The sequence below is a fragment of the Hakea prostrata genome, chromosome 6 (assembly GCF_041222555.1).
Source record: "Hakea prostrata isolate BN-2017 chromosome 6, UWA_Hpros_2, whole genome shotgun sequence".
Taxonomy (NCBI): domain Eukaryota; kingdom Viridiplantae; phylum Streptophyta; class Magnoliopsida; order Proteales; family Proteaceae; genus Hakea; species Hakea prostrata.
In genome coordinates, this window is record NC_142605.1 from 27,569,823 (window position 1) to 27,640,724 (window position 70,902).

General features: G+C 36.7%; 7 protein-coding genes across 11 annotated transcripts in view; 5 read left to right on the forward strand and 2 right to left on the reverse strand.

Moving 5' to 3' along the window:
• The first annotated feature begins 1,134 nt into the window (after positions 1-1,134).
• Positions 1,135-2,885, forward strand: LOC149013002 (large ribosomal subunit protein uL14). Its single transcript, XM_089157787.1, has 4 exons — positions 1,135-1,238; positions 1,473-1,757; positions 2,486-2,527; positions 2,672-2,885. Exons 1-4 carry the CDS (start codon positions 1,226-1,228, stop codon positions 2,752-2,754), a joined length of 423 nt encoding a protein of 140 aa, XP_089013913.1. The 5' UTR covers positions 1,135-1,225; the 3' UTR covers positions 2,755-2,885.
• A 985-nt stretch (positions 2,886-3,870) lies between these two features.
• Positions 3,871-30,617, forward strand: HUB1 (histone mono-ubiquitination 1). The gene is given in 19 exon segments (XM_089157788.1): positions 3,871-3,889; positions 3,892-3,971; positions 5,490-5,651; positions 5,738-5,798; positions 7,332-7,547; positions 7,637-7,798; positions 12,951-13,249; positions 13,574-13,693; positions 13,801-13,987; positions 14,131-14,288; positions 14,372-14,443; positions 15,764-15,840; positions 17,469-17,663; positions 17,812-17,884; positions 17,964-18,050; positions 20,789-20,914; positions 20,994-21,196; positions 28,922-29,087; positions 29,785-30,617. Coding segments are annotated over 19 exon segments (2,595 nt in total). The 3' UTR covers positions 29,917-30,617.
• LOC149013004 (E3 ubiquitin-protein ligase BRE1-like 1) lies at positions 22,927-28,927 on the forward strand. Its single transcript, XM_089157786.1, has 7 exons — positions 22,927-23,092; positions 24,444-24,520; positions 25,253-25,366; positions 25,512-25,584; positions 25,664-25,750; positions 28,427-28,564; positions 28,643-28,927. The coding sequence occupies exons 1-7, from the start codon at positions 22,937-22,939 to the stop codon at positions 28,649-28,651; spliced, it is 654 nt and encodes a 217-aa protein (XP_089013912.1). The 5' UTR covers positions 22,927-22,936; the 3' UTR covers positions 28,652-28,927.
• A 713-nt stretch (positions 30,618-31,330) lies between the features above and the next one.
• LOC149013005 (sphingomyelin phosphodiesterase) lies at positions 31,331-36,024 on the forward strand. Its single transcript, XM_089160190.1, has 4 exons — positions 31,331-33,084; positions 34,607-34,753; positions 35,079-35,195; positions 35,299-36,024. Exons 1-4 carry the CDS (start codon positions 31,552-31,554, stop codon positions 35,926-35,928), a joined length of 2,427 nt encoding a protein of 808 aa, XP_089016316.1. The 5' UTR covers positions 31,331-31,551; the 3' UTR covers positions 35,929-36,024.
• Positions 36,025-40,037: 4,013 nt separating this feature from the next.
• ATG3 (autophagy 3 (APG3)) lies at positions 40,038-50,163 on the forward strand. The gene is made up of 10 exons (XM_089158711.1): positions 40,038-40,417; positions 40,929-40,999; positions 41,733-41,849; positions 41,943-42,106; positions 43,781-43,866; positions 45,137-45,188; positions 47,211-47,276; positions 48,527-48,654; positions 49,126-49,228; positions 49,428-50,163. Exons 1-9 carry the CDS (start codon positions 40,257-40,259, stop codon positions 49,220-49,222), a joined length of 942 nt encoding a protein of 313 aa, XP_089014837.1. The 5' UTR covers positions 40,038-40,256; the 3' UTR covers positions 49,223-49,228; positions 49,428-50,163.
• Positions 50,164-57,543: 7,380 nt separating this feature from the next.
• On the reverse strand, positions 57,544-59,261 carry LOC149013007 (Integrase-type DNA-binding superfamily protein). The gene has a single exon (XM_089158893.1). The coding sequence runs from the start codon at positions 59,259-59,261 to the stop codon at positions 58,353-58,355; it is 909 nt and encodes a 302-aa protein (XP_089015019.1). The 3' UTR covers positions 57,544-58,352.
• A 10,363-nt stretch (positions 59,262-69,624) lies between these two features.
• Positions 69,625-70,902, reverse strand: part of LOC149013008 (chaperone protein dnaJ A6-like) — a 5,569-nt gene continuing 4,291 nt past the window's right edge. For all 5 annotated transcript variants that reach the window (XM_089159248.1, XM_089159245.1, XM_089159244.1 and 2 more), the window contains 4 exons: positions 70,599-70,732; positions 70,380-70,522; positions 70,075-70,273; positions 69,625-69,974 (listed from right to left, as the gene is read on the reverse strand). In XM_089159248.1, coding sequence (XP_089015374.1) covers positions 69,649-69,974; positions 70,075-70,273; positions 70,380-70,522; positions 70,599-70,732 — 802 coding nt within the window. In that variant the 3' untranslated portion in view covers positions 69,625-69,648. The remainder of the gene's footprint in view (positions 69,975-70,074; positions 70,274-70,379; positions 70,523-70,598; positions 70,733-70,902) is intronic.

Here is a 70,902-nt window from a genome sequence, read left to right on the forward strand (position 1 = left end):
ACATCTGGAATTATGGATGCCACTTCAAAATTCAAATGGAAGGAGGTCATCAGAGGAACGGATCCAGTTTACCACTCGTTTGCAATCAGATTCCACCAGAATTTGGAATTCCAAATTACTAATGACCAGTGAGTGTACACTGTATGCATTTTGATCCTCTATTACAATTAGGTTCTGGGTATGCATCCATCGCTTTGCTTAACACCATTGAATGCATCGTTGTATTAGTATGTCATGATCTCAATGATGAGCGGTAGTAGCACAGCACAGACTTATATTTAAGTCCATTTCTGATTGTAGATGTGTGAGAGGTGTCTTAAAATCACATCCAAAGATTGAAATCTATTTATAGGTCATATCAATTTCTTTTTTAAATTTAATCTCAATCTTTTGATATAACTTTCAAATAAACATCAACCATTTGATGTGATATTAGGACACGTGTCATCATCCATAAAGAAATGATCAGAAATGGAGCGAATAAATTTCCAACACAGCACATCCTTAAGGGCGTGTTTGGTTACATGAATCCAGAGATTTGAAATCTCTCTCTGGATTCATGAATCTGAGAATTATACCCGTTCGGTTGTAAAATTCTCTAGATTCATGAAATCTAGAGATTCACATTTTTACATTAAAATGTGAATCTGTAGATTTATGGGTAAGGGGTGAAATTCAGAGATTTCAAAAAAGCTATACATTTACACATTCACAAAAATCACGTCGATCAAATAGTTTTTTTAGATGAATCTATAGATTTCATTCCACAACCAAACATCTAATTTTATAAATTATAATTCTATAGAATTGAAATCTCTAGATGTTTAACATTTCTACACTCGTGTAACCAAACAAACCCTAAGATAATGGAAGATCAAGGATTCAAGTTCCATGTTATACTCAAGTCTACTTCTGCAATTATTTAATGCAGAGGCTAATGCGTGTGTGACATTATCAGCTATTCTTTACAATGAGTTATATTTTATGGTAACATAAATGTTGTACTAGTAAAGAGAAAATAAATAAATGAGGGGTATGACGGTAAACTTAGAATACTTAATATTTTTTAGGTATTACACAATAGAGGAGGGCATTTTCGGTAATTATTCTCTGGAATGACGCGCCAGTGAAACCCTAGAAGGTGATGAGTTCTATATAAATTTTGAAACTCAATCTTCGAAAACCTTTCGTAAGTGCAAAGGAGTGGTAGGCGAAGAGTTCCAAAATGTCGAAGCGAGGTATGTGTTCTTCTTCGATATCTTCTTAGAATCGGTTTACTGTTTTAGAGATCAGAGAATATCTATACAACCATGAATCTACTGATGAGTAGAATCGGTTTACTGTTTTAGAGATCAGAGAATATCTATACAACCATGAATCTACTGATGAGTAGAATCGGTTTACTGTTTTAGAGATCAGAGAATATCTATACAACCATGAATCTACTGATGAGTTGCTACTTAACGTTACAGGTCGGGGAGGATCGGCCGGAAACAAGTTCCGGATGTCTCTGGGTCTTCCGGTGGCGGCTACCGTTAACTGCGCCGACAACACCGGAGCCAAGAATCTCTACATCATTTCGGTGAAGGGCATCAAGGGTCGTCTCAATCGTTTGCCTTCTGCTTGTGTGGGTGACATGGTTATGGCCACTGTGAAAAAAGGTAAGCCCGATCTCAGGAAGAAGGTCATGCCTGCTGTTATTGTCAGGCAGCGCAAGCCCTGGCGCCGAAAGGATGGTGTCTTCATGTACTTTGAAGGTAAGCCTTCCATTTTTCTTTGGTTGGGTTATGCTGTAAAATGAGTTTAATTTATATGGATTTGTGGTATCGGGACGGCAACGTCCAATCATAGGTATGATGTTGTTGTTGCTTGTTTTTTTTTTTTTTTTTTTTAAATTTTTTCTAACCAATTTATGTTGGAAGGCCACCTAAAGTAGAGCGAATATGTTTATAGATCAAATTATAGAAGAAACTTGCAGAAGACGTTGCTTTACTAATTTGTGGTTGTTGTCTGCATTCTGCTGGCAATTCATTTGATCGTATGTTTTTGATTACTCATAGGAACTTGATAGGGGAGCCCTGGGTGGTTGAACTGATCTGTGGTGATTTCATAGATGATTTGTAGCCATCAGATTTATCAATCCTGCTGTTTGTTGTTTGAAATATTCCTTTCAATGCATAGGCTATTTGCCTTATCAATTGAATTTCTAGTGTTTTGGTTATTATCAATTACATTATTACTTGGAAGTGGAACAACGTACGACACTTCAATTCAACTTCAATTCAATGTTGCACTTTAATGTTTGAAGTTCACAACAGGGTTTTTTGTTTGAGACTTTTTTTTAATAATGAATGATCCTGATGCAAACATGTAAATGATCTTTGGTTGCCTAGTGGGTAGTTTACATTTTATCATTTATTGAAGCCAACTTCCGATCTGGATGATATAATCCAAGACTGATTTTTGTTACTCCATTTTTTTGCAGACAATGCTGGGGTCATAGTGAACCCAAAGGGAGAAATGAAAGGTAAATTAGCATTCTCTAAAGGAGATAAATAGATATAGGCTTGCATGTATTGACATCTTCTCGAAAAGAATTGCTAGTTGACCTTGATTTTGATTGTTGAGAACTTCAATCTTGATAATTTGATTATTTTTCTACCTTGTGCAGGATCCGCTATCACTGGTCCAATCGGGAAAGAGTGTGCAGATCTGTGGCCTAGGATTGCTAGTGCTGCCAATGCCATCGTTTAAGAGTCTAGATACCCAACTTGAATTTCAAGTAGATTTAATGACAGTATCAAATTTTGTTTGTTTCAATGTCATAACCATAACTGCGAGATTGAGATTGTTCTGTTTTAATTGCATATTTTTATTTGGTCACAGTTTTCTTCATATCCTCTTATTCTCGAGGTTCTTTGATTTTATTTATTTATTGGGTTATATGATGAAGAAAGCTTTATTATCCAAAAATGAACTTGAAAAATCCTTAAAAGCATAAAAAACCAACTGATTTGTTTTTAGCCCAGTAGAAATCCTCACATCAAGCAGCTCGTTCCAACTGTAAGATCGATAGACTATGGTATTGATAGCCGTTTAGCTTTGTAATTTGTAATGTATTTTGAAAGTCGTTTCATCAATGTTGATTTCATATGAATTTTGAAGGCAATTAGTAGCTGAGATGACTCTCATCGTGAAACGCGTCGAAGTTATCGTATCGACTTGTAATACAAGCGATCCCAATGCGAGCCTTAAAAAGCATGATTATTATCTCAGGGCTTTAAAATTATGAACTTGATTTACTAGTATCCATTAATCATTTTTTTTTGGGGTAATGACCATCGATCAATTCGTAAATGGGTTAATTCCTCTTGAATTTAACAACAAAATAATTCATAATTTTAAAGCCTGAGATGCTTACACAGCCACTAATATGTTCGACTCGACTCGTCTTTAAGAGCAGAATTTTGAATTCGTCCTAAGATGGGATGAAATCATGAAATGATGGATTAAAAGTGATCGCCCAGAGTATTCTGTATACAGAATATGCGTTTTTTCTCTGCCTGCAGGAGTGGAGGTGGTGTAGAAAAAGACTGCATGCAACAGAGAGAAACTTGAATATCTGCAACTTCAATTTACGTGATCAGCGTTTTCCGCTTCACTGATCTGCTTCGAAAATATTCAAATTCATTTGCCTTGGCTTTTCCCGTCTCTTGAGTTATACTTTCGAAGCTTTGCATGTCAATTAGGGTTCAATAGCTGGAACGGGCTGTGTGCCTACTGTATTTATGAGATAGCGAGCTTTTCTATGTGCTAATGCGAACGAGGTACAAAAGGGTTGTGGACTTGTGCTAAGGTCTTTTGGCTGCCATGTGGAGCACTGGTGAGCCAACCGTAAGCGCAGGCATTTGAGTTCTATGTCACCCACGGCCACTGCTGCCTAAAAGCAGCCATTTTCGGAAGATAAAAAGGTGATTTCCCCCCTCTCTATCTTCGTGCTTCATTCTGTACACTCGATGATCAATTAAGTTGAATGGATTTCCAGTTTTTATGGGTCCGTTGTTGTGGTCTACGATTTCTAAAATTACAGGGTGGTCTGGATTGTCTGTTCTCAGTCTAATTATTATGCTTTTGCTCCCTGAGTTCAATATATTATTCGTTAATCCTTTATAATGATCCGGAGTTTTAGAAGTTATAGCAGTTTACTGCCTTTTTTGCTTCCTTCTACTGTCCCTATTATCAGGGGGCAGAACGTTGCCTATATCTTATAATATTGTTAATTTTATTGATATTAGAACTGCTAATAGATGGATGAGTTATGCAGGAACATGTATATTATATACTTTCTGTTGTACACTTTGGATGCTTCTATTGCCTGTTCAATACAAGAATGGAAATCGGTAGAGCGAGGAGAAGAGGAGATGGCTACCAGTGCCTTTTTCAAATGTGGATCATTCCTGCTTGTGTATGCATGTTCGGTTGAGTGTTCTTTCTATTAGAGATATTTTTCTCTTATTGTAAAAGGAAGGTACATTGCCATTTCTTTTTTTTGCATGATGTGATCAGCTGGCCTTTCATTTGCCCTCTCCTCTCCTTTCTAATTACATCCCAATCATGTGTCACTAACTGTTAGTGCAGGTTACATGGTACATGATTCATTAAACATGTTCATTGAATTTGTAGTTATTGCATACTAAAAATTCATATCAAGCACCTGTATGGGTTTTGCTTAAATAATTCATAGCTATGTCAGTTATATGTAAATAAGGAAACACACAATGAATAAAGAGGTAAGGAACATGTTACTTTTTTTTTTCAATGTAAAAGGTTTACCTTTATGGAAAATGATATGCCCTTGTGTTATAGTTGTTCCTTTTTCAGATTTGACTAGTAGCTCACCAACAGCTTAAAAGATAAAATCTAAATTTGTGGAAGGGAATCCTGCTGAACACACAAAACTTGGTAATTCCTTGTTTTTCCTTCTCTACAAAATATCCGTTCTCTTCCATTCTACATTTGCAACATCAACTAAACAGATGACCTATAGAGGGGGTATGGTTTATTTTATGTAGGAACATTTTTCTCTAGTTGAATGTTTAATTTTGTAAATTGCTATGTAGACTAGTATCAGCTGCGTGGCTGAAGACAATTGAAGATTTCACCTGTTTGCTTCTTTGGTAGATCTTTTAAAATCCAGCTGTATGTATCTTGCTTGGGTTGAGGCTCTTCTAGAGGTCCAGTGGATCAGTTTGATGGTTTTTATTAGTTCAAGTTCTTATAGGGCTCTTGTAGTGCTTGAAATGGAAGGGGTAGTTGTACTGTTGCTCTGTTGTGCTGCTATATGTGTCTTATTTATTCTCTTTAGCTTTGTGAGTGTTGATTCATCTGCAGCTAATAAGATTAGGATCTCGTAATTCAACTGTTGACAATCAGCTTGTTTTGTTTTGAATTTCAGCTTATCTGTTTCTTTTGATTTCGTCCCTTCGTAGCTCGACACTGCTGTTCTGCAATATCAGAACCAAAAGCTTGTTCAGCAGCTTGAAGCTCAGAAAGCAGACTATTCTTCCGTTGAGAACAAATTCTTTCAGCTGAGGGAGAAACAAAGTGATTATGATGGCACACTAATAATGGTTAATAGGTTGTGGGAACAGGTACCTAGCATTTCCACTAATCCTTCAGACCTCGTGCTGGAAGAGTGTGTTTTAATGGACTGAAATTTGTGATGAATTTCTAGCAGCTGGTTGAAGACTTGGAGTCTCGTTCTCTTCATATAGGAAGCTCTGGGGGCCATTCCTCAGGTGTGAAATGAACAGTCCTCGAAATATTTGCTTATTTTTATTTTCTTGTTGTCATTCTCATAATGTCTACAGCGGTTACCATTTTGCATGACTCTGCTTTATCAAAAAACTATAACCTTCATCAGCCTGTTCTTTCCAATGGCAGTTGGAACCTCTGTTTATTTTCCCCCTTTGTTTTTTCATCAGTTTGGTTCCTCAAAGGGCTTGTATTTTATTCTAGATCCTTTGTGAGTTTACTATTATACATTTTAAAAGCACCCTTTCTGGCTTTCTTTGTATTCCCTAGCTTATTGTGGCTTCGTACATTTAAAACTCGCGACCTCATGAGTTTGGACAGAATGAATGCTGAGGTTGTTTCAGTCTGAATTTTGCTGAGGTTTCTCATATGTAGCTACAGAATTTACTGCTGGATGTGTTAAACTGATACTTGAGTTGGACTTCCTCTGGTGGAGGGCCAGTAGGTAATGGGAAGAGATTACAGATGAAACTCAGAGTTGCTTGGGAGGAAGGGGAATCACATTAGAAAAGAAACTCTCACAAAGTAAAGATCAATAAACCTATTCAATTGACTCTGGTCATTGTTGAGTTACATGCAAGTATCTAAAGCACAAACTTTACTAGATAACTAATACTGAAATAACTTACAACTCAAAGTCCATCTGATTGCTCTTTTTGCAACTCAAAGTAGACAAAATTTTTAACTAAATAACCTACTAAATAAACTAACTCAAGCCTTTGTTGGATAAAAAACGAGGGGGTGGATTCTGTTTGGGTTTGGGTTTGGGTCAAAGCCTATCAGGAGTATTGTGCTGATCCAATCAGTTAAAGTTATACTGCATAAGTTCTTCTTGGTAAGAACTTAATGTTGAGTTTGAGAAGGATCAAGGAGTTGTCTAGAGCAACACATTAATATTAGGAATGATCCCACAACTTTCTTGAGCCTAATTCTGGGGATATACTTAGCAAAGGTTGCTACTTTGTTAATAGTCTGCTAATCATCATGGTAAAAGGTCACTCTAGTTTCATCAATTTCTTTTATGCATTTTATGTAACAGAAGTTTCTAGTTGGCAAGGTTTTTACTAGGGGACAATGCCTATTTGAATGTTGAACATTTTAAGTCAATGTGGCTGGGTGCCTAGACCAGATTTTGTCAATAAAGGAGATGCAAAAAAAAAAAAGGGAAAAGGAAAAGGGGGAAGAGGAGCAGAGACACATCAAATGTCCTGGCAACTGGGTATTTTATTTGTCTGGTACTTTGGATTTCCATCAGGGGATATTTCATTTTTGGAAGTAGCCTTTTTGCAAGGTAAGGCTGCATATGTTATGTCCCCCCTAGACCACGTAATGGTGGGACCCTTCTGTATTGGGTATGCCTTCTTTGCTTTGCGGATTTCCATCAGAGGGTGTACTCGCCCTGCATTCCCATCTTTGTCTATTTGCAAGTATGATAGTTTTGTATATCGTATCTCGTGATTTTTATTGAAGTTATTTGTACAATTGGAGTTACAAAGCTGTTTAAACTTATTTGGCAGGTGGGGCATCATCCCCTGCCGATAATGCTTTTCTAGAGGAACTCTTAGAGACAGTTGCAACTGACAGTTGTTCTACAAATTACTCCGTTAATCATTTTGAAGATAAGCAAATAAAAACTGCTGACATCTCAAGAAATATGGTAGCTGCCGTGAATGACCTGTGGCTTTCTAAGGATGGGATTTCTGGTGCACTTCTGGAGGCATTTCCTAAAGATGGTAAGGTGTCTGGGAGAAAGTAGTTTCAAGTAATTGTCAGTTCTTGTATCCATTTTAATTGGGGCCGTACTCTGATATTTTGTCTCCAGAACTCAGTAGACACAAGACATCTAATGACTTGCAGTCAGAGGTTAAGAACCTAAGAATGGGCCTGGGTGATCTTCACTTGAAGCACAAGAAATTGGCAAGTGAATTGCGGAGCCATCAGGACACCAATGCAAAGAATAAAGCTGAATTTAAACGTTTCACAGGTGCTGTCCTTTTTCAACCATGCCAATGTTGACAATTTTTTGTAACAACAATGTGAAACTCCTTTTATGTTTAGTATTTCATCTTTATGGCAAATGAGAAGATATCTGTGTTCTTTTGATTACGAAGATTAAGTGCTTGATTTTAGTTTTACTTTTCTAGAAACTGAGTAAAAATGCCGGAGAACTTACCTGAGTTTCTCTAGGGTACATTGTGGTTGAAACTTTCTGGAAAATTATGCTTGTCAGATAAATCCCCATTGTATCATTCCTTTCCTGATGTTTATTTTGGGTTTCAGTCAAAGCCTATCCCTGTACTCTACCCCAACAGTGTACACCCCTTATGGTTGGTCTCCTGACACGCTGCCTTGGACTGACCAAATCTAGCTGGGTATCCAGATATCGATGAACTGGGTTCAAGCTGGAGCTGTGGGTGATGTAGGTCCCAATGCCTACTCCAAGTGGAAGCCCAAGGCCACAAACTAGTCTTAAGCCTTCTGCTCAAGCAGTATTATAGGGCTTAAGTAGCCATATTTGGTTTTTTCCCACTGTTTCTCGGTCTAGCTTGTAGTCTCTATTCATACATAGTTTTTGTTTTCTTGAAGAGACACCATTCGTTAAACACCATCAGCAGATCACGACGATTAACCATGAAATGCACTTGCTCATTATCACCATCAAAGTTTATATTTATGGATCCCAGTTGAATGTGTTTGCTACTTCAGGCAAGCTCTTCTCAACACCAGGAATTGATGCAGATACACTGCCTAGGACTGACCCAATGCTGGTTGGTTATTTAGATATCTATGAACTGGGTCCAGCTTGATTCATGGGTGATGTAGATCCAAGGACCCACACCAAGTGGAGCCCAAGGTCAGGGACTAGTCCTAGGGCCTGCTGTCCAAGGCTGTGCATGTTATATAGTTAGTCTATCAAATCTGATGCATGTTATTTAATTAGTCCTTATAGGGGTTGGTAATGTAGTATTGTATTTGAATGATCAAAACAGTAGCCAAATAGGACCTTTCACAAGGAATCAACTTCAGATTTGATATACTTAAGATAGATAAAATTCAGATATAATGGAAGGCTGAAAACTGAAGTGGTAGAACAAGGATATTGGTTTAAGAACAAGGACTAACTAGGTCTTCAAAACAGCAGTATACTATAAAGAAGAATCGATGGAACAATATAAGAGAATTAAGAGAACAATAAGGACAACAAAGTAACATGTAACGCCCGGGCTTCACACCGCAAGGTGGATCGATTGGATCGAACACCAACCTACCTTGATCAAACACAAGGGTTCTCCAAAGAGGAAGAATGCTAGCAAGCAATTTGATTTAAATTCATAAGTTGTCTATTCACCACTTACATAAGTCTCTTTATATAGCATTCTAAAGAGACATAAACATTAATGGCAACATCCAACCACTAGCTAACACCACCTACCTATTAATAACTCAACTACTACCTAACTCTTGACAAAGGAGAACTCCTTTGACAATGAGTTCTCTTATTTTCAAACTAAAGTCCCTTTTATTGACTTTCTAAAAACTAGACTTAGGCTTAGGTCTAGACTATGAAGTTCAACATATGTGGGCTAACTTTAACCCACTAAAACAGCCCTAGCCCATGAAAGCCATGGGCTGATTCAGGTGACAACTTTAGGCCTTTGATGGGCCTAACCCAATGGGCTTCTTTTTTCGTAAATATGTCTTCAATTCTACATCAGTTGGTGCATGCGGTTGTTGATGGAAACTCCTTGTATGGGTTGAACTATAAATATCAAGTTAAGAACTTTAGCTGTAAGGCAATATATAACTCCCAAACACCCCCCTCTTCTTTTTCTCTCTTTCCTCAAACCCAAAACCACCATCCCTAGACACACAGACTCATGCATTGATTGAATAGAGCACCTTTCCTTATTTATGAAATATTTTAGCTTTGCTAGTTAGTCTCTTGTTCTTTACTGTTCTTAGTTAGAATAGTGTTCTCAGCCCTTGGCAAATCAAATCCAAGTGTTGTTTTCAGGTTCTTTGAGAAGGCAAGCAAGATCCTTTGATGTAAGAACAGACCTTCCCGAAACCCTGGTTTGGGCCCCAAGGCCCAACCAAGATGGTGCAATTAGGGCTGGCCAAATCCCTGTAGGGGCAGTTTGGTCATTTTTCCTTTGCTATTAGTTGATTATTTTATTTCCAGAATTGTTATTTTAAATTTTAGAGTCCATGTTTGTTTTCCCGTTTTGAGTTCTAGTGTTGTAGGGAATCTATTTTACAGTAGGATTCCTTATGGATAATTAGGTCTTTTATTTCAAGTAACGTTCTTATATTTAGTGGCTGTTATTAAATTATGTGTAAGGGGTATCTTAACTTATAAAGAAAACCCTAGTTGAGGCAGTTTCTAATTCCATGCTAAGTTTTTCTTTCATGATGTAAGGTTATAAATAAGCCATTCCTTTCATTGTAAAGGAGACTTCATTGAATTTAAGATTGAAGACTCCTGTGGGAAACAAGTTGTGGCTTTCTCAGATTGGCCACAGAATTTCTAAGCTTATTGCATTCAATTGCTGCAAACATCTTCAAGATCCAGCACCATCTACAGCAGCTCCTTCAAGTAAGTTCAGCACCTCCCAGCCCTTTCTTCAACCTCCTGACTCCATGGCAGTCTCCCCCTTCACTCCCTTCTATTGCAGCCCTAGGAAACCCCCTCCTCTCCCATTGCTGCCCCGAGAAGCCCCTCCCCACCTGCTGCAGCCTCCAAGAAACCCCTCCCACTCTCTCTTTATGTATCGCGGCAATCTGAAAACAGAAAAAGGAAGGGGAAAAAAGAAAGGAAGAAAAGGAAGAAAAGAAAAAAAGAAGAAAAGAAAGGAAAGATTGAAGGAAGATTGCCCAAGATCCATCATTCCATCCCAAGAAGCCCTAGAAATCTCCTATCTTTTGATTCATCCCAATAATCATTCCCACAGTCTTCCCTAAACCCTCCCATACCCAACCACAGGCTTCCCTCGGAATATTAGGTTATCACCAACAGCAACCCATGCTTCTTGTTACAACCCATATTGATTCTGGGTATACCATATTATCCCTTGGGAATTTGTTAATAACCTAACATCTCTCAAATCTTCCCATAACACCTCTCTTTGATTTCCAAGTTATCTTAATATCACCTATTAAATCTTGTTAATCGTTTGCTGGTTCAATAAGAGGATTCTGCACTAACCCTAAATTGTAGAGAAATATTTCAAGAAACTCTAACCCTAGGATTGGGTTACATCATCCTTATTTGGTTCTGATATTCTAGTTTCACTAATCCAGTACAGCTCTTACTCAGTTCAAGACAAATCTCCTTGCTCCATGTAAGTGGCAGCCAGAATTCCCACCAACTTCTCTCTTCCTGTTTATTTTCTTTTTATTCCCACTTTCCCAGTCCCCATTCGTTCCCTTCTTTCCCCCAAATCCAAGAAGTCGAGAACTCCCAAGCCAGCCATCTCTTTCATCTCAGGTTTGAACCATATCTGCCCCACACCCCTATTAGCCTTCGATCCAAGTCCCATCTCTTTCTAACCTGCCAAATCTTTGATATCCTAATTCTTGATTTGAAACCCCAAATTCAAACCCCAAAATAAAATTTCAACATCTTGAATTTTGACCATTAGGATCGTACGAAGCCTGTTTAAGATCTCCTAGGGATCATACCTACATTCAATCCAAGTGTCAGCTCAGATGGAAAACCCTGAGGCCCCCAAAACAATGTCAGGTATTTCATCCCATATCCTTCCAAAGTGGAGTATGCTTGAAACTCTAGGAAACCTTTGAAACCTTGCCATTTTCCTTGAAACAAACACAACCAGCCATATGTGATTAATGGGATATCACATGAACCAAACACTAGACTTGCCATTCATTTCATTCCATCACAGTCCATATCAGAAGATAAGCCACAGTACTAATTAAACCCTAAGCTCACTGGATGTGAAGCTGGTCTTGCTTAGAACTTGGTTGCTGGCCTTCATTCAATTGAGGCTTACATCAATGGGGGTCTAGTAAGATTTTTTTTGTTTTTGTTTGGGGACATAGTATCCTTTGTTTTATTTTATTCTTTTTCGTTAGAAGTTAGTTGCATAAAGTTTGCAATTCATTTAATTTCCTTGTTTGGATTAGTGGCGCAGTTAGAGATTTAGTATATTTTAGGAATGTTATTTTTCTTTATAAATGATGTAATGATATTCCCATTGTTAGAGAGATTGAAATTATAATTGAATTTGTGTGTGTGAAGAGCCTGCACGGGTGGGGTGTGTGTATGTGTGTGTGCACTCTTTTCCCTTACCCCCATCCTTCTCTCTTTCATATGGTCTTCTCTTTACCTTCTTCCCATTTTTCTAGCATCTCATCTCTGATCCGACACCAATTTGCCTTCCACATATTACAACTGTTTGGGCAACTGGTTGCACTATATGGACAATTCAATCGTTTCTTAAGTTTTTATTTTTATTTTGAATAATTCTAAGTCCATTTCCACCGGAGGTCATTTTGGCAAAAAGTCTGAGGAAAGGTTTATCAATTGTTTCAGCCTTGGGTCTTTTTTGGTTGAGGTACATCACTAATGCCCCAACTACTGAGGACTACCTTACATTCAGTTAGGATTGAAACAATAAGCATAATACAACCCGAAGTTCTAGAGACATTTCCATTTGGTGAAGTCATCTTCTGATGTGTGTACCCTTGAAGCCTCGATCCACTTTGATATGGAGAATCTCCCACTGGGATGAACTAATGCAAGGTTTTTGATTTCCAGTGAAATTGTCACTTGCTGCTTTCATGGAAATCCAAGCACGTCGGTGTCTTGACCATTCAAGGATGCCAAGATGCCTTATCGTGTACTGTGAGACTTAAGAGAGATTAAATGTATTATCAGTAAGGATTATCTTTTTCACCTTTGACACCAGTGAGTAACCAATGCCCCCCTCCCACCCGGAGGGGGAAAAAACAAAAGAGTAAGACATGTAATGTCTTGACACTATGAGCAGTACTTCCTACTGAAGAATCACAAGTGATTCAAAAGGTTTTCAATCAATGGAAGAATGTTTAGTAAAATGGTGGTAATGATAGTGCAATAGTCTAATGCTTGCATCTCTGTTGGTCCTCTTCAGGATTGTTGAAGTGTACTTTTGCAGAGTTGGGTGAAAGCAACTCTGATTTGGCTACTCTCAAAGCACAAAGTGCATTCTTCCCTGTCTTATACGTGGGTGGTAAACTTGTTGCTGGAGATAAGGCCAAAGATAGGCAGAGAGATCTGCTAGATATGGAGTCCACCCTCAAGGAGTTGTCGGTATATTTTCAATGCGTTGTTTTCCAGTGTAAACTGTGTCTGGCTTCATTTCGATTGGTCAAACTCAAGGATCTTCTCGAAGAAAGGATAGAAGGTTTAAGAGAGTTGTTTCATTTGCAGGTCAGTGCTGTTAGAAAATGCTTTATGTGGTGTGGGTTTTTTCCCTTGTTTTTTTTTTTTTTTTTTTTTTTTGTGGGGGGTGGGGGGGGGGGGGCAGTGTGGCACTGTGGGGAGAATCAGGAGGGGGCAAAACAGCACCCTACCAATACTTCAATTGATGTTCCCTTAAGCCTCCACAGGTATGCAGGGGCCATGTTCCACCACAGGAAGCACTTCCCCTATGTATCTTTTTCTCCTATTTCTGGTTGTCCATGAATCTCTGATGTATGTTTCAGCACTGTAGGTTTTTCATGGTTGTGTTTCAATTGGAATATTGATTAACAGAACAGTTTGAAAGACATGAAGCAAATCTGCTCGTCCAATGCTTATCTGTCTGCAAGAGAGCAGCTTGAAAAGTCAAAAGCAAAAGTGATGCAGTATCAGTCCTTATTGAAGAAACTACAGGTGGTAACTGGTCGGTTATTTTTCTGATATTCTCTTTTCTTAGTTTTCATTTTGATGGTACATTAGTGTGGTAGTACTGACCATCTTTTCTAAAACTCAATTTGTAGGTTGAAAAAGATAATTCCATGTGGTTGGAAAAAGAAGTGAATATGAAAGTTGATTTAGCTGATGTTCTTCAAAGAGCGTCTGCAATTGCTGATTCTAGGATGGGTGAATTGGAGAAGAAGATACAGACTATAGTTGATGAAACAAATCTTTTTGAGGCTAAGCTGATTAGCAGTTCCAGAGAACCTGGTATAAAATTTTGAGGTTTTAATACTTCCACAAATTCTTGAGAAGCGCCCCCCCACCCCCCACCCCCACTCTTCTTTTTTTGGACAACCACACACAGCTACATTTGTTTTGTTTCACAACCTGAAATATCTGGTCCATTTTAGGTAGGAAAGAAATCATTGCAGAATTTAAAGACTTGGTTTCTTCACTTCCCAAGGACATGGGTATCATGCAAAGACTGAATAAGTATAAAGAAGCTGCTGTCGAGGTTCATTCTGTACGAGCTGAAGTTCTGTCTTTGTCTATTTTTCTTGATAGGAAGGTTTGTCATGCTTCAAGTGTTTTTTGTATAAACACATTCTTTTTGGTGGTTTAATCACTAAATGTATATCCTTCTGCGAGCAGGTAAATGAGCTGGAAAGTTTGTCTAGTCGATCTGCTGACCAAGACACTGAGATTCAGAAATTGCAGGCTTTGGTATGATTTCTTTGATGTAAATATGTGTTTTTTTGTTTTCACTAGGTATTATACCCAGACTGCATATGTCTGACCTCCCCTAGACTCTACTAAACATGGGAACCTTGTGCACTGGGTACGACTTGGTACCACTCCCAAGTAACAGTTGAAAATTTCTTGCTTGTTAAAATTTGAATAATCTTTTCCTTTGGAAATGATGTAACCATATTTGTTGCATTCTGCTTGTGATTACAAAGTAAAGATGAATACACATAACTGCAATAACCAGAGGCACAGAATTATTGAATTGTACTACAGCAGAACTGGAGAAACAAGCCATGGAACTTTTGAACAATTAAAGCAGACAGTTACAATGTTGTTTGGAATTGGTTGTCGTTATTATATACCTTGTCTCAATTTTGCTTGTACTGTTCTTGGAAATTATGATCTTAATGATAAGTAATTAAAGTGCTCTCAATTTAAAGATGTCTTCTTGTTCTAAAGAAGTTTGACTGGGGTAATAACTTTATTTAGACTTGAGACTTGCTGCATTAGATAGAGCACAAAATAAGTTGTCCAATAAAGCTAGATTGCTTAAATTTGATTTGGGGTGCGCGAAGGCTGTGAAAATTGCTCTAGATGAAAATTTTCTTTCAGATATTAGAAAAAAAAAAAAAAAAGAAGAAGAAGGATATCTTACATGCTTGTGGTTTTTTACAATGTTTAATTTTTAGATTTGGGACAAGTCTTAGCAATTTCACCAATTGCCAAAAATGTGATTTTGTTTTCAAACTGCAGGTTGATATTTCTAATCCTTTTGGAATTTATTTTTAACTGTATCTCTTAGATTAATTACTTAGGTATTTAGTCTTACAATGAACCAAGGCATTCAATACCATGAAGGTGGCAACCACCCAGACCCCCAGAATACACCTAGATTCTTGATGACACCTAGACAACTATTCGGTGTCTGTGTTTTCAATCCTGGATTCAAAGTTATATTTGTGGAGGTCTTCCTTTTTTAGTGTTTATCGAGGTAAATGATACAAGCTGAGTTTGATTACCCAGTGAAAGGAAGATAAGAGCAGGTTGTAGTTGCTTTAAGGTGACATCATTTTATGTGCAATTTCTATGGAGTCCCTGGTCTTTTCTTTTATTACTTTGTATCATTTTATCGAACTTTTTATTGGATATTTTAAAGTAGTTTGCAATCCAAAGACTGTTTGATAATGCCTTGGAATCTTTTGGGTGCAATTTTCCTCATATTTTTTATATCTTGGATGCAAGTGTTTGTGCCCATTTATTTTACATATTTTTGAACAACTTTTGTGGATTTTTCAGGTCCGTGACTTGCAGGAGAATGATCGGGTGCTAAGATTATTTTTAGAAATGTATAGGCGTGAATCCATCGATTCCAAGTAAGAATATATGTTTAGTCTGCTGACAGGAATCAGTTGCTTCTTTTGTCTGGTGATTTAGTAGTTCTAATTGTTTCCTGGCTGACCAGTTTTCTTTGATCTGGAATCTTGGTACCCTTTTTCTTTTCTTTCTTCTTCTTCTTCTTCTTTTAATATTTTTAATATAGGGAATACCTTGTGTACTGGGCTTTTGCCACTGCAGGGTATGCAGCCTCACCCCAGCTTTTTGGAGAGGCTGTTTACTAAATCCTTTGCCATGTTATGAGAAGAGGAGGGGGGGGGTTTAAACAAGAGTCTGGCTTACCCCCAGTAACTCCTGCACATTGGTTTAAGACAGAATCGGTACTTGGAGATTTGGTTTGATTTGGTTATTGTAGATTTAGTTTTTATTTATGGGTTTGCCTGGATCTTTAGGATCTTCTGTGTTTTTTTGTAAGTTTCCCACACAGGAAGATTTGATTTGTTCTGTATCTGGTAAGTTATGACCATGGCGCAATCGCCGGCAAAACACCAAATTCGGTGGTCGGAAGGCGACCGAAACGCAAGCGAACTACGAACACAACAACGGCGACCCGGCGACTTCCGACAAATGGCGAAACATAAGCGAAAAAGCGAAATTTCGCTGAAAGCCATCGCCGGGATTGCTTCTCCCTGCTACCCACTTCTCGGCAGGCAAAGAACTTGAAGTTTTTGCTATTAAGGTGAGAGAGGTTAGGATTTGTACTCTGCTTCTGAGAAATCAGAGGTAAAAATTCAAAAAGAAAGAGACATCTTCAGAACCCAGTCTTTATTTTGGCTCTTGTCGGAACCACCATAAAAAACTAGAAACCATAAACTCACTCTCGTCGCTGGAGCACAAACACTGAACTCATCCCAACTCATCCCGCAACAAAATGAAGAACAGGCCAAAATCTCAAACAGCGTCTAACCGTTAAGTGAACCACACGCAATGTGCTTCAGCATTATCTCTCACCTATTAAATGCAACCATCACTGTTTTGTTTTCTAGTTTACGTGTTACTTTCAAATTTAATATTTAAAGAAAAAACCCTTGGGGAGCCGAACATCATATTTCAAATGTTTAATGGATAGAAATACCTGGAAGCCGAATCTGCTGCAGTTACAAATTACACTGAACCTTGTCTATTGTGTTCTTAACCCAAGAGTAAGATTCTCTATTGGTTGCCAGCCATTCCAGCCATTCAGCAACAAACTATAGTGGCCAAATATCGTTGACTAGAGACGACGGAAGGAAGGCTTTAACCAGATATCAAGCCTTGTTACCACGCAAAATGAAAATTTAAAACCGAGAGCAAATGAGCAATTAATGCATGTCTTTTCAATTACTTATATTTATTACGAAATTTGGACGATATTTATCATATGAGTCGGCGACCGCAGATTGTCGCTGGTTTCGGCAACCAGCGAAATGGGATATTTCGGCGAAACTTCGTTCCATGGTTATGACTATAAGTAAAGTTCCTGCTGTGTCCTTCAGACACAAGTCAGGATTCATTCAGTTCTTCCAACACAAATATACTTGGGTTATTCTTCTAGGAGATTGTGTAGTATTTGGTTGATTTCTGTCTCAGCTTGAGGCCTTAATCCTGGATTTTTTTTCAAATGCAGGGATGTATTAGACGCTAGAAATCTAGAACACAAAGCTTTGGCACATGTTCAATGTCTAAAATTTTCTCTTGATGAGAACAGCTTGGAACTCCGTGTTAAGGCAGCAAATGAAGCTGAAGCCATATCTCAACAGAAGTTGGCTGCAGCAGAAGCTGACATTGCTGACCTGAGACAGAAGTTGGTAGCCTCTGGAAGGTTAGTTTCAACATCTGTGCACTGAATAAAGTAAATTACTTAGGCTTACAACATCAAGCATACATTTTTCGGTTTTCTTTTCCTTGGAAATGTTAGCTATAAAATTGTTTACAATTGGATAACTTTTTTCTTGTGTTTGCTCCTTCAGTGGTATATATAATCTTAAGGAAGCACTGAAATCTAAGCACGAGGACGTCGAATCATATCTGTCAGAGATACAGGTAGTTTCTTCTCTATTAATGTGATATGCCTATTTTGAACTCCAGCAAGAAATAAAGTGTAAATGTGGCTTCCTTGTAGTCTATTAGTCAGGCATCTGAAGATATGCAAACTCGAAACCAATGCTTGCTGCAACAAATCACAGAGAGAGATGATTACAACACCGAGGTGATGACATGTCTGTATTTTCACAAAGGAATTTTCTGTTGCTTCTGTTCTGTCTACAACTTTATTCTTTCATTGTGGCACTGCCTATTTGCTATTTGCTGTTTGCCTGGGGTGCATGCGCTGCTCTGTTTTTCTTGTAAAAGTTAGCAGGTTGCATGTGTTAAGAACATAGTGTGCTTTATCATCTGGAGATATAAATGCACTATGTAGGCTGTCATTGACACAAGACGATTACTCTGCACGTTGAATTCATTGCTTGTGGTGTTTGAGATTTTTAAGTTCAAATTTTTGGACATGCATGTAAATTTTTTTAATATGAATGAGTTGCTAACCGCCTATGGGATTCTGAAAGTTCATTGGGAGGGACCTCTGGTCCTTCACTGGTTACTCAATATTGAACCATTAGACTTTCGGGGCAACAATCCAAATAACTAGAACATGGTTTACTTGGTGTGTCTAATAATTTGTGGAAGCTTCATCATAGATAACGCATTTGGAATCTTTCGTTGCCTTTGTTTTCCTTTTCACATTGGCCATTTAGGATTGTTGAAATATTTATTTTCCTCTCATGGATCTTTCCTCCATGTTTTGAGGTCATATTATTCATAATGTATCATAGAAATAATATAATTTGGGACAACTGATAACCTATATCATTGCCGGCCAAACTTTTTGAAAGTTGTTGCGTCCTTGCAATCCATTTCTCTGTGCACAGAATTAGGTTAATATTGACCTTGTTTTGTCGTACTACTGTTGAAAGTTTTATGTTGAACTGTTCAGTTTCAGTTAATAGAGATGTGGGTGGGCCATATGGCACCTCCAAATGGTGCTGAATTCTTCTAAGCCTTATCTTGATTTTGTCATGACAGCTACAAACACTGAAGATCATAACTTTAATTCATGAAATTGAAAATGAACAGACCTATAAGCTGTGTCTGTTTTGATAACAAAGATACATAAGGATTTGATATGTTTTAGGATTCTAGAAGGAATTATCGAAGCAATTGGTGCTGGAACTACTACTAAGAACAATACCTTTAGCGATATCTAGGGAAACATTAGCAATATATATGGGATTTAAAATTGGGAGCATTTTGAAAGAATTGCGAACACTAAACAATGCTTAATGGTGTGTCTAGATTTTCGGTCCTTGGGTAAATTGTCTGGGTATGTTGAACTGTTATGTAATTCTATACTACTGCCTAAATCATGAGATAGGATGTGTGGATTCTATGTGCTAAGCTAAATTCTCAATCAAAGGTCTCTTCGTTTGGAGAATGGCCAATTATGCTAGTATAAAAGATGTCCCTTTCAGATTGTCGGGCTTTTCCATGTATCAAATCCTTTCACAAATAAACAGGTTCCGTAGGTTGTGGGTTAGTACACAGTCATGGGTTCAAATTTGCAAGTATTTGGTTTTTCCTATTCACAACTTAATGATTTGTAAGAGATTTGTAGAGCTTTATGCATTTAGCTGTGGTTGCTTCTTTGAGGCATGATTGCCACAAACTCTATTGGTGGTTACCTAGGCTCTGCATCTTCTATTATCTACGGCTCTTTTTAATCCCTTCCTCTCTACTCTGTTATCCACATGCCCACCATTAAGTTACAACTGTACCACCATCCCATCAATTCATGGTAAATCTTAGCCTCCCTTCCCATCACGAAGCCATAGCCACATCTTGTAGGTGGAATTTTTCTCCTTTTAGGGGATTCAGTTTTGTATTGTCGCACATGTTCCCCCAACAAACTGACTCACCACTTCATTATCCTTCTAAATTTCTAAAATTTGATTTTGTGTAAAAACCCTAGGAACCTTCTAGATCATTTAGGTTTAATTTTGGACTAATCAAGTTGAAGTTTACCAAAAAAAAAAAAAAAGTTGAAGTCTCAGTGCGTCGATTGTTTTTTCTTCAGCCCCCTAGTTTCAACTTTCAAGTCATCCCATATTTATTATCTTTCAAAGTTTTAGTGTTCCGTCTTGGTTACCTGAATGCTCATGTAACCAGATTACATATTTTCAGTGGACATGACTTGGGTTTAGGTGTGGGATCTTTATCTAACATGTACCTAACGGTCAAATTTGATCAGGGTTACCAAGAATTAATCAATTTCCACCACTACATTTTTGTGACACATTCTGGATGAATCTCCTTGGCCCATATTTGGGTATATCTGCATGCTAAGTTTTGGTTGTCAGATTGATCAGACTCGACATTCCCATAACAAGTTCCTAAACCTATGCAACTTGGATTACTCATTTGTGATAACCTTTTTTCTGGTTTTGGTGCAAATTTCTTAATGGGAACTTCTTTTGTTGCTCTTGTGGCCCATCACTTTCTTGGCATGAGCAAACATTTGAATGGACTTTGGTCAATTCAAATAGGCCCATGTTCATGCCATATTTTACATCGTCATTCTTAAGCTTGCATTGAAGTGTAGGTTGCTGCATAATAAAATTCTTTTCCATACATTTGTAAGCCATGTATTATAACAAAAATACGTTTTAGAATACTATGTTAACATATATTTATGTGTGTATTTTTTACTAATAGATAATTAGTCAATGTCAGTGTGACATATACATGAGATGTATTTGGATTCAGGCTTTTCATGTGTGACATCTGTGTGCGTGTGTGTGTATCTTTGAGGGGTTGAGGGTGTCCCTGAGTTGTTCAATGCAGTCGTCCATTATGTCTCATAGATGTTGTTCATTCCTGATCCCGCTTGTGTTAAAGGGTGTAAGAGTTAAACAACTACAAGATGCTATGCTCATGGAAAAAGAAAATATTGAGAGCAGGTTGCTGCAAGCAAAAGCTTCACTGGGTCTGTATGACACGAACACTGCAAGAATTGACTCTGAGGTGCCACTAAGTTCCGTTTTTGCTTTTTCCCGCACATGCAACAAAGTGAATCAAGTTGTCTAATATAATTTCTTTCCAGCTGAAAATGTACTCAGAGCAGGTTCAAAAATCTGCAGAAGAGCAGCGGCATAAGTTTGCTACTTTAGAGAATGCTCGAAAGGAATTGACAGATGTAATGAAAGAATCTCAGCAGTTAAGAAGTTCACTTGAGGAATCACAATCCAAGGTTGAGAGGAGTCGAGAGTCTGTTGCAGAGCTGCAGGTAGAACTGGAGAAAGAAAGGTACGAATTTGATGATGTGGCTCCATTGTTCCTTGATATATACATATGCTGTGAAGCTTATTTTATCATTACATAACAGGTTTGACAACAAAAGGATGGAAGAAGAATTGGAAGTTTTGAGAAGGAAAGCTGCACGCCTTAGTGCACACAATTAGGGGTCCTCTGTTCTGGAAAAACTTCAGGAGGAAATCAGTGAAAGAAACATAATCCTCCTGAAGTAGCAGCATTGCTAGTACTGCCAATGCCATCGTTTAAGAGTCTAGATACCCAACTTGAATTTCAAGTAGATTTAATGACAGTATCAAATTTTGTTTGTTTCAAGGTCATAACCATAACTGCGAGATTGAGATTGAGGTTGTTCTGTTTTAGTTGCATATTTTTATTTGGTCACAGTTTCTTCATATCCTCTTATGCTCAAGGTTCTTTGATTTATTTATTTATTTATTGGGTTATGTGATGATTGATGAAGAAAGCTTTATTATCCAGAAATGAACTTGGAAAATCCTTAAAAGCATAAAAAATCAACTGATTTGTTTTTAGCCCCGTAGAAAACCTCACATATCAAGCAGCTCGTTCCAACTGTAAGATCGATAGAATATGGTATTGATAGCCGTTTAGCTTTGTAATTTGGAATGTATTTTGAAAGTCGTTTCATCAATGTTGATTTCATATGAATTTTGAAGGCAATTAGTAGCTGAGATGACTCTCATCATGAAACGTGTCGAGGTTATCGTATCGACTTGTAATACAAGCGATCCCAATGCAAGTTTTAGCTTGATCGTCCGTTTGGAAGCTACTCAACTCGATAATGATATTATCCATCGAGCCTTGAAAAGCATGATTATTATCTCAGGGCCATAAAATTATGAACTTGATTGACTAGTTCATTATTTTATCTGGGGTAATGACCATCGATCAATTCGTAAATGGGTTAATTCCTCTTGAATTTAACAACAAAATAATTCATAATTTTAAAGCCTGAGATGCTAACATAGCCGCTAATATGTTTTACTCGACTCGTTTTTAAGAACAGAATTTTGAATTCGTCCTTGGATGGGATGAAATCATGATGTGGGACGATAAATCGGAAGAGATGGATTAAAACTGATCGGCCCAGAGTTTTCTGTATACAGAATATGCGTTTTTTCTCTGCTTGTAGATGGTGTAGAAAAAAGACTGCATGCAACAGAGAGAAACTTGAATATCTGCAACTTCAATTTACGTGATCAGCGTTTTCCGCTTCACTGATCTGCTTCGAAAATATTCAAATTCATTTGCCTTGGCTTTTCCCGTCTCTTGAGTTGTACTTTCGAAGCTTTGCATGTCAATTAGGGTTCAATAGCTGGAACGGGCTCTGTGCCTACTGTATTTATGTTTTTTTGTTTTCACTAGATATGGAGTCCACCCTCAAGGAGTTGTTGGTAAATATTCACTGCCTTGTTTACCAGTGTGAACTGTGTCTGAGCTAATCTAGAAGCAGACAGATTTGTCTCTTGATTTTAAACCTCTGGTCAGGTCTTTGCTTCATTTCAATTGGTCAACCTCAAGGATCTTCTCAACGAAAGGATAGAAGGTTTAAGAGAGTTGTCTCATTTGCAGGTCAGTGCTGTTAGTAAATGCTTTATGTGGTGTGGGTTTTTTTTTCCTCTTGGGGGGGGGGGGGGTTGGGGGAGAATCAGGAGGGGGCAAAACAGCACCCTACCAATACTTCCATTGATGTTCCCTTAAGCCTCCGCAGGTATGCAGGGGCCTTGTTCCACCACTTTGTATAAACATATTCTTTTTGGTGGTTTAAGCACTAAATGTATATCCTTCTGCGAGCAGGTAAATGAGCTGGAAAGTTTGTCTTGTCGATCTGCTGACCAAGATGCTGAGATTCAGAAATTGCAGACTTTGGTATGATTTCTTTGATGTATATCTGTGTTTTTTTGTTTTCACTAGGTATTATACCAGACTGCATATGTCTGACCTCCCCTAGACTCTACTAAACATGGGAACCTTGTGCACTGGGTACGACTTGGTACCACTCCCAAGTAACAGTTGAAAATTTCTTGCTTGTTAAAATTTGAATAATCTTTTCCTTTGGAAATGATGTAACCATATTTGTTGTATTCTGCTTGTGATTTACAAAGTAAAGATGAATACACATAACTGCAATAACCAGAGGCACAGAATTATTGAATTGTACTACAGCAGAACTGGAGAAACGAGCCATGGAACTTTTGAACAATTAAAGCAGACAGTTACAATGTTGTTTGGAATCGGTTGTCGTTATTATATACCTAGTCTCAATTTTGCTCATACTGTTCTTGGAAATTATGATCTTAATGATAAGTAATTAAAGTGCTCTCAATTTAAAGATGTCTTCTTGTTCTAAAGAAGTTTGACTGAGGTAATAACTTTATTTAGACTTGAGACTTGCTGCATTAGATAAATCACAAAATAAGTTGTCCAATAAAGCTAGATTGCTTAAATTTGATTTATATCCATATTGATTTGGGGTGTGCGAAGGCTGTTAAAATTGCTCTAGATGAAAATTTTCTTTCAGATATTAGAAGAAAAAAAAAGAAAAAGAAGAAGAAGGATATTTTACATGCTTTTGGTTTTTTACAATGTTTTAATTTTTAGATTTGGGACAAGTCTCAGCATTAGAGTGTTGAAAATTTCACCAATTGCCAAAAATGTGATTTTGTTTTCAAACTGCGGGTTGATATTTCTAATCCTTTTGGAATTTATTTTTAACTATATCTCTTAGGTTAGTTACTTAGGTATTTAGTCTTACAATGAACCAAGGCATTCAATACCATGAAGGTGGCAACCACCCAGACCCCCAGAATACACCTAGATTCTTGATGACGCCTAGACAACTATTCGGTGTCTGTGTTTTCAATCCTGGATTCAAAGTTATATTTGTGTAGGTCTTCCTTTTAGTGTTTATCGAGGTAAATGATACAAGCTGAGTTTGATTACCCAGTGAAAGGGAGATAAGAGCAGGTTGTAGTTGCTTTAAGGTGACATCATTTTATATGCAATTTCTATGGAGTCCCTGGTCTTTTCTTTTATTACTTTGTATCATTTTATCGAACTTTTTATTGGATATTTTAAAGTAGTTTGCAATCCAATGACTGTTTGTTAATGCCTTGGAATCTTTTGGGTGCAATTTTCCTCATATTTTTTATATCTTGAATGCAAGTGTTTGTGCCCATTTATTTTACATATTTTTGAACAACTTTTGTGGATTTTTCAGGTCCGTGACTTGCAGAAGAATGATCAGGAGCTAATATTCTTTTTAGAAATGTATAGGCGTGAATCCACCGATTCCAAGTAAGAATATATGTTTAGTCTGCTGACAGGAATCAGTTGCTTCTTTTGTCTGGTGATTTAGTAGTTCTAATTGTTTCCTGGCTGACCAGTTTTCTTTGATCTGGAATCTTGGTACCCTCTTCTTCTTCTTTTTTAATTATATTTTTAATATTTTTAATATAGGGAATACCTTGTGTACTGGGCTTTTGCCACTGCAGGGTATGCAGCCTCACCCCAGCTTTTTGGAGAGGCTGTTTACTAAATCCTTTGCCATGTTATGAGAAGAGGAGGGGGGGGGGGTTTAAACAAGAGTCTGGCTTACCCCCAGTAACTCCTGCGCATTGTTGTAAGACAAAATTGGTACTTGGAGATTTGGTGATTTGGTTTGATTTGGTTATTGTAGATTTAGTTTTTATTTATGGGTTTGCCTGGATCTTAGGATCTTCTGTGTTTTTTTGTAAGTTTCCCACACAGGAAGATTTGATTTGTTCTGTATTTGGTAAGTTATGACTATAAGTAAAGTTCCTGCTGTGTCCTTCAGACACAAGTCAGGATTCATTCAGTTCTTCCAACACAAATATACTTGGGTTATTCTTCTAGGAGATTGTGTAGTATTTGGTTGATTTCTGTCTCAGCTTGAGGCCTTAATCCTGGATTTATTTTTCAAATGCGGGATGTATTAGAAGCTAGAGATCTAGAATACAAAGCTTGGGCACATGTTCAACGTCTAAAATCTTCTCTTGATGAGCACAGCTTGGAACTCCGTGTTAAGGCAGCAAATGAAGCTGAAGCCATATCTCAACAGAAGTTGGCTGCAGCAGAAGCTGACATTGCTGACCTGAGACAGAAGTTGGTAGCCTCTGGAAGGTTAGTTTCAACATCTTGCACTGAATAAAGTAAATTACTTAGGCTTACACATCAAGCATACATTTTTCGGTTTTCTTTTCCTTGGAAATGTTAGGATTAAATTGTTTACAATTGGATAACTTTTTTCTTGTGTTTGCTCCTTCAGTGGTATATATAATCTTAGGGAAGCACTGAAAACTAAGCACGAGGACGTCGAATCATATCTGTCAGAGATACAGGTAGTTTCTTCTCTATTAATGTGATATGCCTATTTTGAACTCCAGCAAGAAATAAACTGTAAATGTGGCTTCCTTGTAGTCTATTCGTCAGGCATGTGAAGATATGCAAACTCAAAACCAATACTTGCTGCAACAAATCACACAGAGAGATGATGACAACATCAAGGTGATGACATGTCTGTATTTTCACAAAGGAATTTTCTGTTGCTTCTGTTCTGTCTACAACTTTATTCTTTCATTGTGGCACTGCCTATTTGCTATTTGCTGTTTGCTTGGGGTGCATGCGCTGCTCTGTTTTTCTTGTAAAAGTTAGCAGGTTGCATGTGTTAAGAACATAGTGTGCTTTATCATCTAGAGATATAAATGCACTATGTAGGCTGTCATTGACACAAGACGCATTACTCTGCACGTTGAATTCATTGCTTGTGGTGTTTGAGATTTTTAAGTTAAAATTTTTGGACATGCATGTAAATTTTTTTAATATGAATGAGTTGCTAACCGCCTATGGGATTCTGAAAGTTCATTGGGAGGGACCTCTGGTCCTTCATTGGTTACTCAATATTGAACCATTAGACTTTCGGGGCAACAATCCAAATAACTAGAACATGGTTTACTTGGTGTGTCTAATAATTTGTGGAAGCTTCATCATAGATAACGCATTTGGAATCTTTCGTTGCCTTTGTTTTCCTTTTCACATTGGCCATTTAGGATTGTTGAAATATTTATTTTCCTCTCATGGATCTTTCCTCCATGTTTTGAGGTCATATTATTCATAGTGTATCGTAGAAATAATATAATTAGGGACAACTGATAACCTATATCATTGCCGGCCAAACTTTTTGAAAGTTGTTGCATCCTTGCAATCCATTTCTCTGTGCACAGAATTAGGTTAATATTGACCTTGTTTTATCGTACTACTGTTGAAAGTTTTATGTTGAACTGTTCAGTTTCAGTTAATAGAGATGTGGGTGGGCCATATGGCAGCTCCAAATGGTGCTGAATTCTTCCAAGCCTTGTCATGACAGCTACAAACACTGAAGATCGTAACTTTAATTCATGAAATTGAAAATGAACAGACCTATAAGCTGTGTCTGTTTTGATAACAAAGATACATAAGGATTTGATATGTTTTAGGATTCTAGAAGCAATTATCGAAGCAATTGGTGCTGGGACTACTACTAAGAACAATACCTTGAGCGATGTCTAGGGAAACATTAGCAATTTAAAATAGGGAGCATCTTGAAAGAATTGCGAACACTAAACAATGCTTAATGGTGTGTCTAGATTTTCGGTCCTTGGGTAAATTTGTCTGGGTATGTTGAACTGTTATGTAATTCTATACTACTGCCTAAATCATGAGATAGGATGTGTGGATTCTATGTGCTAAGCTGAACTCTCAATCAAAGGTCTCGTCGTTTGGAGAATGGCCAATTATGCTAGTATGAAAGATGTCCCTTTCAGATTGTCGGGCTTTTCCATGTATCAAATCCTTTCACAAATAAACAGGTTCCGTAGGTTGTGGGTTAGTACACAGTCATGGGGTTCAAATTTGCAAGTATTTGGTTTTTCCTATTCACAACTTAATGATTTGTAGAGCTTTATGCATTTAGCTGTGGTTGCTTCTTTGAGGCATGATTGCTACAAACTCTATTGGTGGTTACCTAGGCTCTGCATCTTCTATTATCTACGGCTCTTTTTAATCCTTTCCTCTCTACTCTGTTATCCACATGCCCACCATTAAGTTACAATTGTACCACCATCCCATCAATTCATGGTAAATCTTAGCCTCCCTTCCCATCACGAAGCCATTGCCACATCTTGTAGGTGGAATTTTTCTCCTTTTAGGGGATTCAGTTTTGTATTGTCACACATGTTCCCCCAACAAACTGACTCACCACTTCATTATCCTTCTAAATTTCTAAAATTTGATTTTGTGTAAAAACCCTAGGAACCTTCTAGATCATTTAGGTTTAATTTTGGACTAATCAATTTGAATTCTCAGTGCTTCGATTGTTTTTTCTTCAGCCCCCTAGTTTCAACTTTCAAGTCATCCCATATTTATTATCTTTCAAAGTTTTAGTGTTCTGTCTTGGTTACCTGAATGCTCATGTAACCAGATTACATATGTCAGTGGACATAACTTGGGTTTAGGTGTGGGATCTTTATCCAACATGTACCTAATGGTCAAATTTGATCAGGGTTACCAAGAATTAATCAATTTCCACCATTACATTTTTGTGACACATTCTAGATGAATCCCCTTGGCCCATATTTGGGTATTATCTGCATCCTAAGTTTTGGCAGATTGATCAGACTTGACATTCCCATAACAAGTTCCTAAACCTATGCAACTTGGATTACTCATTTGTGATAACCTTTTTTCTGGTTTTGGTGCAAATTTCTTAATGGGAAGACCCTTCTTTTGTTGCTCTTGTGGCCCATCACTTTCTTGGCATGAGCAAACATTTGAATGGAGTTTGGTCAATTCAAATAGGCCCATGTTCCTGCCATATTTTACATCGTTATTCTTAAGCTTGCATTGAAGTATAGGTTACTGCATAATAAAATTCTTTTCCATACATTTGTAAGCCATGTATTATTACAAAAATACGTTTTAGAATACTATGTTAACATATATTTATGTGTGTATTTTTTACTAATACATAATTAGTCAATGTCAGTGTGACATATACATGAGATGTATTTGGATTCAGGCCTTTTCATGTGTGACATCTGTGTGCGTGTGTGTGTATCTTTGAGGGGTTGAGGGTGTCCCTGAGGTTTTTAATGCAGTCCATTATGTCTCATAGAACTGACTTGATGTTGTTCATTCCTGATCCAGCTTGTGTTAGACAGTGAAAGAGCTAGACAACTACAAGATGCTATGCTCATGGAAAACGAAAATATTAAGAGCGGGTTGCTGCAAGTAAATGCTTCACTGGATCTGTATGACACAAACGCTGCAAGAATTGACTATGAGGTGCCACTAAGTTCCGTTTTGCTTTTTCCCCCACCTGCAACAAAGTGAATCAAGTTGTCTAATATAATTTCTTTCCAGCTGAAATGAACTCAGAGCAGGTTCAGAAATTTGCAGAAGAGCAGCAGCATAGCTTTGCTACTTTAGAGAAAGCTCGAAAGGAATTGACAGAAGTAATGAACGAATCTCAGCAGTTAAGAAGTTCACTTGAGGAATCACAATCCAAGGTTGAGAGGAGTCAAGAAATGGTTGCAGAGCTGCAGGTAGAACTGGAGAAAGAAAGATACGAATTTGATGATGTGACTCCATTGTTCCTTGATATACATATGCTGTGAAGCTTATTTTATCATTACATAACAGGTTTGACAACAAAAGGATGGAAGAAGAATTGGAAGTTTTGACAAGGAAAGCTGCACACCTTAGTGCACACAATGAGGGGTCATCTGTTGTGGAAAAACTTCAGGAGGAAATCAGTTTATATAAGGAAATACTCAAGTGTGGTATCTGTCATGTTGGCCCAAAGGAGGTAATTTTAGATTGTACTGGACTGAATTTTTCTCTAGCAATGAATGATCTTTGATGATTGGAACACGTCAATGCGAGATTTTAAAATCCCAACTGATGCATTACCTCCCTGCTTCCTAGAAGATAGACCCAGCTGATGCATTACTACCTTCCTGCTTCGTAGAAGCTATCTTCTAAAAATCCATAAGCGATAGCCTGATAAGGTCTAGGAAAGTCCAACTGGGGATGTGGGCTTCTTAATGTATGTTTCTTGTGGACCAACCTACTTCTTTTCTTTTTCTCCTGTTGTTTTTGGTTTTCTTCTCTTTCTTCTTCTTTTTCCCCCCTCCCCCCTTTTTTTTGGCTTTTTTTGGGTGAGGGAGGGGGTTTCGTTTTGAGAGGATCCTAGATTAGATGAGGAACAGGAGGTCTAGAACTTGAGACCTCCTTGGGTGTAGATTCTACTACACTGGCATCTGGCCAGGTGCTGCTGCACCTGTCCTTAATTGCCATGTGTTGTTAAAATGGTTTGCTGCCTGAATATATCTTGTAATTCATCATTTGCTAAGGGTCTATGTGTTTATGGGATTTCATGTCATGTCATGTGCTGTCTGCTGCTCTTCGTTCTCTTTTCATCAATCAAATTTTACAGATAACTTACTCATTTTATTTTTCTAACCTTTCTTTGGATCTTACTGTGGTTGATTTTCGGCCCTCAGGCTATGATAACCAAATGCCTCCATCTGTTCTGCAACCCCTGCATCCAGAGAGTCTTGGGATCTCAAGAGCGGGAGTGTCCTTTATGTGCTACAAGTTTTGGGCCTAATGATGTCAAAGCTGTTTTTACATGAGTAAAAACATGTGCACTGTACTGTACAGGAGATAATTGCCATAATTCCAGGTTCATGTAGCAAGAGACTGATTTCTCCATTTCATCTGGTAGCTTTTCCTACATTGTGGTCTGGAAATTTGGAGGGAGTATATAAGGACAGGTAACCGTCAGAAGATTGTTCGCTTTGCATACCACGCATTTGGCAAGGTGGCTGATATTTGGTTGCTTTTGGTTCTTAGGTTGTGCATTATTCACAGCTTCTTGAGTTTTTCCATATCTGTATATAGTTAGATTCCCCAATTTACATCCTGGACCTCTGGATGCCTTGACTGGTTATTTGCAGACCAGTAAAATGCTGCTGTTTCCCAGAGATCCATCAAGGTGTGGGGGTGATCAGGGTGGTGAATAAGAATTACCATTGGTGATCTCTACAACTTGAGTCCAGAATCCAGATACACTATTCTTTATTGCATATTGCTTCTTCTTGTTGATCATATGGTAGCAGGGTTTGTAGCTCAGGTGACAAATACAGTCGGATTCCTTGACTTTGTAGTGTTGGGGTTATAGGTTGGTATGTCTCTCCTTGATCATGTAAATCATTTTCATTGTCTGAAGTACAATCGTCCTAAAAAAAAAAAAAAAAAAGAGGAAAAAAGCAATCATTTGATCAATGAAAAACAAATTCTTATAGTGGTAGTAGCAGCATTATGTTTCTTTCTCTTCTGGCCTCGCTTGTATCACAATGTTGGAATTTGGGTCGATAATTGTTTCCAAATACATTCATTTGTGTAATGTGTTACAGAGACCATCTTTTCCCTACTAGACTGTATGATTCATTTGGGTTTCTCTTTGGTTTCTCAACCGTAGCACGGTAAATCAATCTACATTTCTCTAGGCGGGTCGGTTTCGGCCTAGAACCGTTAACTGAACCGGACCGGACCTGTCCCATTAGGAACTAGGAACTGAAACTGGCCCATCGAATAGTTATATCGAACCGGGTGGGGGTTGGAATGAGAATTAAAACTCAAAAATGCCTTCTATGGTAATTTGCAAAAATTGGTATGTTTAAAACAGTTATTTATTTGAAGAACTTCTGGAAATATAAATTCTCGTATAAACTGAAACCTTCACCCACCAGGAACCGAACCCGGTTCCTAGATCCTCTAATCTTGACGTCACGGAATAAAAAGCGAACCACACGGTTCAGAGCCGGATGAATTGATACCCTCGATCGAGTGGATCCTTCACGAAAGATCGTTACATGAATATGAATCCGCGTTTAGTACTAATAGTCAGTAGTCTTCAGTTTTCGACATGTGGGACCCATCTATATCTATATGTGTGTGAAAGTAAATGTGACCACGATAACGGCCACGTTGACGGTACTCCAGCTATCCCCAGTAACTAATAATAACCAAACGCCCATCGAAACTTCTCGTTGCGCATAAAGGGCGCCATTTGCCTCCCGCACATTTAAATCTTCAAATATTTTCTGTCAAAACGCTCTATTTTTGTGCCCTAAAACCGATAAAGAACTAACTGCAACATTTCGTTTGTTTGCTCCTCTCTGTTTTTTTCTGTTCCCTCCAACATTATTTCTTTTGCTGCCATTTCCCTTCACTGTGTCAAGCTCGGCTGCTTCGTTCGAGCTGCCATGATCACACACTCTTACGCCATGGACTCTCAGAACAAATCGGAAGAGCTTGCAGCCACTATCCTCGCCTCTTCATCACCGTCTACGATATCTGCTGCTTGCTCCGCAGTTGAAGCTTTCCTCCAGAAGCATAACGCAGACCAGAGCCGATCCTTCTTCTCGATTGTCTTCCCTGCCCTAATCTGCAAGATTTTTGGATTCGATGAAACCGCGTCTCCTAAATCGCCTTCCTCCGGTGGTTGGATTGATCAGATTCAGGCTTCAGGTGATTCTGAGCTTGCAGGTAGGGTTTTTGATCTGCTTTCCCCCTCTGGTGTTTTGCTCTCTTCGGTTTTTGCTGTAGATCGGCATTCTCTGGTGAAATACGTGTTTCCGTTCGAGAGATTGCCTAAATGGGCCAGGTTTGTGCTCCAGAATGACAGGGATTGTCGTGTCTTGTCGGATTTATGTCCGTTGTTTAAAGGGAGGATTAAGGGTGACCCGGTTAAAGGCTCTTTCCATGTTCAGTTAAATGTGTTTGAGTACTATATGTTCTGGTTCGCGTATTATCCTGTGTGCAGGGGCAACTGCGAAACTTCTGACGCTGCAGTAGTTAAGAAAAGCCGCAAGTCTAGGTTAGAGAATTGGACCTCATCTCTTCCGGTTCTAGGGGTTGCTACGCGTGGGTTAGGGCAGAAGGATGAGTGTAGTTTGTATATTCGACTTCTCTATGCTTACCTACGGGCGTTTGTTCCAGAACAGAGCTCAAGCGATTATCAGTCTTATCGTAGTTCTCTTCTTCATTATTCTTCCGGTTACGATGGCTCAGTCGTCATGCAAACGGAATTCTTGGTTAACACGTTAATACACTTCTGGTTAGTTGATGATGATTTTTCACCGTTATCTGTGAACGTAATCCGATCATATGGTGTCTCATTTCCTTTCCGAGCAGTTCTGGGTGAGACTCCGCCAACTTGTGGGCTGGGAGAAGTAGTGAAATTGTTTGTGAAATATCTAATGAGAAGCTTGGTTTCTCTTACCGACAGTTTTGATCCGGTCGAATCTACTGGTAGCCCTCTTTGGAGGGTTTCAGGTTCTGTCGATGTGTTAAAATCTAGGGCCGCACTATCAGTGTTTTCTTATGGGAGTTCTGTTGGTTCGTGGACCTCTTTGGTTCAAAGGCCATTGTACAGGTTCATAGTGAGAACATTTTTGTTTTGTCCAATGGAGGCCTCCATCAAGAATGCATCTCAGGTATTCTCTCTCTGGATTACCTACATAGAACCATGGAAGATCAGATTGGAAGATTTTTCAAAGCTTGATGCAATTGTAGACCAATCTACTGGAAACCTAAGAAGTGAGAATTTCCAGTCCAGTGATAAAAAAGACGACTCCAAGGAAGAATGTCAAGGTACAACTAGCTATACATCTCCCTGGCAAGGATTTGTGCTATCCAATTATTTGTTCTATAGTTCTTTGGTTATGCATTTTCTTGGATTTTCCCACAAGTTTCTCCACACAGATGCTGAGGCAATTATTCAGATGGTGTCAAAGGTTCGTCTCCAGCTGGTTTATTTGTTTGTTTGTTTCAATTACTCTAGTTATTACGTTGCCTTGAATTCACCCATGTTATATTCGTTTTGATCTCTTGTTTTTCCCTACTTTCTAGCTGAAGTATCTTTCCTCTGTAGATGTGGCCTTGTCTTGTTGGGTTGTACCTTACAGAATACTCCTTAAATATTAGATTATGCCAAAGGCCTTAATTGGGAAATATTCTCATATATGCTTGGTTTCATTATGAGTTCACTTTATTACCTGTTTTAATATTACGCTTAATACTCATCTGCTGTGAGAACTTGTTGCTTCTGTGAACTCCTTCAACAGTATTCTTTCCACTGCAGCAGAATGCTTCAATTTTCTCTGAAACCTGGACCATAAATGAATAGTGGGAAAATTATGGCCTTATCGGTTATATATCTTTCACCGTCTGGCTTCTTTTAGCTCTTTGGCAGATATTGATCATATTCATTGAATCCCTAATAATTAAAATGTAATATGTAAATTCAAGATTCTTTCAGAATTTATGAAGAATTTAATATCGGGAATCTTGTGAATAGCATTCATGTTTTGAGATTTGACCAGGTGGCCTGCGCACGGTACTTGTTTGGATGGTGCATCCATTTCTATTGCTTAGGATGATGATGTGGCATATCTTGAAAATTGTTTGGATTGGTCAGCCGTTGAATTTTAGCCTCAAATTGTTTGAGGGGGGCAATTTTCCTATGCAGTCTTACGCTAGTAATTTTTGCTGAGAGGCTATTTAGGTGCCTTGACCTCAAGCTACAGCTATGGTCCACCGGACCATTGACCATTGTGCTAAGGCCCACCCTTTAAGTTTATTTCTCCCCCATATAATAAAAAGCTATTTATTTCTTTTGTACCCTAGACTCTTCAAAACTCAATCCTGGCTTGCTTACCTCTTGGGTTTGCATCGGTTTTTTATTGTAAAAATTTGAGGGCTCTGTGGTCTTTATCTTTGAAGGGAAACTGACTTTTGCTTTTATTAGGAAAGTAATGTGCATATGAAATCTGAAATACTCCTATCTTAGCTGACCAGATAACGTGTTCCACCTGACCAGAACTTTCTTTAATGTAGGAAAGTTTTATCCGTATAAGACTGCCCAATCCTTAACAAAAATGAATAACGATAGCTTACTGGAATAAGACTACTTGGAACTGGTTGGAATGAAATGGAATGAAAGTCCAACACTTGTAGACTTCAATCTAAATTTTATTTCCCCAAAAACATGCCCACATTTTCAATTCATCGGTTTAGTTTGGGGAACTTTCATGATCCTTGACTTTGTAGGCTCTGTTTTAGTGTCCGACTGCAACTATGTGTTTCATACTTATCTGGTATGTCCAGTTCCTTCAGCTGGATCATATGGGTTGTGTAGATGTTATTGTATTATGTTTGCATAGTTAGTGTTGGATAATATGCATTCCTAGAGTAAACAATTTGTGACATAATTTATCTCTCTTTAATTTCATCTATAACCAGCCTATTCTTCTTCAGGTTTTAAATGTTTTAACATCATCAAGAGAGCTGATGGACCTAATAAAGAGAGTTGATGCCGCATTTCATTCGAAACCAAATGTATCTTCCTCACCAATGAATGACAATGTGCAAAAATGTATTCCTTCCATTCGAACACAGTTGCAGGTTGGTGTGTGTGTGTGTGTGTTTTGGTGGTGGGGGGGGGGGGGGGGATCATCTTGAATGGCTGTAACATGGAAGAAAGATTAATTATTGTGCTGCCAATTAATATGGACTGTAGGCTTTTCAGCTTTGCTCTCAAAGAGAAGGTTGGCTGGGGTTTAGGTAGTTCTGGCATAGAAAAGTGGAAGGGTGAGATTTTATATACCCTTAGGAGGGGCATGATAGGTTTTATATTTTTAATTTGTATGGATTGAGTTCAAAGATGTCAGATGCACAATACTTATATTCCAGTTGTGTTTGGTATTAACAAGTAGTTTTGTGACATTAGGACTGGGAGGATGGCTTATCTGAGAGTGATGCTGATGGATCCTTCTTGCATGAGAACTGGAACCAAGATCTGTCTCTTTTCAGGGAGAGTGAAGATGGTGGACGTCATTTGCTTCAGGTATACCTGAATTTTTAAGCTGACTGAAGTCATGTCCATCTTTCAAATCCATCTGTCTTCTGGGAATCTTGGATCTGAGCCAGTTTTTTAATTTTATTTGCAGTTGTTGATATTGCGGGCTGAATCTGAAATCCAAGAAACGTCTGGTGACAGTCTACAACAGAACCTTCAGACTCTGGATTCTTTAAAAGCTCAGATGTGTTGTTTGTTTGGTGGTACTGCTGGAAGTGCCACAGTTACGCCAGAAGTGAAGCAGGTTCAGCGCACCAGGGATGAGATATTCAAACCCAGGAGGGTTGGCAATCAAACATTAGCCAGTGTCAAGTTCAAGGGTGACTGGATGAAGCGTCCTGTCTCTGATGGTGAGGTTGCATGGCTCGCAAGGTTGCTCGTCAGCTTGTCAGATTGGCTGAATGAGACTCTTGGGTTAACCCAGGAAGAGAACCGCGATACATGGTCATCTTGGTCCAGTGTGGAGTTATCTGGTGATGAATTAGGAAAGGTTGGTGGGTTCAAGGATGCTCTTAGATTGATCCTGTGCTCTGTTGGTTCTTGCCTTGTTGTTTTTGCAATAGGGATAGTAAAGTTCATGAAATTGCATGGACTGCGGGTGAACCTGAGGGTGCTGGCATCGAAGAAGATCGTTGTGGTTTTGCTTTTATCTGCTCTGTTCGGTGCACTAAAAAAAGCATGTGGACAGTGTCTATGTCCCCAAGCCTGTAATTTGGTTTAGTTTACCTTGCGGAAAAATGCAGCATATATAGTCCTAATCATAGTTAAAGTTGATCCTGTTGAATCTTTTCGGTATGTAGATAGATGTATATACAATGGTAAAGAAAGTTTTTTTTTCTTTTCTTGCAATCTAATAGCAACTTTTTCTTTCAATCTAATATCATCACTTGACTGTATAGCAAGCAACTTCAATTTTTGTGCCGTTGGTTAAGCTTTGCAGCTGACAGTTCCTAGATTTCCAAGTTGTGTAAGTCTGGAGGTTACACAACTTGGAAATCTAACCGGTAATTGATAAGTCCAGATTTGCTCCACAGAAATTGAAATTCAAGTTGTGTAAACTCTGGTTACTATTGCTTCAATTTCTGTGGAGCAAATCTTGACTTATCAATTAAAAAAATAAGAATTTTTTCTAACGGTCAGATTTTTGAAAAAAATTACTTAATAAGATATTGTTAAAAAGGTTTCACTTAAATGGATCCTATTTTTTGAAAATAATTGTCAAACTTCAAATTTTGTGATAATTTTTCCCATCCAACAATATTCTACCATTAACTACCCAAATTACCCTCCAGTCTTTTATATTAAAATTTGTGAGAACCATTTACCAATTCCTTAGGCCTGTTTGGTTACATGAGTCCGGAGATTTCAAATATCTAGAGATTTCAAATCTATAAATTTCAAATCTACGGAGTTATAATTTATAAAATTAGATGTTTGGTTGTGGAATGAAATCTGTGGATTGATTCTAAAAAAACTATTTGATCAAGGTGATTTTTGTGAATGTGCAAATGTATAGTTTTTTTGAAATCTCTAGATTTTACCCCTTACCCATAAATCTACATATTCACATTTTTAGTGTAAAAAGGTGAATCTCTAGATTTCATGAATCTAGAGATTTTTACTACCAAACGGGTATAATTATCAAATTCATGAATCTAGAGATTTGAAATCTCTGGATTCATGTAACCAAACAGGCCCTTAATCTCTTGGCAATTCTAGGACTGACAACATCTTGTCTTTTCTAACTCTTAGTCCTCCTATCATTCGTCAATTTCATCTTTTGCAACTAGAGACTTGAAACATGTATTAGGGCATTAGCATGATGATTGGCCCCCTTAAAAGAATTTCGCATGCTGGTATGTAGGCGGATAACCATCCACCACTTATTCCATGTAGTCTTTCTCCTTTTTTTTTCCAAACAGAGGTTAGCCTCGGCCAGTAATGCCCATTTTGACTACTATGGTGTTTCAATTTTATTTTCTCATAGTCCCATAAATCTTTGTTTATTACTACAGGATATTTTTTTGTATGGTTCTCTATTTTATTTTATTTTTTTTCCTTCTTGTTTGAAATAAATGATTTTATATATTGAGGATGGAGGTATTACATAATAAGGCAAGGCTTCACCCTTGGCCTTGAGGAGATTCAAACTCTAACCTCCTACTTGAGGGTTGGTTCTTTACCAAGTGAGCCACCCCTAGGAATTATTTCTATATGTTTTCTAGATCGTGATATGTCATAATCTATAGATCCAACCGTTGAATCTCTCGTCCTTGTAAATTACAACCATTAGATTTTTAAACAGTACGTATCATGATCTATGCAAAGATAATGCGTAGTAATGAACTGTTTAGAATCGCATAGAATTGTTTAATCTAAAGCCTTTTTCATTATGTCCGCTAAAATTGGGCCCAAAGCCCCAAACTCTTGTTTGTCCACTTAAGTGGCTAATATTTCAATTTGCTCAATCTAGTGAACTTGAAATATTATGAAAAATAATAAATAATAAATAATTAAACCCAACTTTAGTTTTCTATTAACTTTGATTTGAAATTACCATTTTGTCCATTGGATGAATCTTTTCTACTAGGTAATCTATTATCCTTATGCATGAAGATAATCAATTCGGTCATTGTAGTCGGACTTTATTATGGATTTCTGACCACATTTTCCAAAGGGCCCTCTTATCTCTTCCTTCTCCGAGCTCGGGTTATGGAAGAAGGAACCGAGAAGAAGGTATCAGCAACAACTGGTTTTATTACTGGACAGCTTATGATGTTCATATCGATTTATAATGCGCCTTTGCATCTAGCATTGGGTAGACCTCATATGGATGAAGGTAAATAAATAAATAAATAAATATATATATATATATATATATATATATATATATATATATATATATATATTATATATATATTATAAAGTTGCATATATCCATCTAGGGATATACATGTAAAATTGAACCCCTGTCCCGGAGTCACCTGAAAGAGAAACAGAGGGGGATGTGGGTGGTAGGCCCTATTTCAGCTACCAGGGAACTGTGGCCATTTGGAGATGGTCCAATCAATTGCTCGCCCTGAAACTCCCCAAAATGAAATAGAGAAAATGTTTGACCGCACTATATTATCCTACTTGATCTAAATATCCTGGACTAAAAACACGGGAGAATTACAAAGCAAAATCCATAAAGTTCAAAGCAGTAATCCATTGATTCACGGTTTTATCTGTATCCATGACTATTACTCTTAAACAATCGTCTGCTAAAAAATGAAGTCCACTGCTCAGCTTAATCTCTAGGGGCGTCTCAGAAAGATCATCAGGCCAGCCTCAACATTAATCTCTAAATTTCTTCCAGCACAACTTTATAGCACGACCGAAGGACGTACAAAAGCAATCATAGAAAAGTAAAAGACACTATTTAGGGCAATCACGTGTATCACGGGGGTGGAGTAACAGAGTTCCAGACTTGGGACATGGGGGGATGGGATTTGAATAAACGTCCTCAAAGGACTTGCCAAAATGATGTATTTGATCGGAAATTTGTTAGAAAAAAAATGACAATGGGAATTGAGAGCACATATCAATAAAACAAAATCATAAGATGAAAACTATCTTCATTTTAATGGTTTACCCCTTTATTTGCATATATCCATCTGGGGGTTTAGAAACCGACATAAGGGTGGAGGGAAATTGATGAACGGTCCTCCAAGTTTGTTGAGGGCTATTCCGTCCAAAATAATGTATTTGATGATATTTTTTAGAAATAATGCAAAATGGGTAATGGAGGCAAATAATCAATAACAAAATCATAGGATGAAAACTTACCATGGTATAACATGATCTTATTGTTATTTAGGTTAAACAATACCATTAAAAATATAATATGGGAGTGAACTGTTAGGTGGACTTCTTTAAGGTTTAAACTTCATGAAGTCACACACTTGATGAACTAAGGGATCCATAAAGTTACATTCACCAATTCGATTTATATGACTATTTTAAACAACTTAAAAAATAATGTCCACATAAAATAACGAACAACCTTTCTCACATTTATATAGGAAAGTAAAAGACACTATTTAGGGTTGTATCCGGAAAAAAAACATATCTTTTCCCTCAAAACTTGCCATCCAAAAGACACGTATTGGCCTTGTAGGTGATCATTATATATATATAGTAAAAATTATATGTGCATATGAGAAAAATATTGAAGTATAGATTTGAAAAAAATAGATAAAAATATCATCATATAATTTACCTATGAATTTTAAATATAACATCATATATTCTATTTTTAATGGTATTGTTTAACCTAAATAACAATAAAATTGTTATTGCATTTTATCCAATTGTACGGTATTTTATTATTTTATTAACAAAAAATCTTATAATTTATCTTAATTCATATTTTATTATTTTTTTTAAAAAATAAAAAGAATAAATAAAATAAAATGAAGTTGTTTGATCAACAGTAACTTTTTAAAAAGCTTTTGGGAGATGAATAGATTTTTATGGAAAAAAATGGATATAGAAATCGGATGAGTAGAGATTTCTTTTGTAAATCTGAAAAAATTAAAAGAAAGTTTTGTAAAAAAAAAGAAATTATATTTTTCTTCACCTCTCCACCGGTGGGTAAATAATTTTAAATTCAAAGTTAACAGACAAGTAATGTTGGGTTTTCCAAAATATATTCCCAGTTGAGATGGGGCAAACTGAAATATTGCCGCTAGCTGAGGAAATAATAAGAATTTGGGCCGGCTTAACTGGGGAAAAAAAGAAAAGAAAAGAAAAGAAAAAAACTATTTTAATCTATGAAGGCCGATTGCCTTTATGTACACGAAACCCAGTTCATTAAAACCGTAAGCCATTGCTGGATACCGTAGTCGTGAAAACCACTGCGGTTGAAGGGAAACTTCTTCATCAGATACTCTTAGGTTCCCCTCCGTTGTTATTCAATTATTCTAGGGTTTCTATTTCAATCTCTCTTCGAGGTTATTTGTGCTTTAATCGATTAAAATCATTGTTCTAGCCTATTGGAGAGGAGAGATGGCCTTGTCTCAGAAGCTTCATGGAGCCTTCAAAAATACCGTTGAGAGGATTACAGGACCACGCACAGTCTCTGCATTTAAGGAGAAAGGTGTTCTTAGCATCACCGAATTCGTCACCGCTGGAGATAACCTCGTCTCCAAGTGCCCCACTTGGTCATGGTAATGCCTTTCGTTCATAATTGATCTTAATTTGATCTTGTAGGCTATATTAATCTGTTCGTTATTTGCTAATGCAAAGCTTCCCCCTCTTCAAGTTGAGAATATTGGTTTTTTTTTTTTTTTATTCTTTGTGTGTACTGATTTTGATGGTTGAAAATCGGTATTTACTGAACACCATATTGGATTTCTTAATTTATGGATGTTTCCTGGAAAACGCTCAAATTATTTTCTGCCAGTTTTCTTTGAATTATTCTTTATTACTACAGTTAACTATCTGTCTTCGTTCCTTCCTGTCGATGTTTAGATGCAGCTTTGGCTTTAAAAAAAAAAAGTTGAACTATTAGATAGTTGGGAGTGTTTTATTTATCTATTTATTTTACTGTAGTCGCCTGCTTGCTGGGCTGTTCAAAGTTTTGAGCTTAAGGAGCAGTTCTGGGAAAACTATTAGCTTGATAACTTTTGGTGCTTTCTCTTCTATTTAGTTTGCTGACTAGTAGTCATGGTGCCCCAGGGAATCTGGCGAACCAAGCAAGCGCAAGTCCTACTTACCACTTGACAAGCAGTACTTGATTACTAGAAATGGTAAGCGGTCCTGCTCATTTGTTTGCTTTGGCTTCTTTTATTCCATATCTGAGTTCTTGAATAAGAAACTCTTGATGTTTCCTATGAACTGCTGCTGCCTGTTGCTGCCATTTCAAATACCCAAAGCTATTGAGATGAGCCACTGTTAGATAACTTTATCCACAAGAGAAAGATAACTATTATCTGTTGTCATTCTCTTTCTAGTTTTACAGTTCATGGAATTGTTATCACACTGTTCCAAATTGGAAAATGGGATGGAGACCCCAGAGTATGCCATCTATATGATTGGACTTATGGAATTAAAAATTTCTAAGCAGAAGGTGATGGAATAATGAGGTTACTGTGGTGCAGGTGGATTACATATGGTCTTCTCTTTTAATTTTCTGAACACCACAGAGTACCATTATCGGATTATGGTTCTCTTTTTTGTCTGTCTTCCACCATGTGATGCAGTTTGTTTTTGAATGTCTTTTAAAATGCTTGTTTACTGTTATGATTGAATATTCTGTTAATACTAAGATACACTGTTGGCTTGGGTTTTGGCCTGGGTGATATTCAAGGGATCTTTTAGTGGTGGTTATGTGAGCCTCTCAATTTGATTGTTTGTGACATGGTAGAAGCCCATTTATGTTCAAGTCTTCATCCTGATGTAATTTTTTCATTGAAGTAAATTATCTAATTTGTTTCAAAATTATAGACATGCTAGTGCTGACAAGTTTGACTTTCTTTCCAGTACCTTGCTTACGAAGGGCTGCTTCTGTAGAAGAAGAATATGAAGCTGCAGGAGGGGAAGTTCTTCTTGATAATGAAGATAATGATGGTTGGCTAGCTACACATGGGAATCCAAAAGGTCAATTGGTCTCTGAAGCCATATCATCCATCTGGAAGTTTTAATATTCTTTTTTCTTTTCGCCCCATTTCATGTACTTCTTTAATTTCTCAGAAACCAAGTTCGATGAGGAGAATTTGCCTTCCATGGAGACCTTGGAAATAAGCAAGAAGAAGACTTTTCAGTCAATCTCCTCATATTTTGGGGGTGTAGAGGAAGAAGATATTCCTGATATGGCAGAGTATGAAGAGCCAGACAATGTTATTGAGACTGATCCTGTGAGTTGTTATGCTCAATTTGGAGTATTGTCATTTTGAACTGTTAATTAATGGCTGCAGGAAATCTAATGATGTTAACTTTAAGCTCTACAGAGTGCAGATTAGTATATAGTGATCATATTTATAAATTTTGGTTTTGACCTAGATTAAAACTTGCTGGCTGTTTTGGTGGTCAGATGATCGTAGCTTGGTTAAAAAGTTCAGGGAAACCCTAATTTAGAATCTCTAAGCATATTTGAATATTTAGACTAAAAGTGGCAGCTGGGCTTCAGGCCCGAGGTTGCTAGTGTCTGCTTTACATTTTCTTTCATATAGCCTATTCTATACATAATTTGGTACTAGAGCATGCAAAACCCAATCAAAATAACTAAAATATGTACCAGGAATTGGGATAAATTTTGAAAGCATTTCATAATTATCGTTGATAATATTACATTTTACGCTTGACAAGTTACATTGATGCATACCACATCTACATATTACATTATTGGATCCCTTTACCACTAGACGTAGTGCAATGAGAAGGATAAAGACTGCATGCATGTTTGTGGTGGTGTCGATGCACGTTCTCCTCTATATACAAAAAGATGGCCATGTCATGCTGTCTGAGAAGAAATGCTTGAAGTCCTCTACAACATCCCTATAAATTGCATCATCAATATTTTGGGGGTAACCTTACTTACAGTATTGAAATTTCACTGTAAAATTTGTTTTGGGGAGACAGCATATATGGTTGGGGGCCTGATGTGAGAGGTTTTTGTCCATTAATGATGACCCACTGTATAGTTCACCTTGATACTCAAGAGGGTGGTGAAGAAGAAGAAGAGCAATAAAGTCCATAGCCACCATACTCACAAGTCACAATACACTGTACACAGAGTCCGTGTTCTCTCTGACGAAGGATGATGCACACCACTGCCTATAACCACTATCTTCAAGATTTACGTTTCTGAGAGTGCCAGAAAGGCCGATAACATTAATCTTCATACTATCATCCTTCTCATTTGGTCAGAGTTTGCGTTGCAGGCCTCTTGTATAACTTGATAGCATGAACTAGTTGATTCTCTCCTATTTGATCGGATGGGCTCCAGCTCTAGTTGGTCTTAGTCCTCTCATAGGGATGCATATGTGTTGCCACCATCATCATCGCCTTGGTTACCATCTTCACTAAAGGTGCGCCAGTATGGCTGCTGGGATTCAACCAGATGATGTTGTCGTCGCCCTTGCTAGGGTGTAATCAATAATTCAGGTGTTTGTTGGTGAACTATGCCCTTCACTGCTGAAGGCATGGTAAGGCCCTAGACGCAAGCATCTGGACACTTGGGTGACATCTTGACACTATGATTTTTACCAAAAAAAATCTGCAAAATGTTGGTCATTTAAACCGAAATCTAGAACATAGCCTTACACTAACTAAATGGGGATGGCTAGAGTTGTATAGTTTAAAATTTGAGTCTGATGGCATAGAGCTCTATATTCTAGTATAATTGTGATACTGAAATCAGTTAGACCGTTATATTTGAACAAATATATGGCTCTTATTGGTGAAATCCTCAATCCAACTCAAAACTTGTTGCTTCAGATCATTATTTGGAACTCTCTGTGTCTCTCTTAGTTTTTTGTGTTGATATCATGACTGACTGTGTTTTTATCTTGTTATTCTAATTCATTCAGGCAACACTCCAATCTACATATCTTGTGGCTTATGAACCTGATGATGACAACATTTTGAGGACGCGAACTTATGATGTTAGCATCACGTAAGACATTAGTTTTGCTTGCAAAGAACTTGCTTCATCTCCATGGTGAAAATCTGTTTTCTGGAGTATTATTACTTTTATATTTGATTCCAGATATAGTTTCCTGGCTGGTTGAGTATGACAGTATATTGATCTGTCATTTAGAATTCCTAGATACAACAATCAAATACTTATTGAGCCGGTTCTTCCATTGTTTTTCCTTTCCTTTTTATCAAACGAACACTGTTTCCTGCAATATTTTAGTTCTCCAAATAAATTGAGTGAGTTACTTTGATATGCAACTGTAAAATGGAATCTTTGATGCTTTCTTTTCCCCTTCTTTTTCTTTTGGGTTGGGTTGTGGGGTTTCTTTTGGGGGCCGGGGGATGGAATCTGGATTTAAAGCAGAATACTTTTGATGGTAATGAAAACGTGATGGAAGTGATGAGGACGATGGAGATGATGATGACAGCTGAAGCTGAAGATAGATAGGTGGCAACCTAGATTCCCCTAGTTGCCCAACCATCAGAGTCCCATGAAGGTTACATTGGAAGGAGTCCCACCTTGATCCTACTTTAGGATATAGAATGTTTTCCTAAACTCTGAATGCTTACGAGAGTCTTCACAGTTTTAATTTGTAGAGGATACCAAAAAACCTCTTGGGTTCATGCCGTTGACATAAGTGACTGTCAGAATTTCAACAACACCTGGAGACTACAACCTGAACATGGGATACATAGACTCAATACGTTGATACTAATTCGTAGACATAGAAACTATCCCCAAGTCCTAGGGAACTGTTCCCATGACATAGGAACTGCAAACAAGGCTTTGAAAGATGATTATTGGGTTGCACTTCATGTTGCCTTGGGATATGAAAATACACAAAGAAACTTCTAGAACTTTGTGGCGAGAACTTAATTGCTTCAAAAAGTCCACGACTGGTCTGGGAAGGCCAGACTTGAACTTGGACTCGGGCTGATTTTCGTCCTCGTGTTACCAACATATGGGACCAGGTTCTATATGAGAACTGCAGGATCCATCTCTTCGCTGCATCAAGGTGATGATACCAAAGATTACATAAAGCAATTAAACATCAGTCTCCTGTCAGTATGTTACACAATGATTTGACTGAGGCAGTTCCCTCTATTTTTTTCTGTATCATTGAAATTTACTTGTTCTTTGTTTATGAGATTGTACAAATTTTTGTTGGTTGTGGCATCAGTAGAACGCCCAGCCGTTTTGATGGCCACATACTGACTTTGCCTCTGTCTGCTGAATCTGTCTCCAGGTATGATAAATATTATCAAACTCCTCGTGTGTGGCTTACTGGGTATGATGAGGTTAGTACAGCATAATTTTTCTTTTCATTTTATTTTGACTATCTTTAGGATTGTATAACAAAGTGTGGGTGAAGCATAGAATTTGAATTGTTTGATTTATGGGTGCTAGCTTTTTGAATGTGTTACACACTCACTAACCTTGAATGCTCTGTTTTTTTCACTTTCCCTAAACCAACTTGTATTAGTAAAGAGAGACTAAAGTAGTCCATCAAAGGCTTAAATGTAACCAAACCTAAGTTGCAGTTAAATAGCATTGGCCCTGTAATCCTGTTTTTGGGGTCTGCTCTATTTAAACATGTGGAATTATTCAGTAAAAACTGTGGGAATTTAAGTTCGTATTGATTGAGGAATTAGGTTCGTTTGACCAATTTCATTGGAACATCAGTTCAGTAGTCCAATGACAAGTTTGTTCTTTGGGAGAGGGATTTTTGTCAACCCCCCCCCCCCCCCCTCTCTCTCTCTCTCTCTCTAATGGCTGAGGATATAACAGTTAGTGAATCTCTTATACTTTTTCAGTATATTTCTCGTGGCATATGGGGACTATTGGTCCAGCGATTAGCAAACTCTATTTCTGTTTTAATTTACATGGGTATAGACTGGTCTAACAAAGCCACCTGTCACCTCTTACAGCTTTATGAAGTATGCTGCAGAGATCTTAATTCTTCAAGCATTTGAGATTCCATGCTAATCATCCGGATGAAGAGCTTGAACTTCTTGTCCGCCACATTCTGAGTAGTCATTATAGTGGTTCCAGGTCCAGAAAGCTAGTTTTCCTGTTGCAAGTTTAATCTATCTGAACCCACTCTGTAGTTTCTCCATGTCAGCTTGGTATTTGACTTTTGTTTTCATGTTAGAGATTTTGAATTTGATCAGAGTCCTAGCTTTCAGTCTTCAAATCCTGCTTCCTTTGAACCTTCTAAAATTATCACGTAACTCATATGTTAAATCTTCACAGTAATCCATACTGGAAATTAAAGAAACAGTTTTCAGTGTGCTTTCCACAATCAATGATAAATATACAATATGATATTGAATTTTCCAAATTATTTTGCTCCTAGGGCCAAATGAATTAATTGGCCAATCAGAGGAAAATTTTACCAGATATATCATTAGATAGGAGTCATGAAGTGTGGTATGGGGATAGTAAAAACTTTGTTATTTTCCAATTTGTGATGACCTAGGTTACTCTTTTAGTAGTAAGAAATTGTCTATGGTACTACTAATTTTTCATGAATAAGGTTCTGCCTTAGCTAAGCCTTGACTTAACTAGTTGGGTTGGCTACATGAATCCCATTGCATTATGTCACTTGTTTTTCTTTTCTGCTTTTTTTTTTTTTTTTCCTTATCTTTTTTGGGTTATCTTCTGTTTAATAAGCAGTCATCTGTCTTCTCACTGTTTAGTGCTCTCTCATCTTTTTTATACCTTTAACCTTTCAGGCTTTCATTGGTTATATTTTAATAGTGATACAGCCAGTGGTCTTCTACTCTTCTTCACTGAACAGGACCAAATCATTGTTTCTTGACTTCCTCCTGTATTTTACTCATTAGTAACTATTATTACTAATCTGATTTTTAGTTCCTTTTTGCTACCTGATTTATTGATTTATGGTTGTCCTTTCTTCTACCATCTTATTCCTGGTCATATTGTATTTCAATGCCTGTTGTATATTTTAGCTTCAATTTTATGGTATTTGTCAATCACACTACAATTCAAATCTGTCCATATGCCTCATCCACCGCAACCAAATCCTAAGGTGAGGATCCTGTTTGCTCTTGGGTGAGTAATGTGGTTTCCTTGGGTTATTAGGTTTAATGACTTCAATTCTTAGATGACTTAAGTTGTGTATCTTTTAAAAGTCAAAGCAGGGTCCCAAGCCTAAATTTTTTGCAATTTTTTTCTTGGAATACATATTCACTTACCTTTTCAGTTACTAAGTTTGATGTTTGTATTGGCCTCTACTTACAACTTACAACTTACAACCATTTATTGGGATTCTTTTGGTTGTCTTTTTCTACACTCAGTCTAAGATGCTTCTTCAACCAGAGCTTGTACTGGAAGATGTCAGTCAAGACCATGCACGTAAAACGGTGAGTTATTTTGCTAGTTTTATGTATTAATCAAGCAACACCATTGAAAAATTCTATTTTCTTTTTACCATTTCCTGTTGTTCATTTTGTTTCTGAATGTCCTGTAATGGGCATTGATTTAGTGCGGGCACTTGTTTGAGTATTCACTCTTATAAATAGTGTGGATTGGTTTCTCATAATCATGATTCTGTTCAGTGATTCAACATAAATTGAGTAGACATACTGACAAATTTTAAGTCATCAATTGATGTTAATACCATCGGTTTGTTAATAAGAACTTATCTTATATATTTTCTTTGCCCTTTAATAACTTGCTTGACAAGTAAGTAGGGGATTCTATGTAGAAAAGAGAATTGATGAATATGGAAGAGAATAGAAGGCCAGCCAAGAAGGAGAATAGCTGGCAGGCACACTGTCATACATGTTGTAAGAAAGGGTAATCCGCATAATGCATGGGTGATCATGATGCCTGAGAGCCTTGTTTATCCAACCATCCAAAGTACGAGTGTTTCCCCATTTTTATATATAAAAACTACATATTAAATGGTGATGCAAGGTGGAAGTTTTTAGTGGACTGAGATTTCTCCATGGAGCCGTGTTGAGGCAAAAAACTTAGTCATCCCACTCAGCTTAATAATTCTTTATGGCATCTACTGAAAAGAAAAACTACGTCATCCTGTAGTTATGATGATACACTCGTTATACAAAGTCTGATTTTAGTATTCTTCTATACACTGGTTTTCTTCACTTCTAAGGTCATCCCGAGCATATAAAGGATTTAGTTAACTTGGGCAACTGATGCTGTAATTGAGTGTTTAATTTTCATTGGTTTCCTAGCCAAGCCAAGTGTCCAATAGGTGTATTGTGTTGAGCTAGTATGGTACCATTAGGGGAAATGGGGAGACTAATGAAGATGAACAAGTAGGAATCTTTTAAACTGATCAACTACAAACAGGAGCATGGTTATTGAATTATTGGAACTCTTGAATTGATCAACTACAAACAGGAGCATGGTTATTGAATTATTGGAACTCTTGAATTTGGATAATTTTCATAAATATGGTCCGTGGCTGGTGCAAAATATGGTCATCTATTTATTCTGTTTGTAGATTTCTGAATCTGACATCATGCTTGTGTTGATGTTAATCAAGCCTGACATCATGCTTATGTTGATGTTAATCAAGCCTTCTTTACTGATTTTTTTTTGTGCTGTCTGGAATTTATGCTTACGTGATTTTATTAAATTTTAGGTGACAATTGAGGACCATCCTCATTTGCCTGGAAAGCATGCATCTGTGCACCCATGCCGACATGGAGCTGTAATGAAAAAAATTATTGACGTTCTCATGTCCCATGGAGTGGAACCTGAAGTTGACAAGTAAGTCTTTCTTTGCTTATGTATTTCCACAAGTAAAGAAAGTTTTACCTGTGGGCACCACTATGTTTGTCCTTCTCAACATCCTTTTTAGAAAAGGCTGTGATAGACCCCTAGTAGGGCCGCTATCTAGTGTGTTGAATTTTAGATGCTCTTCTTCCAAATCATGATCCGGTAGCACTGGGAAAAGTTATAAACATGGTTTATTAGGGAAAAAGGCGAGTTGAAAATTAAGAACTCTGAGAATTCTTATCTTCTCTCCTTTGTCAATCTATTTTGATCAAATTTCCTTTGCCTCATCCTTATCTGTTTTCTATTTGCTGCCTTGCTGGAGATAGTTTTCCTTTTTCTCTGCTGAAGGGTGAATGTGGGTGCTCGGGGGTATGCTAGTGGCTAGTTTTGAGGATTGTTTGAAATTTGTGCTCTAGTCTAGTCCCTACATTTTTATTTATGCTATTTTCAAAATTTTTGCAGATATCTATTCTTATTCTTGAAATTTGTGGCCTCTGTAATTCCAACTATTGAATACGACTACACCATGGACTTTGATCTGGGGAGCACCGGCCATTAATTTATGGTAACACTAACACCTCCATTGCATGTGGTTGGTCTGATTCTCTTGAATAGCATCTGCACCATTAATTTGTCTTTTTGTTCTTCTTTTGTTAATAAATTCACCATCTCATCAAGGTTACAGATATTTTGGCTCATTCTCAAATTCATGTTTCATTCCACTTACATATGGGGATTGATGCCGCTTTGATTACTTCAATCAGATGAAGATTTGGGATGCTAATTAAATCATTTACCTGCTGCTTCTGAGATGCAAATGCCAAGTTCTGATCCTTGTACATATTATCCTCGTGATGATGAAGCCACAAAATTTGCTGTCTTGTCAATATGTCATTGATTGTACAATTCGCTGGAGAAGTCTTTCCATCTGATACCTTTCGCTTTTTTTTTACTTAGATCGCTCAGCTTAGGTGTTGAGCTGCATGAACGCAATGCCACAAAATTAAGTGGAGTTGCTCAGTGTTCATAAGTTTGCTTTATGACTCACTGTTATTGATGGAAAATTCTTGAAGTGATTTAAAGTTCTGTAGTGTTTGGTTTCTAGTGCTTGATGAGAACCTACTTTTTAATAATGTGTCACTGTGTGTTAGCTGGAGCTAGGGTTTTGCAATGTGATTACCATTGCCAACGTTGAATCTGCTATTATTTTAGCATCTCTGTCATGCATAAAGCATCAGCAAACTAAGTGGTTTAAATTTCACCAAAAAAATAAAAACCAAATATAAATAAGTGGTTTAAAGCCAAAGATCCACCTTTAGTTCTTGTAATATCGAGAAGCTTATGAAGGCATGTAATCATTGATTGTTTCTCTTTTGGCAAAAGTAAGAGTATCACTATCACTGAACTGGACAATTTCAGAAATGACGCTGGTGGATGTATCTCTTTCATCTTTCTGATGCCTGGCTTCTTGTAATAAAGTTTTCAGGGCAAATGATCCCAAGATCAATGGAGAAGCAAAAGTAGACGAACAGTGTCTGTCACCGCAGGTGACTCCAAATCTTCTTCAAGGAATATATTTTTTCTTTAGTTTCTTGGACTTCCAAGTGTTTGCTGAAATGCCAAAGAAAGAGAATGAAGTTGTAATTCTAAAGACCCAATCAGTACTGCACTAGCACGTATAAAATTGGACAAATATTCACAGAAACAATAGACATCTGCAGCCAAAGGAGAACTCTGGTTCATGGGTTTCTACAGAAATGATCTCAATTATCACTGGGTCCAAACAAGAAATTATTTACATGGAATTCTTGGTGTCACCCACTAAGAGACCCATGAAGAGTACAAATTTGGCTATGAAATGTACGTGAAAGCCAAATTTTAAGGGGTTACGAGATAAGGAGAGTGCAATTATTGTTATAAAAGAAAAGAAAGGGACCTCTTGTTATGTCTCTTCCATGTCTTCTTGTTTGTCCTATTTGGTCCAAATGAAACCCTATTTACTCCCACTTATGCAAGATAACATCAAAACCGAAGGATTTATATATGTTTAAGAATCTAAAGCTGCATTCAGAGACTATAATCTCATAAATCTACCATTATTTTGGTGTGCCTCTTCTACAGAGAGAATAATCTAAATTATTAGCACTTGTAAAACATACTAAACAAACTTCCTCTCATCTCTGGTTATGCAATTCTTTCAAATCCTCCCCTCCAACCCCCCCCCTTCTTAAAGATTTTTAGTTTCTCAACAAACAAAACGACAAAATCCGAGTCACATAACCTTGAAATCCAAGGTGTGGGTATCGACCAGTCATTTCTACTCAATAAAGAGACAGCCGTCCTAGTTAGGGAATCAGCTGCTATGTTATTCGAGTCCCACTTTTATCCTATGTACGATTTGATTTTGAGTTAGGGTTCCCTACTTTTTGAAAGACATGTATTTGAATGGCTTAGAACATTCCATCTTCTATTGGAAGAGAAATTAAGTACTCATTGAGTGATTTTTCCACTTTTACAACTCACCAATGGCTTCCCAATTCTAGATCAGCTATTCTAGGTGTTGACAAACAAAATATTATGATTCTTGACTTTCTCTAATCTTCTTTTCATACTGTTAGGACAGCATCTAGAGGATCTTTAGAAAGTACAACCCTGAATTCCTAGGGGCTCCGCTATGCAAATCCTATCCCTGATTAAGTAGAACATCCATCCCTGCCTTGCTCTCGAGACTGTTTTGGTTTCTACAATTACCAAAGTAGGTTCAATAATTGGTTTTAGTTAGGGATCATTGAGTTATTGTTGGCATTTATGGTTGAACTAATTCCCTACTCCATTTGAAGAAATGTATAAAGATTGAGCTAAGCTGTCCATTTTGAAATGATGTTAATAGTAACAACTGGGGAAAGAATAAGAGAACCATAACAAACCTCATTTCTGGCATTCCAAATATAAAAACAACTAAGATAAGGTAAAAATAATAGTAAGTACTCAAAATTTCTACCCAAAAAAATATTTTGTGGTAAATTTTCTACTAAAAAATAAATTCTTGCAAATAATTTCAATCTTCATTAATGTGTGATAGAGATGTGATAATTGGTCACCATTGTGAGACCCTCTGACCACATAATCCAACCTTCAGACTTCATTTTCCCTCTTTTTTGGGGAATTTTTTTTTTAATTTTCTTCACGTGTGCATTAATTCATTAAATTTATTATTATTATTATTCCTTCCTTTTCTTTTATTTATTGAAAACCAAGTCCATTAAAAATGGAATATCTCAAGCAAAGCCCAATTTTATATTATTGTAAAAAACACGTGTTCTTTGTGTGTTCTTTGTGGGAGTAGTTGAAAGTTTCTTTTTTGGGCAACAAGTGGTTGAGCCTTGAGAGTCTGTGTATGTATTTAATAATAAGACGTATCGTGGTCATCTGTAGAATTATATATACAGTCAAAATTAGAGGGACCCCCTCATAATGTACAAAATGCAGATATATATCATTTTCAATAGCTTTTGCATGTGTATAGATTCTCTCTACTTACAAGCTTTCATTAATACGATATAATTTCACCTCTTTTCTCTTTTATTAAGAAAAGAAAAAAAATCGAATAGAACAATTCGTATGGTTTGACAAAATAGTTGAAATCGATGTGCTTTAGTATCAGATCTCTTAATCTTAGATTATATAAAAAGAAAGCATCTTGTCATACAAATTATAGTAAAAATTTTTTGGATTGTTTGTCATTAAAATACAAGACATCAGTCATATCTCTTTAACTAACAAATAAATTGCATGATATCACAAGAAAGTAAAATCTTAGGTACAAGAGAAACATCATAAACATAAGTCGAAAGGTATAGTGTGAAGTGTGAACCAACATGTCATTCCACGTAGATTTAAAACTATAACATAAAAATAATAATAAGTTCAATCTTGAAAGGTTTTTCAAGACATGAAAGTATTTATTTTATAATTTTTTAAGATGTGTGTAAACACACGTTTCCTATTTTGTAAGTGGATTTGAAATTTGAGGATAAAGAGCCATTCATGTGAAGCTTGCCATCATAATTTAAGAAGAAAATTCATATATCAGTCAAAAGACTTTTTCATATATATTTTATTATATCTTTTTGAAAATATCAATAAAAAATATGTCTATTATTTTGAAAGCTCATTTTTTTTGTTTAATTTTTTTTTTTCTCAGTCATGTTTTCCATTTTTTTCTCATAAAATAAATAAAATGTGTGAAAGTTACTTATGAAACCTTTTTTCCTTAGAGATGAGTTTGCATCTACTATCCCTAGCAATTAAATGAAGGGGACAACTCCATGGCACTACACATGGGATAGGTGTTCATCTCAGAACTAGTGATTCTACACCGTCTCTTTATATACTAATATACACGGTGTGTGAAATCATCTTCTCTACTTTAATTTTGTTACTGCTTTATGCCTTATAATTTTTAAAATTACTAATCTAACTCTTAATTTTATCCATAATTATTAATGCACCCTATTGTCAACAACCATAAGTGTGTGGTCCCATCATCTCTGAATTAAATTCTCAAAAGAAAGTTTAAAAAAAAAAATTCAGGACAATGCTTCTATTGAAGATGAGCATTATCTGAAAATCCATGTGATTTATATTTTTTAGTGTAATAGTAAAACCCTCATTAGCAAGTATTACGTTGTAATAGAAACTATTGTCGTTTTGTTCTTTTGTGTAAATTCCAAGAACTATAACATACAAAAATTCACTTCTTTTCTTCCAAGTGATTGCACTTACTGTTTGAACCTAAATTTATACTGTGAAATAGTTCATTTTCACCAAAATGCACATTTTGATGAACTTAGGGATAAATAAGCAAAATCTCAAGAAGTAATTCATTCACAATTTTTCTTGATCTAGGTCTTCATCAAATTTTAAATGGAGACAACTGGTGCTGTTTCAAATCTAAAATATAAGATTCTAAGGATATAATTGAAATTCAATATAGTTTATATAAATGAGGGTAGTGTCATGTTTTCTTACTTCTTAATTTTTTATTTTTTATACAAACGGGCTTTATTAAGCTGGGAGATGAGAATATTAATATGCCTCAGTAGAGTTGAACCCAAGACCTCTTCACTGAGAAGTGTTGGTTTCAACCACTAGAACAGCTCTGTGTTGGCTACTTCTTAATTTTAATGACGACAAAATAGACATTACATATTCAATGTTAGCAACCACTTATTACCGTTAGATATGAAGGGAATAACAGTAATTTCATGAAGAATGAGATTTGATTAGTAATAAAATCAAAATATAGAAAAAATACTAATTATGTAGAATTTATTTATTTATTTATTTATTTTTATTCCATACATGATGATATTTATTTGACATGTATGGGTTCCACATCACACATGTCATGTAACCTATGTACTTACTTAAAAGTCATTTCCCTCTCCTAGGAAATAAATGGATGAAAGGGTACAACTGGATTATGAATTATGATGATACATGGTTCTAGTTGTCTGACAGGTTCAATCACCTCCATAAAATCCATTAAATTTGAATTCTATATGTCCAAAAAATATCTACCATGGACCATCTATGCAATTAAATCATACTCTATACATTTCAATAAAATAATATTTGGGTCTTTAACTTAGAACAGCTAGCTTAGCTAGCTGGACCACTTTCAAACCGGTATGTCTCACCCATGTCCAACACCCACTCATTGTGTTTATGAATTAATATCAATTTAATCCATGCATTTTCACAATTCAAAGAAAAGGGATTCATCTTTGAACGCCAACAAGACGGATTTTACTCCTCGAAGAAGGATTAGAGTAGTGGTATCGTAGACACAGTCATGTTGAATTGACGAAACTACTCTAGACTAATTGGACCCAACCCATTGCGTGAAACATGTGTCAGTCATTGTGTTAGAGCGAAGTTTATATTTCTTACGTACCATAAAAAATATATATATATATCATTATTAAGAACAAAAGCAAACTAATCATGAAGACTTCTTCTCAACATTGGATTCTATGATTATATACTCAACAGAATCTAGATTATTGGAATCTTGATAAGAATCTCTTTCTACTAATAACCATAGAAAAAGAATGAATTTTTTTAACACTTAATTGTAAAATTGAAAAGATAGGATTCTACCTTGCCCTCCAAGTTTTAGCACATGGTGCTCCTCTCCATGCTAAGGTCTTTGACACCTTTTTTCTTTTTTTTTTTTTTTTTTTTTATTTTTTTATTATTCTCTAAAAAGGAGTCTCTTTTATTTTATTTTTCTCTTTTTTTCCTTTTTTTCACGATAAAGCATCTTCAAGTGAATCAATGGTGTAGATGAATTGGATCAAGTGGTGGGACCAAACGGGAAATATTCAGATAAATATCAAATCAAGAATTAATAGTTGAAGCTTTTTAGGTAGGACAAAGGCATGTGTTAGTATTTATAACGTAGGCCGTCTTTGTAGTTTGTAGCTTTATTCAACCCTCCAACTAATCTTTGTCTCTCAATTCTGGTGGCCAACGTGATCCCGTATTCATTAGAGATAAGAAATTGGGCTACGATTTTTGTCTCCGTTTGAAATCGAATATGGTATTCACCAAATTTTGAAAATTTTATGCTTTTGTTTCTCTAAATTATCTAAACAATGAGAAGCCCAAAAGTGAACATTTTCTTTCCCTTTTCTAGTTCCAAGAGAATAACCCATTTTTGGATTTTAAATGAATCAAATCTTGTGATGATGGATTTGAAATTGATCAAAAAAAATGAGAAATTGTTTAAGTAAGTAGTGTTTACAATTTCAAGTGGTGAGGACTGAGGAGGGCCCCTTATTTGGATATTTTATGCAATTATTTTCAAGTGTATTTTAATGGTGGTACCACTACATAAACTCATTTATCATATCTTTGACTAATGTTTGATTAAAGGAGAAATGTAATTTGTGCCAACCTTTTCTTTCCATGAAATGATCCATATAACCTTTACCAAAAAAAAAAAAAAAAATGAAATGATCCATATAACGAAGGAAAGATCACGAGGCAAAATTATAAACAACCAAATACCGAAAACTACTAGCAAATCTAGATCAAGCCTATGGAGATTACCTTCTTGCAGTCTACATTTGGTATCAATCAACCCCATCAAACCCAAATCCCTAAAATGGAATTCCTTTTGAGACTTTGACCAAATTTGGTAGTACAGCTTGTATATGTACACTTTAGATCTATCAAGTCTTTATCTTTTTGGTCATATAAAGCTTCTCACAAGGCATAAGAAGATGAAGAAGAAGAAGAAGAAGAAAAGAAAGTATAAAAGAGGAACTATGCATGAAAAGCATACAAGTATCTCATAATTCAGGTAAAGCATTTGATGCACTTCTTTCCAACTTAAAAGGAAGAAAAGCTTGGCTTCATGGTTCAGTCTTGATACCCAATATGGTTGTTCTTCTAATCTATTTTTTTAATGCTACCCAAGAAAAGATTAAAGAAGGTATTTTAAGAATCATTTGTTAATTCTACTGTTATTAAGTAAGTCTTTCTTTCATTATCTCATGAGTCAATTAATTAATTCTATCTTTTATCATTAGATTCTCTATGTCCGGGGTCCCCATTCTCACTCTCTATCCCTATTTCCTCCCCCCTTGGTGTTAATTATAAATAATTATAACAATTAATAATCACCCATTGACAAATTTCTCTGTCCATGTTTGCTCTATTTTGCGTCAGCCATTAACAAAAAGCAAGTTTTAATTTTAATTTATTAGTTAATTAATCTAACTTAATCAAAGAAAACATCTCAATCACCAGATATTTGTTAGGAAAAAAGATACTAACTTTTTTTAATCTCGACAGTTGAGTCTAGGGTAATAAATCAACACTTGGTCTTTCGATTCTTTTACGAGAAACACGTAACACGAATGATTTATAGTCTTAATGGACCTTTTTGAGTTATTCAATTTATTGATTAGACTCCTATAAAGTGAAATATATTGACGAAGCCTTACTAGGAAATCATAGTTGATGACGTAAATAAATTAAACTTTTCAAAAATACAAAAATAACCTTATACGAAAAACCCTATGCTTGAACACTAAATGGTATTAGTAATAGGGGGTCTAACTGATAAATTGGATAATTCAACGGATGAGACTGCAAAATTCTGTAAAAGATCTTAATTTTACTATTATCAAAGCCATTAGATAGGTATTGGCCTAGGGCATGCACTAAGTATGGCATTTAAAATTAATTAATTATTAAAACTTACCAATTATAGTATGGATTTGAGGGTTACAAAAGGTGATTAGCCTTTTTAGGGAACATACGTAGCCAAGCCAATGGTAAGGTGATTAGAAATTCATAGACCATAAATGGAATTTCAATGGCTGACGTCATGCAGCATATATAAGGGTCTCAATCCAAGGGTTAAAAAAAATTGCGTATAAGCTTTTTGTCTATTCTCCAAACTACCCTTTCACGTGCATCTCGTGGGGAGTAGATTTCCATTCTTTTATTTATATATATTTTTTTTAGACGAGAAGTAGATTTTCATTCAGATTTTTTTGGACTCTATAATACCTTCATCCCCAATATATAAAATCATCTGTTCGAAAAATAACTCCTCATTGGCCATTCATATGATCACAGGTAGATTCGAACACCTTAGTAGCTTTGGGACGTTTTAGGAGACATTACAATAATTTCGAAGAGTTTTGAACATTGTGAGTTTACCTACCAAGCCTGTTAAATTAGGAAGACTGACAGATATTAGGTCTTTCTTGCTCGTCTGATTCTTGTAGTTCAAGAGATTTCTTTGGATGTTCAGTGTTTACCAGAAACCTTTTATTAGGTTTAAAAAATTAAGAAAATTTTGTTTTGGGAAAGTTAAATTAATCCTGAATTATTGAGTGTATGAAGATCTTGTCGCCATATGAGATACCAGTATGTCTGTCCACATAGAGGGGATCCACTAGTATATCTTGCTGTTTTTCTCAATACAAAAAAAATATTTATTCGATTCAGATCCTTCTTTTACATGGAAGAACACTAGCTTTGCATTTGCGATTGAAATCTAATCTAATACAAGTATACAACCCAACCCAGGAAAGAAAGAAAAAGAAAAGAAAAAAAGAAAGAAAGAAAGAAAAAGAGCAAAGACAACAAACCATGAGATGAGACTTGAGAGCTTTCGCTCTCAAGTGAAAAGATAGAGAGAGAGAGAGAGAGAGAGAGATTTGAAGTCTTTGTTCAAGTCTGTGATTGATTAATAATGTATGAACAATTTTTAAAATGAGAGGTGATGAAGAAAAGGCTAAAGGAGGAGAGTGAAGGAAGGACCCCATGGCTGTGACCTTCAATTGCATTGCAGAGCGCATGTTAGCAAATTGGAATCAACTGAAAATCCTTTTTTTCCTCTTCTTGCTGCTGCTGCTGCAAATTCTGATCACGAGAAGAGAATTGTGGAATACTGCAAGTAGCAACGATACCAAACCCAAATCTAAAGATTCTAACTGTCAATTCCCTGAATTGGGTTTTTTTATCCTGTTTTGGGAATCTGCGAATTTATGGCACTTGAATTTGGTAAATTCCCGAAAGTTGTTCATCTACATTCACAAAAATGCTATTTGCATTACAACTCTGATCATCATCATCATGATCATCATCAACTTTCAAATTCTCTAGTAGTAATCCCACAAGATGGGTTGTTCTTCCAGCCGAAATCCCAGGTCAATTCCGCCGGAACCGCCGCCGGAACTCGTTAACCAAGAGGAAGATAAGAACCCAAATCCATCACTGGAAACGGCTGTGAGATCGTCGAGTAGGAGGTCAGGAAGGTCGAACAATGTCTCATCATCACCCATTCCCATGGATGGAGAAACTGACGAGGATTCTTCTTCTGATGTTGTAGTGGGAGTAGGTGAGTGTGAAATTGTCAGCTCTGCTTGGCTCTGTTCCGCCTCTGCTTCTGCTTCTGCTTCTGCTTCTGCTTCTACTTCATGGTGGGTTCTCTGGGTTACCCTGAACTCCGTTGCAGCAGCTTTGGCAGCGGCGGCTTGGATGTCTTTAGGAGAAGCAGTGGCAGGACGAGGAAGCTCTTGAGCCAGTTCTGGGAAATTGAGGTAAGCTGAATTGCCTTTAATGGTGAGAGCAGCTACGTCATGAGCTCGAGCTGCCATTTCTGGTGTTGGAAATGTTCCAAGCCAGATCCTTGATTTCTTTCTTGGCTCTCTGATTTCAGAAACCCATTTTCCCCAATTTCGCATCCGAACGCCGCGATAAGTTGGGTGCTTTCCGTCGCTGCTACTCTTGTGCTTCTTCTTACTCTCATTACCACTGCTTTCTTCTTCTGCAATACTGCTTGAACCTCTCTGTTTCTTCAATTTATCTGCTGGGTTCTTCTGATTTTGCTCCAATTCTGTGCAGGTGGTGGTTTTGGTGGTGATGGCGGTGGTGGTTGGGATGGTGGTGGTGGTAGATGAAGCAGAGGAGGAGGAGGAGGAGGAGGTTTGAGCTTCACACTCAAAAACCACTTGTTCTTCCATGACAGAGAACTGAACTCTTTGGGAAACGAAGCACAGAGCTGGCATATATATAAAATGAGGGCCTGGGCTTGGGCTTTTATGGATACTCCATAAAATTAGAGAAAAAAAAATTTAATAAAAATGACCTGTATAAGTCTCGGTCAATTTATACAAAGGGTCCTAATGAAGTCATTTTTTTTTAATGCAGTAGCACAAAATTTGTGGGCCTAGTGGCAATTGCTTACTTGCTAAGGTCCTTAATTAAAATTAGGGTAGTCTTCTTGGACGGCTAAGGAGGAACTTCTATTCACCTACCTTACTTGAGGTTTAGGGTTGGTGGGCCATGATCTCCAAGCCATTGACCATGAGATCCACATGAAAAACTGGTTTGGGTTCCTTTTTTTAACTTCCATTAATACATTTTCTTTAGAACAATCATTTGGGTTTTCTTTCTTTTCTTTTCTTTTCTTTTCCCTTCCCCGTCTCCTTTCATGCTAACTCAATCTTTTGTCTCTTTAAGGGACTTTTCTTTTCATACAATCTTAAGAGAATCATGCATATCAACATAGTGGGACAAAATCATCTATAAGAAGAATAACAGTGGGGGTATCTGTTGCCCATAAAGCTATTCATTTGGCAATTTGGCATAGTTCTTATTTGAGTCCAAGACAACTAATGCAACCTCATGAATACGAGAGTTTGAATTCTCTATCTTAACAGGTAGAAGAAGTCTGTGTTTTTTTAAAGGAGGATCCACCTCTGATCTTTCTTATCGAAATTTAGAGATGAATTCACTCTCCCTTCTAATGTGTGGTGGAGAAGTATGAGAAGCGATAGAAAACCCCAACTCTGGAAATGATTAAAGAGGATTATGAATAAGAATTCTAACAGTACTCTGTCCTATGTGTTTAAAATGAATAAACATCACCCAATTGTGATAACTATAATTAAGCATTTAAGCATTGATAGATAGAAGAGATACTACCAAACAAATATAACATATGTCACCTTATGTCAGTGGATCCATAATATTGGTCTGAGAGTGGACCCTACATGAGATATTGATTGATCTGGATGGTTAAGATTATTCTATTGCCATTTGATCCTATGGAGGTCTATGATACCCTTGAGGCTTAGAGTGAGGGCAGAAACTTTCTCCTGAGACCACACATTGCAAAGTGTAATTATGAGGACTTTAGCTTCCAATATTTATATTTGTCCACTTCATCAAAAGAGAGGATTTGAGTAATTATTATGGGCGCTTGTAGCTGCTGTGGATCCCAGCAGCACTCCACAAGGGGTGAGAGCCCACCCTATGGTCCTATTGTCCTATTGTCCTATTGTCCTAATATGATTAAATGGGTAACTCAACATTCAACAACCACAGTTTTTTCTCTTCCAAAATCACTTGGTTGAATTCTCAGTGTTTCTTCTTCTGCTAGCTTCTCCCATTTCTTCTTCTTCTTCCTTACTGAACTGACCATGAGTAGTACCTTTCTTCTACCAGGAAAAACAAAAAAACCAAAACTGAGCACCTTTGAAGAGGCCCAGGAGATTAGATGAAAGCAACTCATCTAATTTTAACTTTATGCATGTCTCTCTAATCTATCCAAAGTTCATTGAAAAGGAAAACCTACCTTTGGACCAATTGCAGAGAAGCTCATATATAGAGATGGTATATATATTTCTCGATCTTAGCTTATATTTGCCATCTAGAAAGACTAAAAAGGGTAATTAAATCAGAGTTAATTGGGTCCCTCATGTTAGGTCTCTAGCTAAAGTCATGCATGGGACCCATGGGACCCATGGGACCCACTAACCAAGCCCTTATGCCTAGCTAGCTAGCTAACTAGCTAACCCTTGTAGTATATATAGTATATATCTTGCTTTGTTAATCTAATCTAGTTGCACTAATTACTTATTAATAATACCCATATGATTTGTTCATTTACTTACATTGTCTATCTTCCCTTACGACATGACATGCATGATGAGTTGATGACCCCTTACCCTAACAACCATTCCTTAACTTACATGCCCAATTTAAGCTTCTTTAATTACGAATGCTTGACTATCATCTAATTTTGTTTAACCTTCTTAATAAGTTATCTTTGAGTGTCTTAAATACATCCTAATCCCCAAACTAACTACTCATTTTGTCCATTTTCTTATATTAATTAATTTATTAACTGGTGGTGAATGGAAAACCAATCTATCAGCCTAAGACTCTAATTAGGGCTTGAATATATTTTCTTATTTATATATTAATTCTGATTGTAAGATCTTCTTGACAATGACTTTGGAATGTAATTAAGGTTTCTAGAAAACTACAATTAAAAATAAATTAAAATGACTAATAATGTACTTTTTTTTTCTTCTCTTAATTGGGAAGTTTCTATGTGATAATATCATTCTTCGTACTACCCGTGACGTGTAAGAAAAATCTCGTACGTAAATAAAACCTCAATTTGTTCCGTCATCATACGGTTTATTCGTTAACAACCAATAAATGTACTGTTAAATACATTGTATACCATGATCGTATTCGAAGATTCTTCTAGCTTAGTGATGTAGAGAATTTCGTTCGTGAATAAAACCTCAATTCTTTCGATAATCACGTGGTTAATTTATTCTCTGACAATTGATCGAAGGTATTGAGTGTTATATACAGGAAATGGACTTGATAAATTTCCACTATATCACCCTTACGTGTTCGTATGTTTTAACTTTTTTTTTCTTACCAACCAAACATGATATTGTTTTTGACTTTCCTAGACGAAGTGAGGTAACTCACAAATGTGGAAAGAAAAGTACAACAATGACATTTCACCGAGCGTAAGCATTTTCAACGGCCGATACGGAATAATACCAAACCATACGGGATATGTTAAGCTGTGTTCCATGCAAAGATGGGACCCGTTAAATAAAATGGATGACGTGGAGCACAGCAAATGAGATTCTAATCTTGAGGAGAAGCTTTTATCAAGTGGTACTATTTTGTGAGTTGATGATGATTGATTGATTGATTGATTGATAAGTAAGTAAAAATCAAATAATTTTTTAATTTAAGCCAGGGAAGTGAATCCCACACGTCTTTAGCTGGGCCCACTCAAAAATAGTAAAATTTTTTCGAAACCAAAAAGCTGTAGAATTATAATGTCGTGAGAGTTTGAGACGTGCGCGTACCTCATACGTGTCCCTTCGAGTACCTCCAAATCCGATTGGTCATCGTGGGTCATATCTTTTACTCATTCAATTCTATTTCTAATTTTCTACCAAAGAAACAAATATTTTTACTTAATTTCATTTACTTAATGGGTAATTTTCAGATGGACCCCTCAAATTTGGTCTATGTCATTTTTAGTCCAAAAATTTTGAGACTTTGTATATGCCTCCCTTGTACTATAAAAAAATCAATTTAAGAACAAATTATCGTTTCTATGACCAATTTCTCCTTATATATATATATATATATTTTTGGCAAATTTCATTTGAACCCTTGAGGTTTGGTTTATGTCATTTTTAGTCCAAAAAAACTGATACTTTGCATTTGCCTCTCCTGTACTATAGAAAAAGTGAATTTAAGGATAAATTTTTACATATATATGCTACCTGCCATGAAACTCGTAACTCTCCCCCCCCCCAAAAAAAAAAAAAAAAAAAAAACTTACTAGTCCCTCTAAAGTAAATATTTATAATTGAAACAAGTTCTTCTTAAACCATAATTGCTTGATTGTGATGCACAAAAGAAGCGTATCATAACGATAGATTACATGTTCAACCATTCACAAATAATGGAGAATGTTTTAAAACATTGGAATGGACATACTTTTTCTCTTTTCTAATTAAAGGCATTTTATACATTTTCAAGATCTCTAATGAGATGTGCTTGTTTATTAAGGGCATAGCTTGAACAACGATGTAGTTGAATTTTAATGAGAATTATCACACAAATGGACCCCAATTTTCCCTAATAATGCTTTTGGTCCCCACACTGTATACATGAGGAAACAAATCTTATCATATCATTTAAAAAAATTCATTCTAAATCTTCTATAGCCCAATTCCTTTTTCTTTCTTTATTTGTTTGCCCATAAATCTTATGTATCACATGACAAGTTAAGTGAGACTATGAAATAACACTAAGTCACCAATAGGCTTGCACTATGAGTCCAATCTGACCTTTTATTATTTGTCAAAGTAAATCAACTAAAAAAGTTTATGGAAACATTATAGACACAAAAGCATTGAATAAAACTCAAGTACTAAGACCAACGGGGGTTGGTCAAAGTGGTAAGCAGCTTGGTTCGCTTAAGCAAGGTTCCGGTATCGAAACCTAGTGGATGCAAAAAATTCCCGCTGGGAGACTCACCCACCACAGCCAGGTGTGCAATCCGGCTACATTGAATATGAACCCGAAAATTGACTCTGAACAATACATACGTACTCCTTTAATTGGGAATAATTTTTGTATCTTAGCCTAGCAAAGGAGAATTTATTTGATTTTAGAGCTATTCATATTGAATTATGAAAGAAAGAGAATTATTTTTAACAATAAAGAAGCCCCACCACAACTGAAGGGATGAAACATGCATGAAACCCATATATCTCTATATCTCAATAAGCATTTGTGTATGATTGTCATATAAGTTTGTTTCAGAGTCCTAGAACTTCAAACACGCTACAGTGCTCAAATAAAATGCCCTAGAGTTTCTCAGTTGCTGCTGATGGTGAATGAAGTTAGTTAAATTTAGCAAAGAAAGGACAAGCATTGTTAAGTTAGGAAAAGTGACATGATACGTACAATAATTGCAGAGCAGAACAGAGCAGAGCAGCAAAACCAGAACCATAAAGATGTGAAATGATGATCATATTCTGGCCAAAACTGAGAACCCTAATAATTTTGGTCGTGGGACCCATAAATAAATATTAAATTCAACAATTTTTTCTCTCTCTCTGTACCACACATACATAATATGATAATACATTATACATAAACTCACACACAAACCAAGGTGATACTCGATCTTGTGTATGATTTCATCATAACTGCTGGACGGACCCTCAAATATTAAATTCTGACTCCGCCTAATAAAATGCAGGTTGCTTGGTTTGGAATTCAAGAATCGAATGAGTAGTAGTTTTATGTATGCATATGCATGCATAGCTAGGTACACATGGAAAATGCACTCAACTTTAATATGTAAAGCCAGCAGCCACATGGAATGTTCCTTTTCTTTTCCTTTTGGTCAAAACCCATTGTGAGACTGACGAGTGACCAGCACGTGCCGAAAATATATTTGTACTTGAAGACATTGATTGGCTGGCTAGCAATACACATGCATTAATTAATCATCAGTTTCGACAACTTTCATGTGGAAGATATTTTGGACCGTTCATACAATCGGCTCTTTTCCGGTCGGCCCATCAATTACCTAACAACGATACATTACAATTTACGCCAATTGTCATCTCGATCTAGATCCCGATCTCGATAATTTCGTTCACATTTCATCCAATCCCAGTAAAAAAAATTATTAAAAAAAAAAAATTAAAGAATCGTCCATGTGATTGTTTCATCGATCGAGATATAGGAAGTAGGAACTCATGAAATTATGAGAGAATTTTTCGTGTGTCATTTGTGCTTGATAAGGACTTCGGGAAACTAAAAAATATACTTCTAATGATGTATTGACACGTGTTTTTGTTGGGCAACATAGTTCACAATTCGTCTCCAAAAATAACTATTGTGTATTTTTGGGTCATAAACTGAAATGCACATATTTTTTTTTTGGTAGAACTGAATTGTACCTATAAATATATATTAGGTGAAAGAACCACGGACAAGAGACCCGGAGAACAACAGAGAATAATTAATTGAAATAGATGGGTTGATCCGTCAAATCAATTTCTCTTGCTCCCCTTTTGGTAATTTGAGATAGGATGCCCTATTTCACGCCCCCATTGGTGCCCGCATCCTTAGTGATACGGTGGCAACTTGATTGGGCCATCATGGAGAGAGGCCAGTGAGAAGGAATGAGCCCAGCCCAGCCCAGTCCAGCCCAGTCCAGCCCAAATGTCAACTCAACCTATAGAACTCACGTGCGTTGGAATATATTCTGGATAGGATGGAAATTTCATACTCTCGCCGTTACTTATTTCCCGACTTGCCGACACGGAAAATAAATAAAGAGACTAAAAAGATGCAAATCTCTTTGACCGGAAAAAAAAAATACAGAAACAAATCACTTTATTGTGTACAGCTGACAAAAAGGAATTCAATTCCAATTCAGCACGTGGTGAATATATATATATATATATATATATTGGGCATTCATAACTTCAGGGGGTGGGGGGTTATGTATACCACACAAATTGTTCAAACCATCCTTCAATCATCGGTACAATTGATCTTTGTTTGCTATCATTCGATTCTTGAATCACAAGTTCACAACACGAGATATATCGCAATTATCATATCTAAAAAAGGTTTATTGAAGAAGCAAACAAAAATATCAAAACGACCCAAAAGCTAAGAATCACAACACTCAAATGATGCATGTATTAAAAATGATGCATTTTCTTCTTTTATAGTTTTTTTTTTTTCTTCATTTTTCTTTTATAGAAAAGAACATTTTATTAAAAGGATGAATCACAATACAACTGGAGCCTAAAATATCATACAACAAAAACAACCATACATGAAGAGGGGGTGTTGATGTTAAAGAAAGTCTCTTGAGTTAAAGCTACATCCTTAGTTAATGCGTCTACAGCCATATTTGTTTTTCTGAGCACATGATTGAAGGAAATGTAATTAAAAGAATTCGTCATATAAATGATAAGTAACATAATGAAAAACACCTTCCAAGCTGCCTTCGGCCCTCGAATTAGTCCAGAGAATTACTGTAAGCGCTTGGTTATCGCTATCGACTTCCACCTTCAACAAATTAAAGTCTTTTACCCATGCATATTAAAACTTGTGATATTAAAATGTGAGAGGTTATTTTTTTTCTTCATGTTTGTATGCATTTGTTGTCAACCAAACATTGTCTTGGTTTATTTTAATAAATTCTCCAACTTAAAAATGTTATTTTTTTTTATGAGTTTATTATATCAAAACAAACCCAACCCAAGTTACCCAACCAAACAAGTTAAATCTTTCAAAAACAAATCTAGGGTTTTTCGATAACTTATGGACAACTGGGTTCTTTAGTATTGAAGGTTCATTTTAAGTAAGTGTTCCGTACTACAAAATTGGATGCTTCAAGAGTGAATGCCATGAAAACACGTCATCACCTTCACAATCTATCACTATCTACCTTAGACAATATAGAGATCCGGAGATCTACTACTGGATGGGTTCTTTCCCTTCTCAGACTAATCTTTCTGTGCATTGTATTCTAATAAATTAACACGTTTCTCCTGATGAAAGCTGTTCCATTCCATCTCTTCCACTTAAAAGGCTCAGAATGTCACAAGTGCATTTGCGGCTTGTCTCTAAAGAGTGGTCTTACTCTTACAGTCTTACCCTTCCAGAGAGAGAGTTGCTGCAAGCCTGCATTTTCATTAGTTTCTTTCTGCAGCGACAAAGAGGGACACAGTCGACAGAAGAGTGGGAGAGCTTGCAAATCTATAATGTGATCGACCGCCCAAATCTTGGCTGTTTTGCAAACTAACTAATTAGCAGCTCAAACCCAAGGTTTCTAGATTTCCATGGTTGAGTGGAGTGGGAGTTTTCAAAGTCCAATCAATCAAACCAACCAAATGTTTAAAGGGTCAAGACAGGGAGATTCTACAATCAACTGGGAAAAGATGGATTTGTTTGGGAACACAGACAGATAGAGGTCCCCCCATCCCACCTCAACTCAATGCATGCAATACCCCAAAACCCACCTTTCAAATCAAATCCCAGATGATCTAGATTCTAAACCTGCACTTCCTTTCTTTTCCCTATATATATATTCTTAATTTCTGGGTTTTGAGTTTATTCAAGATCTCATTATTTGCTGTCCACCTGAATAAATTTGAATGCATGTACATGTCTGATGTCTCTGTCTACCCACATCATTTAGCTAGGAAAAAGGGAAGCATTGGTTGGTCCCCTTTTCCTTTTTCAGATGCTCACAGTTGAAATTGAATGAATTTTAATGCATGGGTCATGGACTCATCATGATCTCCCTCTTCCTTAGGGTCTAGGAGGCCTTCAAATGTACGTACAGTTTGCAATAATTCAGCTAGCCAAGAATCATCCGGCCACTTGGTATATTAACAAAGATCCAATTCAATAACATGAGTTGATGCAAAAAGAGGATTTAATATAATTAATTGAACTACCATAGCTACTTAATTAATAATGCTCCTATGGCTAAACTCTTTACTTGCTACCTCTTAATCCCTCTTAATATTCAAAATATGGCACAAGTTTCTCATCCTATGGTATAGGTCTTGCAAACTTTAATTGAGGAAGAATATCTTGTATGTGATTTTGATCGTGATTAAACAGATGAAAGAGATGAAACTTGATAAGAAGGAGATTTCACAAAACAATTATTCTAGATTTCTTAATCATAAATAAAGAAAGCCATATAGAGAAAGAGAATAGTGTTTTTTTTTTTAATTAAAATAATATGGATAAAGTGAAAAAAATATGTTTGATATATTCTTTAGAGCTCAAATGAAAACTCTTGAGAACCGTTGTATGACTAACTATGATGTATAGTGCAAAATATTGGATTGTTAATAAACATCCAATAAATAAATTTAGGTATAGCAAAAGTAAGAATACTAAGATGTACCAATGACAGAACTCTGATAGAAAAAGTAAAGAGTGATCATGTTAGAATTTTGTCCAAGAATAGCTTCAATAAATGATTAGGTACAAAAAATAAAAAAAATAAAAAAAAATTTGATTGGGTTGGCATGATCACATTTATCAAAAGTCTTCTAATACCCCTATACAGAAAAGTGACTTAATTCATATTGAAGAAACTAGAAGAGCTAACCCAAGAAATAATTGTATCTGATAGAAGACAAGGGTGCAACTAGCCAACCGGATCTTTACAAGCTTCAGGTTTAAGATGCTCAGATATGCTTCAGTTTCACCTTTAGATTGATGACAACTGTCCTATTCTGATCCAACGATCAATAATTTTCTAACCCTTAACCATAGCATTTTGTTTTCTCTATCTCATCTCCTTCTCTCATAACCCTAATTTTGTTTGTTCCTTAGGTTTTGCATCTGTTTGCTGCTAAGGGAGGCATCAGAAAGTATTCCTGAGATCATAGCTTACCAAGCCCCAGGGTTACGAATCTCATGGGCTAATACCTAATTTGGAAATTCTCAATATGGAAGAAGTTCTAATCCAGTTCTTCATGGGATCCATAAAATGCAACTCTAGTTTGGTTGATTGAGTATATCAATGGAGTGGACTACAAGAGGGGTAAATCAGTCAACTGGGGAACTTTCGGTTCTATGTTATATGAAAAACAAGAAGAAGAAGAAGAAGATAGAAATTCTAGAATTTGCAACACCAGATTTTTCCTATATGATTTCACTCTTCAATAACATGTGAATGCAACTCATTAAATTCAAAGGGTCGAAGTCTATTAACAACACACATTAATTTTTATTTTTTTTAATTATTATTATAATATTTTAATGTGATTTATAAAATAAATTTTAATTATGTAATGTAAAAATGAATAGTCCATTTCTGAAATAAAACTTGGCTGTCAGAAAAAACAGAGGTCCTACAACAAACATTTCCATCTTTATGAAAACTGAAAACAAACCACACATGCAAAACAAACAGAAACAGTACAACAAATATTTCCATATTTATGAAAGTTAAAAGAGAGAGCTCTTGACAAGCTTGATTCGAGCTTTACAGCTTTACTTTTGTACGTCATTAAGGAAAGAAAGGACAGGCAGTACACACCCAATTAATTGCCTTTTATTTATTTAGTGAAATCTTTTCTTTATAGATATTAGAAAAGGCATCATCTACATCATCTACATGTCAGTACAGAAGGTGCTTGCTTTCATTTCATTTCATTTCTTATATCGTTTATGTATTTATTCTTTTGTAGTACAGAAAATGCTTTGTATTCCAAGAGCAACAGACACCATTCAGAACAACTTTAGAAGCGACATTGAAACCCAATTTTAAAATATGCATTCAGAAAATAATGCTGGCTGGCTGGCTGGCTAATTTCTAGAAGGCACCATTCATAACCCAAAATCAATCAAAAAGTAAAAAATCACAAATAAATCGTATGTAGCAATAGAAATATGATTTAATACCCTACCAGGTAAGAGCAGGCATCTCCTAATGTAAGAATTAAGATCATGGACAAGGGGGTTGAAAAGCAGGGGAATTTGTTTTTGGGTAGGGGTTTGGGTTTGGGTTTGGGTTTGGGTTTGGGGGGGGGGGGGGGGGGGGAGCCAGGATTTCTACTGCTGTGCACACTGCACTCTAGGCATCGAATGCTCATCATCATCATCAATGTATGCTTCCCGCTGTTGCTGCTGTTGTTTCCTCCTCATCTCCTCCTCAATGTTGACATCATGTAAGGTGGTCTCCTCACACTCATCTACCTCCATTTCTGACAATTGGCTGCTAACTCTTGGTGGTAGGACTGTCTCCAAGGTGCGGCACTGCTCCGGGGAAAGGACCCCAGAATCTGGGAATTCTACATGGAACTGGATGTACAGTCGCCCCTTCATAAAGGGCCTCCCATGGTGTGGCATACCCTCGTCATTGATTGCCTTGTATTGACCTGCATGGCAAAGTAAAAGAAAGCAACAATGTTATTTTCTATAGAGAGAATCAGGTAAGATCACTCCTAGTTCCCACAGATGGAGAAATCAATATAATACCTGGCTTGATAATCTCCCCGGGGTTCGATTTGATCAGTAATTGCCTGCCATCAAGGTGGGTTAAAGCAAACTGGAAGCCGCAGAGAGCCTCGGTCAAACTGAGTGTGTGTTCTACATAGAGGTCATCATATTTCCGCTTGTACTTGGGGTGCTCCTTAAGTTGCAATACAAAAACAATGTCACCTGTAATGGTATCAGGCTGCAAACAGGAGCCTCAGAACATTAGTGAAATTGGAATTAATTAAGATGTTATACCAAAAGGACTCCAGGATAAATGCCTAGAATAAAGTCTCCATCGCACTTACAGCTTCATCTGCTTCACCCTGGAAAACAATTTTCTGGCCATGCAACATTCCTTTCTCTACATGAACCTCTAGAACCTTCTTCTCCGGGGTAACCTTGTTCCCCTTGCAGCTTGTGCATCTATCCTTCTCACTGATAACCTCACCTGCACCAAGATATATTTAAGACGAGGATCATAGTCACAATTTTGACTGCAGCAGGACCGGTGCCTATTTCAATACCTGAGCCTCTGCACTCTGGACAAACATGCTGCATCTGTTGGATCATGCCTGGTCCAATCTGTCTAGTTGAAATCTTCATTCCTGTACCTTGGCATCCAAAACATCTTCCAGATGACCCACTCCTTGACCCTTTACTGTAATCATATCAGATGCACATAAGAAACCAGTCCAGCATATAGGCAATGCACATTCAAGTAAAAGCCATGGTAGCAGTTCAAAATCACATCTACTTGGTTAGATGAAAATCAGGCATTTGAAAGCATTAGAAAGGTTAAATATCGAAGCTAAGCAAAAGTAAATGACA

What these genes read in the sequence shown, in the direction of transcription:
- LOC149013002 (XM_089157787.1), top strand. An exon ending in TGTCTTCATGTACTTTGAAG is followed by an intron (nt 1,758 to 2,485) that starts GTAAGCCTTCCA and finishes ATTTTTTTGCAG; the next exon opens with ACAATGCTGGGGTCATAGTG. An exon ending in CCCAAAGGGAGAAATGAAAG is followed by an intron (nt 2,528 to 2,671) that starts GTAAATTAGCAT and finishes TACCTTGTGCAG; the next exon opens with GATCCGCTATCACTGGTCCA.
- LOC149013004 (XM_089157786.1), top strand. Translation starts at nt 22,937, where the DNA reads ATGCAGGGGCCTTGTTCCACCACTTTGTATAAACATATTCTTTTTGGT. An exon ending in CGTGAATCCACCGATTCCAA is followed by an intron (nt 24,521 to 25,252) that starts GTAAGAATATAT and finishes TGATGAGCACAG; the next exon opens with CTTGGAACTCCGTGTTAAGG. An exon ending in GAGATGATGACAACATCAAG is followed by an intron (nt 25,751 to 28,426) that starts GTGATGACATGT and finishes TTCCTGATCCAG; the next exon opens with CTTGTGTTAGACAGTGAAAG.
- LOC149013005 (XM_089160190.1), top strand. Translation starts at nt 31,552, where the DNA reads ATGATCACACACTCTTACGCCATGGACTCTCAGAACAAATCGGAAGAG. An exon ending in TTATTCAGATGGTGTCAAAG is followed by an intron (nt 33,085 to 34,606) that starts GTTCGTCTCCAG and finishes ATTCTTCTTCAG; the next exon opens with GTTTTAAATGTTTTAACATC. An exon ending in CCATTCGAACACAGTTGCAG is followed by an intron (nt 34,754 to 35,078) that starts GTTGGTGTGTGT and finishes TTGTGACATTAG; the next exon opens with GACTGGGAGGATGGCTTATC.
- ATG3 (XM_089158711.1), top strand. Translation starts at nt 40,257, where the DNA reads ATGGCCTTGTCTCAGAAGCTTCATGGAGCCTTCAAAAATACCGTTGAG. An exon ending in ACTTATGATGTTAGCATCAC is followed by an intron (nt 43,867 to 45,136) that starts GTAAGACATTAG and finishes ATCTGTCTCCAG; the next exon opens with GTATGATAAATATTATCAAA. An exon ending in GGCTTACTGGGTATGATGAG is followed by an intron (nt 45,189 to 47,210) that starts GTTAGTACAGCA and finishes TTCTACACTCAG; the next exon opens with TCTAAGATGCTTCTTCAACC.
- LOC149013007 (XM_089158893.1), bottom strand. Translation starts at nt 59,261, where the DNA reads ATGCCAGCTCTGTGCTTCGTTTCCCAAAGAGTTCAGTTCTCTGTCATG.